Source organism: Paramisgurnus dabryanus, chromosome 15 (genome assembly GCF_030506205.2).
Source record: "Paramisgurnus dabryanus chromosome 15, PD_genome_1.1, whole genome shotgun sequence".
Classification (NCBI taxonomy): Eukaryota; Metazoa; Chordata; class Actinopteri; order Cypriniformes; family Cobitidae; genus Paramisgurnus; species Paramisgurnus dabryanus.
Window position 1 is genome coordinate 4,928,453 of NC_133351.1, and position 72,089 is coordinate 5,000,541.

At 37.9% G+C, this 72,089-nt stretch overlaps 2 protein-coding genes and 1 long non-coding RNA gene across 3 annotated transcripts in view; 2 read left to right on the top strand and 1 right to left on the bottom strand.

Moving 5' to 3' along the window:
• Positions 1–1,523: 1,523 nt before the first annotated feature.
• On the bottom strand, positions 1,524–51,378 carry igfbp2b (insulin-like growth factor binding protein 2b). Its single transcript, XM_065252275.2, has 4 exons — positions 50,897–51,378; positions 17,222–17,379; positions 10,063–10,203; positions 1,524–5,810 (listed from the first exon to the last, which is right to left on the bottom strand). Exons 1-4 carry the CDS (start codon positions 51,240–51,242, stop codon positions 5,655–5,657), a joined length of 801 nt encoding a protein of 266 aa, XP_065108347.1. The 5' UTR covers positions 51,243–51,378; the 3' UTR covers positions 1,524–5,654.
• Positions 51,379–51,588: 210 nt separating this feature from the next.
• On the top strand, positions 51,589–59,272 carry LOC135733549 (uncharacterized). The gene is made up of 3 exons (XR_010526974.2): positions 51,589–53,842; positions 53,935–54,027; positions 58,963–59,272. It is a non-coding gene; the product is annotated as an uncharacterized lncRNA (long non-coding RNA).
• A 6,816-nt stretch (positions 59,273–66,088) lies between these two features.
• LOC141280837 (uncharacterized) overlaps positions 66,089–72,089 on the top strand; it is an 11,119-nt gene continuing 5,118 nt past the window's right edge. Inside the window, exon 1 of the mRNA XM_073811951.1 lies at positions 66,089–66,261. The gene's annotated coding sequence lies outside the window, so the exon portion shown is untranslated. The remainder of the gene's footprint in view (positions 66,262–72,089) is intronic.

Sequence of the window (72,089 nt, forward strand, 5' to 3'; positions counted from 1 at the left end):
GGTCATAGATATTTAGGAAGCATGCAAAGTTCACATACCTGTTTTTCCTTAAAACAGTGCTTTAGTCGGTTATTTTACTTTAAAATCTGTTCTGTGTCAGAATGGCTCCTTTTGTTTTGGTCTATGTGATCTTCCCCACTGCCATTTTACACAGTATTGTATTTTCACAGCCTGGTTGCCAGTTAGTGACAATCACATCTTATTACAGCCAGAGAAGCAAGCAAATGTCACAAATTGAACCCTTCCTAATATGCAAGGAATTTAAGTTAGTGAAGTTATGGGCTTTTATCTTCAGTGTAACTACTAAGCTATGTGTCATTTTGGATTATGCATACTCCAAAGATAAATACTTTGCAAACTGAATAAATTACAATATTTTACAACTTAAGGGAAAAAAGTTTTATTATGCTTTTCTTAAATGCCTATAAATGTGACATCCGGAGGACGTAATTTCTAAAATAAGCTGCAGATTGAGTTTTAAAAATACACACAAGCTGGTTTGTAATTTGCAACATAAAAATATTGCAAACATACAAATAATCAGATAAACTTACAGTGTAAGACACAATGCTTTTCATCATCAGTTGCACTTGTGTAGGATTCTGGCAACCCTTGTGAATGTTAAGTCTGATGAGAAAGGGGGCAGAGAAAAACCATTTCCAATATTTTGAATTTGGATTGTGGTACCAAGTTCAACCGGTAGCTGTAAATATAACATATAGCACCTTTAATAAATGTATGTAATTTGAATTAAATTGGTATTACTCATTGTAAATTCATGCTAGCAAATGCTTTAACTGTGATTAATGAAACTTAATTGTAAAATGTTTCCCAAATTAACTAGTTTCTAACTTGTTCTTCCAGCAAAAAACAAGAAACAAAATGTTTTGATTTATAAGCTTTGCTTTTAGTTTAACAGTGAATTCATTCATTTAAAGGTTGTGTTGCAGGTTAACCACCACTGTTGATTAATGGGTACATAAATCACTCAAGATATGTATATCATTTTTAAAATGTCTCAAAAAAGGTCTTAAAGACCATTTTTTTACGTTTTTGGTATTAACTTTTTTTTTAAGCAATTCGGCGATGACGTCACGTTGGGTAGAAGTAGATGAAAGCCTCAGCCATAGCCATAGAGATAGATGAGACATTTATTGCCGTTTTATTTATACTTACGTTTATAATATGGAAATCATATATACATAATAGAAAATATATAATGTGGTATACTGCAAAGTTACCCTGCTAATTATTATTTATGATATATGTAAGGGATAATGTAGAGGCAGCCGGTATACATGAGGCTTTCACACTATAAAGATTTTAACTGCTTTCTCAACAAGTGTTGGTTTATATAAATCCCAGATTCTCAATTAAAAATAGGTTTAAAATAACCGTAGGAACCCTAAACAGTAAACGTGCATTTAATGGAGGAACTTATGAATCATTCATAAGACAGCATTCATGAGACAACACAAGAGCAAGGTCATAAAAATGCAGAAAAATAAAACCCAACAAATATGTCATAGGTCTGAAAGGTAATACGTTTAATCATGCTAGATTTTGTTACAAGAATTTAAAACCAATGTCTATTTTTGCATGCATTTATGGCTTTTTCCATTGCAGTTGTACAGAAAAATTGAGTCCGTGCACCGTTCGCATGACACAGGACATATGGAGCATGCTGTGTCCAGAATGTTTGAGTAATGTACGTTATTTAATACCTCCTGACACACAGAATACGCAATGAAAAACAGGGGGAAAACGCATGCGAGATGCTGGCATGGCACACAACGTTTGGATTTGCTCAAGAAACTCCCCTTGTCAAGTCATAAGAGTCTCCAAATGCAGAGACCGGCTCTGACAGTTTAACACTGCACCAGATGGTATGAAATCCTTCCCACCGTCCCTCTGGCTCCAGGCATGGCACAGCATCGAAACATTCACACATACACACACACACACACACAAACACACGTAGGTGAACACTTCCATCCCACTGGAACCTCTCAGGCAAATCAATATGCCCGAAAACCACAGGGATTGGTTTCTCATTGTTTTCAAACTAGGCCAAACTCGAGCTACCGTAAAATTTAATGTACTGCTAGAGGGCAGGCGGCGATCTATTTTGGAAACAAACTGAAAAAACCTGTAACCCATGTCTCAGCTGTGTGCCACCAAAAATTACACAAGAGGATTTTGGAGAGCCAGTATTGTAGCTGGAGTTAGCACGATGCTAAGCAAATACATGAAAGCTAAGGTAATACTGTGAGAGTTACTGAAGGTTAATTTTTTTAATATATCAAAAGGCTAACCCACAACTGCAAATACTTAGATTAAATCATATAGATGAGGATTAATGCTAAATCTTAACCAACATCTGACCTGTTCAATTTTAAAAATGTAAAATAAATCTTTGGTGTCCCCAGAGTACATATGTGAAGTTTAGCTCAAAATACCCCACAGATAATTTATTATAACATGTTAAAATTGCCACTTTGTAGGTGTGAGCGAAAATGTGCCATTTGTGGGTGTGTCCTTTAAATGCAAATGAGCTGATCTCTGCACCAAATGGCAGTGCCGTGGTTGGATAGTGCAGATTAAGGGGCGGTATTATCCCTTTCTCACATCACAAGGGGAGCCAAATTTCAATTACCTATTTTTTCACATGCTTGCAAAGAATGGTTTTCCAAAACTAAGTTACAGGGTTGATCTTTTTAACATTTTCTACGTTGATAGAAGCGCTGAGGACACAATTATAGCACTTAAACATGAAAAAAGTCAGATTTTCATGATATGTTCCCTTTAATGCGCACAAATTAACATAAAACCTATCATCGATGAATGTTGCCTGCCGACCAACCCATCCAGATTAAACCGCTGTAAATAAAAATTTCGTTTCAGGTTTAAGGGTCTATGATATGACTAGAAAGATGGGTCTCATTCACTAATACAGTGCTCCTGAAGCTGTATGAAGCATTCAATCCAATGCGTTCGATTCCCGTGAAGGTACTGGAAGTTGCACAGGATACAAGCATCTGCCAAATGCATCATTTAAAAATGGCAGAAAATATGTCTTAATCCAAATATTTGCACATCAGGTGTGTAGGCACATATTTATTCTAATATGGATGCATCTGGGTTATGCAATCATCTCATCACTTTCTCAAAAAGAAGTGCATATGCGGCTGACATGCATGCACAAGATCTGTGAATAGCCAAAATCCATTTTAAAAACGTTGGCTTTTCAGACCAAGCGTATAGTCTGTTATTTTACGTGTACGTGAACATAATATTATGCGCATGGTCGAATGCACGGCCTTGCAAAGTATCGTTTATTTGACTCGTATTTGTACACAGGCGTTCGACACATGCACATTGCTACAAAATGCAATGCATCTCTTAGGCTACATACTACATTGTACTGTAGATGCATGCGCAACCTACACGTACAATATACGCAAGGTTTCAAAAATCCGGCGATGTGTGTCTGTGCGAGGACCCTCGTGTAGGTATAAAAATGGACCACACTTCAGCTTTAAGTGTAGTCCAAGACTAAAATGCATCTTTGAGCTTGCACTGGCATATCATAAAATAAAATATATCTGTGCCATTGTTTTGTCTCAAGATAAACACTTAGAAATGAGAATATAGATCCCAGTATGTATATTGTTAAAAGATGGCTGTCTCTCATATGACCTTATTTTGGGGTTATTTTGTCACTTATTGGGAGCAGAATGCAAGCTGGAGCCATTTACTTCCAGTCTTTGTGCTAAGCTAGGCTAGCGACGGGGGCGTCAGAAAAAGTCACGGCATGCACGAAGATGAAAAAAGTTATGTATGGACTTATCTAACTCTGAGGGATATGGTGAATAAGCTAAAGTTGGCGTGTTCCTTTAAATGTCCTAAACAAAACCCGGTCTTGGAAACTGCGCCAATAAAATTTTGATGCACTTTTATCCAGATTTCTTTTGTTACTGTAAATTAGATATTAAACTTATTATTTTAGGATCTTATTTATTTCATTTTTAATAACAATACAAATGTATTCTTTGAGATATTTGCCTTATTTTTTATGTAAACTGTGGTGTAAATGTCATTTTTACATATAGTATACTAGTATACAGTATGTGTGTCAGCACGGTTAGTGAATCAGACCCAATGTTTATGTCAAAGCTCCATTAAGAAAAGTAATTAATACTTGTCATACTACCGCATTTACTAAAAAAAGTTGGGTCAAACTGGGTTAAAACTGCTCTCGCTAACCCAGCCCGTAAGTTCTGAGGAGTAAGGTGAGCATAACTCACTGGCACAGCAGGCAAACTTGTGTTTATTTATATGCACTTAACCCACTTTATACCACATTTGTCAATGTCAGGCCTGTGTCCTAATCTAGCTCTCTGTCAGCACATCATTAGTAAATGCTGATCCCTACCGCAAGCACACATACACCACCTGCATTCTAGCACATGGTTGAGAGGCAAAGTGAGAACCGAGCTCCATCAACTGCCAGTAGCTGGGACGGACACGAGCAACAACAGTAATCAATCATAAAATCAGCCGATGGAGATTTTTTTCAAAAGATTTTCCGCTGACTTAAGTCCGAAAACTAAACGATAAGATAGAATCTGATTTTTAACTTTGTAAAGGGTTAAAATAAACATGTACAGTACGCCTAACGGAAGCAAAAAAAAGACCGGATAAGTCATGCGAAGACGACTTCTGATGCATGTACGAAGACCAACAAATAAGCACAAACCAATCATTCCTGAATTAACCATCGAATGAATTTGTCTGCCAAGTAAAAAAAACTAAATGCATGAAATAGTCGTGTAACGGCTCTATAACTATATAATCAGCCAATCAGGCGCCCTTGCCACTGAGAAAACTCTTCGCTATCTCTGTTTAAGGAATAACCGTCATTTCTGTCATCATTTATTTATCTTCGTGTCATTTTAAACTTTCCTTCTTCTGTGGAAAACGAAAAGTACTGCCAAAGGGCTAACAAACTCCACAAAAAGGAAAAAAAGCGCACCGTATAAAATTCCTTGCCACTCACGTTCAAATTTAATCTGATATTCCCAAAAATCTTACTTGTTCAGTTTGAAAAGAGCCATACAAATTTTGGGGTAAACTAATCCTTAAGGATGTCATGTGTTTATAGAAAATCATTCCACTTTTTTTAGATTGCTATTGTGTTTGCAATGTTTTGTCTCTGGAGTCAAGCAACGGTGCACATGAATATCGCACCATTTTTATAGGGACTCCAAAAACAAAAGACAGAATAACCCAACAAAGGGCATGTGTTTGCATGGGACAGCTGCACATGCTGTATATAAGGCTCCCTGAAATATCTCTAGAAGTAAATTCGGTCACAGGATTAAAGGCACAGAACAAGCCTATAAATAGGCAGAAGAAACAATCATTCAAAGGTAAATTTAGTGTACAGTTATCTTGATTTGAGAGATAGGAAGGGTGCCCTTGATTTGTCTTTGCCGGCATGTGTCTCATTCCAGCCTCCTATTGACAATACAGATCGTACTTATTTAGAAAATACACACACACACACACACATATACAGAATTACACACATGCACATCCCTCTCGCACTTGGTTGCGACCCAGGCGTCTCCGCATTGGAGAGATGGCGTCTTTTACTGCAGGATGGTTGGTGGCTCCAGCTCCGGACCGCCGTAGTACTGACTGCAGTTGGGGTCTCCCCTTACTTTCAGGGAAGAGGGGATCTGGATACCAGTGTGAGGGTTAACACACCAACACTCGCCCCTCTGTCCATGGGTGGACATGTGACACTGAAAGACAGGAGAGATAAAAAATATAGGGGGCGGGGTTACTTTGGGGGTTTAAAAAAGCTCTACAGGGTGGAAGCGTAGCCTTAAAAACCGTCCCACCGCCTCATTTGACCCAGCATGTGTCACTGACCCCTACTAAAATAAAGACATAATTGAAGTGGACATAGGTGACGCTGAAACCCAAAATAGGCAAAAAAGACAATGAGAAAGAACAAAAACTGACAAACGGACAGTTATGGTAATTACAGGAGGAACATGATTGGGTGTACACAGTTTTGAGCCACGGGAAAAAGGGTTTTTACATCAAAACAACAACCCCGGTTTGTCCTGGTGTGAGCCGCAACATGCTTCATCTCATATTATATCATTATTGTAAACACATCTTTTATTGCTTATAATTCTTGGTTTCATCTCAAATGCATTTCAATTTCTTGGCATATAGACACCAATGAGACATACAAAGTGTTGACATACAATAAACTATAGAGCTATAAAATAAACATGAACAGAATAGCTCGGATAAATTTGGGCTCGGCAGAATTTGGCCTGACCTATGATCGCAGACATAGTTTTAAAGCCAAACATAACACAGTAATTCGGAAATTTCCAGGTTTTCCATCATCGTAGGAATCCTGTCAATGTCAGACATTACGGAGACAATATCTCTTCATGATTTCTCAAGTGTTTTTCAGGGGAAGTTCATTATTTGGCATGATGTTTCAAGCTTGCATGAAATTTTGCATGTAATAAATCACAAGTGGACATATTGTCCTCGTACAAACTACATGCTAAATTTGGTTTTCAATTCACATTTTAATGCTTAACCCTGTTCTGTACACGTACAGTTCAGTAATTTATGGGACTGACAACCGAAGTAACTCCTGCAAAATGCAGGTAGTGACAACCGCATTTACAGAAACTCTGCATAGTGTGTACATAACCGAACTGAACAACTAGTAGTTAATTAAGTGTTTAAACGTGCATCATACACATGACTCTCTTCTGAAAAAAGAAATGCCTAGAAGGGGAAAAAGTCTTCTGTATGTGCGGTGCTGAAAAAGAAAGAGGGTTTGCTGACTAGTGTTGCCAGATCTTGCATGAAAAAAAAACGGCGAACAAGAAAAATCCAATAATAAACTGAAATAAATCCAAATGCTTTACCTCAAAGATCAACATATTGGGACCGGCATCTTTACACTTTATTTACACCAAAAACTTGATCGCTTCATGAGCCAAAAGCCATAAACGGTTAAGCGCCAAAACGGTATGCAAGTACAAAAAGACGTGGCAACACTGTAATGCTGCGTTTACACCAACCGCGGTAGAGGCGTGAAGCCCGAGTGATTTCAATGTTAAGTCAATGTGAAGACGTAAAGACGTGCGTTAAGCCTTGTTTATGGTCGCGCTTTGGTCCGCAACGCAAGCCTCCGCGGATCGCGCGCGCGTCTCACCAAACGGACGAGGCGTTTATAGTTGACGCGCTCGCTGTTGCACTATTTTTTGAATCACCAGGGGGCGACGCGAGCAATAAAGTCAAAAACAAACACAAAAAAGAGGATAGAAGAAGTCGTCTGCTGGAACAACCCTGGTGCTTTTAACATTAGAGTTTGATATATATATAAATATGAGAACATGAATAAAACAACAATCTTTTAAATATGTCTTTATTAAACATTATCATTTCATTAACGTTTTTAACTAAACAAACAGTACAGATATCTTAAGGTTTGTATTTTATTCCTCGTTTAGTGGTTCATTCAATACAAATATAAGCCAAACATTCTGAATCATGTAAAATAATTCGTATTTTAAACTGCAAAGTTTCCATACTTTACTTCCAGAGTGTCAGATAAATATATACATTGTTTTGCTTGGATTGATCAAAGAGATACGTCACAGGCTTGCCTGCTCGGACAGAATCGCCTCGAGTTCGGTCATTTTCGGATGCGGAGCCACGCGGAAAGTTACAAGAAATGCCGTGCACAGCGCCACGCGAAATGGGGTCTCGCGCACCCAACTCCATGTTGACGTCATTTTTGCCGCGCGCACCAACGCGCCCGTGCGGACGCGTCGAGTATAAACATAGCTTTAGGAGGTGCCGTGGCGCGGAAGAGGCGTTCGGCCGGCGCAGAAGACGTGTTTCAACCTCTTTCGCGCGTGAAGCTCGCATGTAAAGCTATGTTTATACTCGACGCGTCCGCACGGGCGCGTTGGTGCGCGCGGCAAAAATGACTTTAACGCGGAGTGGGCGGTCGCGCGCGTTGGGTGCGCGAGACCCCATTTCGCGTGGCGCTGTGCACGGCATTTCTTGTAACTTTCCGCGCGGCTCCGCAACCACGCGGTTGGTGTAAACTCAGCATAAGACTCACAAATGCGTACAATACACAACGGCAAGGCAGGAAGTTTACTGCAAAACAAAACGCTGTTTAATTATTTTGGTTAAAGCTGTGAGTGATAAGCACGCGAGATGGCAGAACATTGCTATTGTTATCTATGTGTCAATCATCATATTTTCCAGAGTGAGTTTTGTTCCGTACAGACATGAAACGAATATTTAGGGGATTCACTCCTGCATTTAAATGCGGTTGTCACTCCCAAAAGCAGTGTGTATGAGGCCTCTGCGTAGTGTGTGCAAAACCCGAACCAAACAAATAGTTGTTGATGAAGTATTTAACTCTTTCCTCGCCACTGACGCGTTATCTCGTCAATTAAGAGAAAACGCTTCCCTGCCAACGACAAGAATTTCTGGCTTTCCGCAACTTTTACAACCCAGAATAACGCCTCATTTGAAAGAGAAAGAACTCTGTGTATGTTTTAAAGATCGCTCTGCATCTGATGTCTATCAAAAGAAATTGGCAAAAACTGAATTATCTCAGCTTTTTGCTCAAAATTTTGTGTTTTTAAAAAAGAAACCTACCCATATTTGAGAGGTGATAAAAAGAGAACTAATGAAGGTAGGATGAAACGTTTTTTGTTTGTTTGTTTGAAAGCAGAGGGTCTGTTCTTTCATTTGATATATTGTATGTTTATATATTTAAATGAGCATTAGAAACATTAATCTTTATTGAAAGTGTGTCATATTTGTAGTGGAAATGTAACATACAATTTGAATTAGGTGCCGATTTGACCAGTAAAAGGGGTGTTTATAGTCTCACCCTTAACAAAGATATTGGACTTCCTTCTTTCAATGATGCAATATGATGATTTTTACATTATTGAAAGAAGGAAGTGCGACACTGAAATCTGTATTTCTCCTGTCTCAGTGGCAACTGAAGAAATGATGCACGACCATCCAAAAACATGACTGGGGTTCTAACTATACAAAGCTTTATGCAAATGGGTGAAGTGTCCCTTTAAAGAAGAACATTTTCTGGAAGGCATTAAACTTTTGTGAAAATCATGAAAAATGCTGGCGCTAGCTGGCAACATTTTTTAAAAACGCTGGCGAGGAAAGAGTTAATGGTGCATCATGGACAGGACAGGTCTCCCTTAAAAAAATAAAAGCCTAGAAGGAAAAAATGTCTTCTGTATGTGCAGTGCAAAAAAATCAAGGAGCTACGAGTTTTTACTTATGTATGTTGCCAGATCTTGCACATGATATACCAAACCAAATCCAAACACTTTACCTCAAAGACAAAAAATATTGGGACCGGCACCTTTCCACTGTAATAACACCAAAAACTTGATCGATTCATGAGCCAAGGCCAAAAAACAGTTAAGCACCACAATGACTTATTATTACTTTATTATTTATTATTTATTATTATTTATTTATTTTTTTTTATTATTATTACTTAATGTAAGCCCAAAAAAGACGTGGACATGGCAACACTGCAAGCCTGCACTCCCTTTGAAGTAGCCTCTTTAATACATACAACACACAACGCCAAGATGAAGGTTTATTAAAATTGCAGAACATAACACTGTAGTACTATTTTAGTCGTAGCAGTGAATGATAAGCAAGTGAGACGGCAGAACGTTGCTATGGTTACCTCCGTGTCAATCATCGCATTTTCCGCAGTAAGTCTTGTTCCGTACATAAATGGGATGAAAATTTAGGAGATTCAGTTCTGGATTTAAATGCGGTTGTCACTCTCAAAACTTTGATCTGCAAAACTGATGATAAAACTGAACAGTGACTCACCAAATTTCTGTCTAGTGTGTTCTATTGAAATTCATATGGGTTTGAAACAAAGCTGTCTGAGGAACGAATACTGTGGTAAAGACTGAGATAAGGTGCTGGCCGGTTTACCTGTTTAAGGTTGTACTGTCCTGTCTTGTCACAGTTTGGAAAATTCAGGTCATACAGATTCTCCAGCGGCCCTTTATTGTCATGGAAAGTCATCCTGGAGATCTCCTCCAGCACTCGATCTAGTTCCTGCTGACACTGACTCTGAAAAAACAAACACATAAACAGTTTGTTTCAATATTTTAGTAATATCTACACAATAATCAATCAAGACAATTAAAGTCTTTAAACTTTAATTTAAAAAATCAACCTCTGGGACATGAAAGTAGCCTACCTATATGAAAGAAGTCCATATATGAAAAAAAAAAGCGAGATAAACAGACGGCCTCATGGAAACGTTTGTAAGGCTGATATTAATCTCGCACTAGAGCTAATTTTCTGGCTCGATTCATTCTCTCCACCTCTCCGCAGCGACAGACATTGGCATCAAAGTCCATTCCAGACTCCCTTACCTTCTCCTGCCCAGTATATCTCTCATGATGGCTGCTCACCGCTTGGCTCGGGATGAGAGGACACTGGGGACAGAGAGCCTGCCAGGGATCTTATCCGTATCATATGGATGAAAAGTGCTCCATCACAAAGCAATGAACAGCCCACCGCTGTCATCGCACATGACGTCACTCCACATTCTCCGTTTCATGAGACACCTGATGGTTATGCTACTGATACTGATGAACCTACTTGTGTGGTTGTTCGGTTTGGACTCTACTGTATATATTTTGTTTGAATACAGGGCTCGCAAAATTTTTAAATCCCTGGTAGCCCTTCGGGCAGGCACTCTTTCATTTTTAGTAGCCCGAAATGAATACAACTAGCCCGAATAAAAAATCCCCATCCCCAGCTAACAATTTGGTTCCCAAAACGTTCCCCTAATTAGTTTTTGGTTTCTAGAATGTTATTTTCCAAGGTTTTTGTTAAATAGCAAGGAATGTTTTCTTAAAGAAAATAAACATTCCCCTTATGTTATTTTTAGGTTATTTTAACGTTGCCCTAACGTTAGAATAATTGAATTGTTATAATACTGAAATATTATATGAATGTATTATAACACAAGTTATTTTTAATATAATTTAATATAATAAAATACCTCAACATATCACATATTGTATTTAGATAACATAGTATTTTATCAAATATATAAACAACCAGTGACTTTAACACAATATAGAAGACTTAAAACAGATATTTATTAAAAAGGAATAAACATTTATTTCCCTTTAGGTTAATAGATCTTACCATAGCCGTTTATTTTCGCTAGAATAATGTTAGGTAAAACGAAATTATAAATGAACATTATATTCGCTTTAGGTAAAATATTATACCAATGCTGTTTAATCACCTATGAAAAGCTAACGTTATATTCTCATAATAGCATAGACGTGTCAAATCGATCGGAAATCCCTCAAATATATTTTCCTTCTCACATATTTAAGTTACTAACTGAAGAAAGAAAAAAGAAACGCTAAAACAATGTTAGTCTATGAGGTAAAAATGAAGAGTTTGCGCTGAGCACAAGGGCAAACAGGTGCTCGTGAAGAGCGAAGCCGGGAAAAGCGCGTGCAGAGGGTCGCGTGCAGAGGGTCGCGAGCATTTCAGACGTGCACATTAAAGGATGGGTTTATGCTTTCACTTCATTTCCTGACAGTTTCACTTGTTACGTGAGGATAATGACTGACAAGAGGACGCGCGGCCGAAATACATACAATATAATTACCTAACTAAATCTGAGACAAAGCAAAAACATTAAATTATTATTTCCCCCAAAGATAGCCCGACGGGCAGGGCGGAGATACATTTCGGTAGCCCGACAGGAATTAACAATAGCCCCGGGACGTCGGGCTAGCGATTTTGCGAGCCCTGGAATATCACCGCCTGCTCTTTTTATGTTTTGTACCTCGGTATGCTTTATTGAAGTATTGTTAAGCTGTTGACATTAAGTATTGGGGTCAGGGGTGCAATGCATTTGACTTAAATCTTAGGTTATGCTAAGAATATTAGGGGTGGACGGGACAAAAACTAATGTGGGGTTAGTTGTAACACAAACTGTTTACATTGTTGCACAGGGTTGAGCAATTTGTTTTTCCGAGATTTTTTTTACGCTGCCAAAAGACGGTCTCTCGCAAATTTATGGAAATTTATAATGTTTTTTCATAGAGTTATTGATGAACGAGTGTTTTGGTGGCATGTAAGTAAATTTTTTCTTCATATGTTTTTTCGGTTTCCAAGTTGGGTGTGTAAGATACCAAATCTAATATTATGTCATATTAATCAGTGTCTTGTTGACTAAAACATGTCATCAGTCTGAAGCTCTTAGCAACTTTTTTGGTGGGCTTGAAAATATTTTTAACCAGTGGGGTTAACTCTTTCACCGCCAGCGTTTTTAAAAAAAGTTGCCAGCCAGCGCCAGCGTTTTTCATGATTTTCACCAAAGTTTAATGCCTTCCAGAAAATGTTCTTCTTTAAATAAATAAACATACAATATACCAAATGAAAGAACAGACCCTCTGCTTTCAAACAAAAAAAACCGTTTCATCCTACCTTTAGTGGTTCTTTTGCAATCAGCTTTTGAATATGGGTAGGTTTTTGCAAAAACACCATATTTTGAGCAAAAAGCAAAAATAATTCCATATTTGTGACGGACTTTTCATAGAGATCCCATTCAGAGCGATCTTTAAAACAGACACGGACATGCAGCAGCTTGCCATAGGGCAATACTTCCGGTTTTAAAAAGTTGCGGATAATAGCGGTATTGCGGAAAGACGGAAAATCTCGTCATTGGCGGGGAAGCGTTTTCTCTTAATTGACGAGATATCTCGTCAATGGCGGGGAAAGAGTTAATTGTAACGCTGTGTTACAACTAACCCCTCAGCATTTACGATATGAAAACAGCTATTGTTAGCGTAATTCTTGCCGTTGTTTTAAATAGGCTACACACGAATAATTGCTGGCTGCCAACAAAATAAACGTGCCTGTATTATTTAAAATTGTGTGTCAAAATTTATTTTTGTTCATATATTTAATATTGATTGAATAAGGTCACGTCAAGATTGAAATCATAATTAAATTAATTGCTTTTTGATGCTCATTATCTCAGAATTTGATTTTGAGACTTTAGTATGGTTTTTCAGACTGGGTCACATATAAAAAAAATGTTTTGTCATAATTGTGCTGCTTTTTCTCACATATTTAGACATTTGTATCCATTTATAATTGAACTATGGTTAGATGAGGGATGAATAGATACCTGTCTTTTATACAGTAGATATATATATATATATAAACGATATCCACTTTAAGTATATAGACAAAATAGTATTGAAATATTTGCCTGCAAACTTAATTTTTAGCAAATGTTACAACTAACCCCCTGCCTGTTACAATTAACCCCACCTATGGGGTAAGTTGTAACGTTTGGACTTCTGTCACGTTTGGTGTAATTGTCCAAGAATGATAAGTAATAGAAACAAACTTCAAATGTTCATTTGTAGCAAAGATGTTTGTGTTGCTTGTGTAAAAAATATAATTCATCAAACAAAAATACCATTAAATTAAAATGAATGAGAACAAAATCGTAATTACAGAAATTGTCCATGGGATTGGTAAAATGGTCATTATATGTACGATTTTGGTACAGATATGTACCTTTAAGGTACCAATATGCCCCCTTTTGGGTATAAGTGTAGTTTTGAATATGTTCTGCACCAGTTACAACTTTTGTACCTTTGTACCTTTATTTCTGAGAGTGCACTTCAGGTTACATATACTATGCAATAAAAAAGAAAAAATATCAAAATATGATCATTTTTAGACGCTAATATGAATATAACAGTTTTTCCAGGACCCTGCTGTTGCCCACCACTAACAATAATAAGCAAAAGCAAATATATTAGTAAGCCAAACCAATCGGAACCAAACCAGTACTGTTATTCATAGTCTCACTGGCGGCCCTTTTGTTGAATTATTTTCAGTAGCTATACAATCTTTTTAATTATGAGGAAAATCTATGCAGATACAGGCTTGTGTTAAACATCAATTCACTTTAGGATTACTTAACAGCACAGATGTGTCAACATGGGACTATAAACTGGCAGCCTCGGTCTTAATCGAGATAAATTCACAGCAAAACAAACCCTACAAGAGCTCATACAGAAAGCCAAAGAGCTCATACGTAAAAAATAAATAACTTGCCAACTACAGTAAATTGGCAGGACAATTAGTCCATTGGTATCTGATAAAGACTGCAGATTTGAGTTTTTTGTGGTGGTGGTCACTTGGCTAAACATTTCAAGGTCCAGGTAAAGCATGATGCACGTCCAAGAAAAGTTAATTAACTCGCTGTGGATCTGTGTGATGGCCAAATTCGACAAGGAGCGGCTCAGTCCTTGTTTCAACATAGACACAGGCTGTACTGCCTTGGCAATCTGATTTTGACCGTCTCGCCACTGCCCAATGATTTACACTTCATACATTATTAGGTAATTATGCACCTAGAGGAGTAACAACCTAAATCTTTCTTAAAAACAAAATAAAGAACAGTACATGTAAATAAAATATCCAATACATACAAAGGAATGACTGACAAACAGTCTTAGGCACATAACTATTATTAATATAAAGGGCTAAACAAATTACAAATAAGTTAGTTAGAAATGTCTGTGTTTTTTTGAACCTGTGTATGTGTGCATATGGTGTATAAATCTGACAGCCAGAAGGGGGCAGTACAGCACTAAACACAGGTGCATACAGGTCTGTGACCATCTATGCAGTGGTTCTCAACCTTCTTTACTTTAAGGCTACCCTACTGGCCACAACAGTATTTTAAGCCCCCTCTTTCTACCAAAAATAACCAAACAATAAGACATTTTGCTTTGGATTATTTTAATGCTTGTTTGGTCTTATTTTGAATAATTTTAAGTCATATTGAGACCCCATTGGAAATGTCTTGAGGGACCCCTATGGGCCCCGGCCCCCTGGTTAAGAAAGGTCATTTCACACGACTGGCATTAATGTTTTCTCTACTCTACTAAAGCTGTAACGATGCACTCAATTCAGGAAATCCAAATGATCACCAATTTCAAATAATCTCAATTAGCCAGAATGGCCTTATTTAGTAAAGCAAAAAATAAAAGTACAATACATATTGTAAAATACGCAACGTGCTTTTTTGCCATAGTAAAAAAGTACAAAGCCAGAAAATTCAGGAAAAATTTATATTAAATCAAAACTGGGGTTTAGGTTTGTACGGGGCCCTTAAGGGGAAATCAGGGGCGTCGCTAGACCCCTTTTACTGGGGCACGTGCCCCAGTGTAAATCTTTTGTGCGCCGTTTTACATTTTAGCAGTTAACTTGTCTATTAATTAACAAATATAATCTAGGCAAAACGGATCTATATGCAACGTAGTTAACCAAATCACGTTTGAAAAAGCGACGCAGCAGTCACACTGATGCGTACACACACCAATTCATGTCCGTGCGCGTCTGTTCAGCAGGCGCAGCTGCATACAAAAGTCCAGGTGACTCCACGCGAGTTGGCTTATGAAAACATGACAAGACTAAAGCAAGTTTCTAAATAATAATAATAATCTTATTTTGACTCGATTACTATTGGCTCATGTGCAAAACAGGGAAAGGGAAGCAAAAATGAGAGATGATGAGTTTAAGGGAGGTAAGACAAATTACATCTTCACCCAGTCAGGTCTCAAACATTAGAAGAAAAATCTCAGGAAAACCTCTGTTATAGTGGGTTATAGTGGGTTAAGCAAAGGAAATTGTATAGACAACACTTCTTGCACACTGCAGGCTTTCAAGATAAAAGAAAAGAAAAAATGGGGGGCCTGTGCCCCAGTAGAGCTTTATATCTAGCAACGCCCCTGGGGGACATGGAGCAAAAATTAAATAAAGTTTAGTTTTGCATGCGCACGTGAAACTATCGAGTGCGCACGTGAAACTATTGAGTGCACAAGTGAAACTATCGAGTTTAGCTTTGCGTGCGCACATGAAACTATCGCGTGCTCACGTGAAACTTTCGCGTCCTCACGTGAAACTAAACTTTTAAAAAAAATTCTGCACATGAAGGTTTCCCGTGAGCACATGAAACTAAACTTTAGTTTTTTTTTACTCCAATGTCACCTTAGGGGCTCGGTACAAACTTTATTTAAAAAAAATCCCATAACTAGTATTTTTTTTCTAATTCTTGTATTTTTTGTAATTTCTGTATCTGTTTTGTGTTGATAGCAATGATTCATTGTATTCTGTCTTGTCTGTGGAGAAGGATTCAAGAAAATTTTTATTTTTAGTTTGTACAAGCTACTTGTACATATTATAGCAAGGGGCAGTTTAATCCAGGACTAGGTCTTAGTAATATTAGGACATTTAAGTAGTTTTAACAAACAAAAACAATACTGCTTTGCCTCCTGAGTATTTGTCAGTACAAGGTGTTTTGAAATTGCCAGCTGAAACATGCATTTTAGTCTGGGACTAGGATAAAGTCTGTCCGGGATAATGCCCCTAAATGACACTGACTATTAATTTTGAATTCATCTTTATGGCAGTGTACTGCCAAGAATTGACAGAAATGACTTTTAGTAGGTATACCAATAGGAAAATAAATAAATTTTGCGAACACGAATAGGAAACAACATTACGGTGGAAAGCAGATCATATTAACGTACAAATAAGATCATACGAATTTAACCACCTCATAAAACAGGTACATGTTGCCATGAGATTGTGTTGGATATGAATGAAGAGTTTGGTTCCAAAACACAATAAATCCATTTTGACTAATTTCGGTAAAAATTTGTTTTCTATACCAAGAAAGTGACAAGATGAAATCCACTATTTTCTGTTACAAACGTTCACATACTGTAGCAGCTTTAGGTTAAATAACATTAAAAATTGGGAGAAAAAAGGCAAAAACGATGGCAGAATAACACAGCGGATGTCAGACTTTGTGTAAAATTAAGTATTTACTTTTTAATACTGACCTGATATAACACTGATTTTGGTGGTAAATCAAAACGGCGTTTATCGCGTTTTGGAACCAAACTCTTCGTATTAGATGAATTAAGATGAACATTAAGACATTCATTTCACTACCCAGATACATGTAAAAGGGTCCATTTGAATAATAAGACAGTCAGATGCTGACAGAGATACGCACCTGTCTGGGGTAAGGCACTTTAAGATCATCCTGTTGATTTAACATCCTGCCCCTCTGCTTGTTTAAATGATTCTTCACAGCTATCTCCTTGATGTGCTGGTAGTTGTTGTCCTTGGTAGGTTTCTTCTGAGGAGGGGGTCGTGTGCCATTTAACTCTCCTGATGGATAAAAGTGAAAGTTGAATCTGAATTGAATGTTGATTTTGAAATAAACTGACCATGCCACAAAAGGGCCTGGTTTCACAGACAAGGCTTAGCTAAAGCCAGGACTATGCCACATTTAAATCAAAGGTGCAGTGTGTAAATTTTAGCGGCATCTAGTGGTGAGGTTGCGAATTCAACCAACGGCTCAGCCCACTGCTCACCCCTCGCTTTTGAAATGCATAGAGAAGCTACAGTAGCCGCCACCGAAAAAACAACATGTCATCGTCGGAGACAAAAAAGTTTGTCCGTTCAGGGTTTCTGTAGAAACGTGGTGGCACAAAATAGCGACTTCCACATAAGGGGACCCTCGTGCATGTACATAAAAACATCTCATTCTAAGGAAATTAAAACATAACGATTCATTATAAAAAAGGTCTTTGTAAACCCATGATAATGTAGTTTTGTATATTATATTGCATTTCTGTCAAGAGATCCTTCTAAAAATTACACACTGCACCTTTAAGATGTTTAAAGGATTAGTCCATTTTCTTAAAAAATTCAGATAATTTACTCACCACTAGGGCTGTCACTTTTGAGAAAAATCAAATTCGAACGGATTTCGAATATCATGCAATGTATCCGAATATATTCGAATATCTAGCAACCCCCCCCCCCCAAACGGAATTCGCGCCCGCAGATTTCGGCAGAAAACTCTGCGGAATTCGACGGATTTAATGCCCGTCATTGACAAGCACACATATCCCGCGCTTGAGCGTGTTTGTGAGAAGTAATCTCATTGACAACAAGCACACATACAGCCTATAACCCGCGCGTTTGTGAGCCGTCATTGACAAGTGCATTATCTCTGCGCGTGCTGTTTGCTTGACCGTTTATAATGATAGAGAGCACAAACCCTTTGATACTTGAGATGAAATTAAACTTATAGATGAGTTAAGCAGATCTCACTTGACTCTGTCGTCTATGTGACGTGCGACAGTCAACACATCATCATTTCAAATCCGTTTACAAGACGAATGCTGTTGTTGTTCAATATAAAGTTTACATTGCGTTGTAAAAATGATGAAATTATCTTCATACAAGTTAATTTCATAATGCGAACGTATTAACACGTATTTTTATTCTGCTATAATATTTAACACTATAAACAACATGTCATTTTATATACAAACTATAATTCTATCTTGACATGCACATGAGGTTCATTTTGGTCCCATTTGATTCCCTCTCTTGCGCACAGTTGCTGTCGTCGGTCTCACTCTCAGCCTCCTTCCTATTACGAGGTGTTACTGTAAAAATCCGCCACACATGGCATTTTAAAAACCGGATGGTTTATTTATAGTTCGAATACGGATATTTCACGTCATGTTCGAATGCATATTCGAATATCGAATAAAAAGTGACAGCCCTACTCACCACCATGTCATCCAAAATGTTGATGTCTTTCTTTGTTCAGTCGAGAAGAAATTATGTTATTTGAGGAAAAAAATCCAGGGTTTTTCCCAGTTTAATTGACTTTAATGGGCCCAAATACGTAACAGTTTTAATGCCATTTAAAATTGCAGTTTCAAAGGACTCTAAACGATCTCAAACAAGGCATCTGGCCTTATCTAGCGAAACGATTGTCATTTTTGGCAAGAAAAAAATATATGCACTTTTAAACCACAACTTCTTGTCTTCCTCCGGTCCTGTGACGCGCCAGCGCGACCTCACGTAATACGTCATCACGTCAAGAGGTCACGTTCCGACGTTGTTGTATGTCGAATGATACTAATTAATGTCTTTGTGTCAGTTTATTGTTTAAAATGGTCCGCAAATTTCGACGTCATTACGTAATTACCTGAGGTCGCGCTGGCGCCTCACGCGGATGGAAGAAGAAGAGAAGTTGTGGTTTAAAAGTGCATATTTTTATTTATTTATTTATTTTTTTTGTTAAAAATCACAATCGTTTCACTAGATAAGACCCTTATGACTCATTTGAGATCATTTAGAGTCCTTTGAAAATGCTATTTTAAACTGCATTAAAACTGTTAAGTGTTGGGGTCCATTAAAGTCCATTAAAATGAGAAAAATCCTTGAATGTTTTCCTCAAAAAACATAATTTCTTCTCGAATAAACAAAGAAAGACATCAACATTTTGGATGACATGGTGGTGAGTGAATTATCTGGATTTTTTTTAAGAAAATTGACTAATCCTTTAAGAATCTTTTATAAAGATGCCTTGGAAAAATATGTAACTTGTGTGCATCTTGAGACAAATCAATGGCACTGGCACATTTTTAAATCTGTCATTTCAAGTTATTTTCACTTGAGACAGCTCAAATACGCATTTAAGTGTAGAACTTAAGCCTCATCTGTGAAACCGGGAGACAATGTGCTCCTAGCTCAGTGGTAGAGCATCACGTTAACAGCGCAAAAGGTCATGGGTTCGAACCCAGGGAACACGCATACTGATGAAAATGTATACCTTGTCATGCACTGTAAGTCGCTTTGGATAAAAGCATCTGCCAAATGCAGAAATGTAAAAGTATTAGACCTTTCCCAGTTTTTAAATGACTAGACTAGCAATTTATTAAATAGAGTATTGTATTATAAAAAAAAGTTGATTATGTATCAAACATTTACTAATGATTCTGAAAATACATTTACATTTAGGCATATGGCCGATGCTTTTATTCAAAGAGACAAGCTGTACAGTTTATACATCAATGTGTGTTGCCTGAGATTTAACCCATGACCTTTTGTGCTGCTAATGCAATGCTCTACCAGCTGAGCTACAGGAAAACATACCCCACATGCTGTGTGCATGATAAAATGTTAACGGGTAATTCAAGCAATAAATAAATAAATAAATGCTTTAGTAAAATTGCAATAACAATGTTAACCAGCTGTACAAAATGGCAAATTTTCTTGCATCCATTAAAACACACAAGATGTTTTTTCTAAAATCATACTGAGACAACATCATGGTTCAATGGATGGAGTCAATGCTACAATGAGTACTCTACATAATGTTAATTTTTAGTTTTCATGCAAAATATACTGCTTACAGTATCATTTTTTATTTAAACAAATGCGAAATAAAGCACTTTTTTAGTAGTCTTAGGAACTTGCTTGCAGTCTTTGACCTGAAAGCACTAATCCTGCGCTTTTCTTTTTTGTCAATGAAAACAAACCCAGGATCAGTGTTTTGGCAGAGCATCAAAGTGGGTCAAAGAGAAAGTTAAAGGCAGAGATTAATAACAGCTCTTGATTCAGATAGTCCCAGGCGCCTGTAAAGATATCTGTGCCTTTTAAATCAAAGCGTGTCTGGCAAAATACAGGTGAACAAAAAAAGACTTTTAAAAAAAAACTTCTTAAGTTTAAAGAAAACTCATGGAAGAATCCATAATGGTATTTTTATGATGTGTTATTAATGTTTTTATTTATTAAATAAATAATAATGTTTATCAAATCAAATCAAATGAATATCACTGCCTAAACTTTACTTTTATGCATTTGGCAGACCTTTTGCTTTTATCAAGAGCATCTTACAGTGCATTCAATCCATTCATATTTTTATCAACTGTTCTGGGATTCAAACCCATGACCTTTGTTGTTTGTTGAAAAAGCAATTCATATTCATGGGTGTGGTTTTTTTGCATATCATGCTAAGGTTTTGAATGTTATGGTCAGGTTGATTTAGAGAAGACAGTAAACCTGCATTTGGTCTAAAGCCGGAGTCTGTTTTCTACATGTACGGTAACATAAGCAAATGGTCGAATGTACAGCCTTGCAAAGTATAGTTTGTTTGACTCGTACGCGTACACAGACGTTCGACGCATGTGCATTGCGACAAAATGCAATGCGTCTCCTGGGCTATATACTGCATTCTCCTGTAGGTGCACATATGCGACCTTCGCGTACAAAGTACGCAGGGTTTCAAAAATCCGGCGATGTGTAAAGTACACGGCGCACTCTTCTTTTAGTTGTGTTTGCCTTTTATTTGATAGACATTAAGAAGATGACAGGAAAGTACAGAGTGAAGAGAGGGGTATGGGATCGGCAAAGGTCATTGAGTTAGGATTTTAATTCGGGTCACCGGAAGTGCGCCTGCACCATATTTTGGAGCACTGTCCACTACACCATCGGCTCCAACATGCGTGGATTCTTCTGATGACATAAATTGCGTCACACACACTGTATGCGAATCCACGCGTACGTGTAAAAATTGACCATGTTGAATGAAAGTCTAGTGGGTATACGCCGTATACCCGCATATCATGTTAAGTCCAATTTATAGTCGTATGTAAGGTCTATGCCGTAGGTTATCCGTAGCCTTTGCCTAACCTGATGTGCACCTCGCCAAATTTTTAACAGTGCATCAGTTTTACGTGGACCACAAGCGCTGTGATTGGTTCACTAGAACCCCTCCCATCAGGTAAAAAACTGTGTCATAGGTATTTCTGTTTGCGATGGTGAGAACAAAGATGGTTCAAGTTGAGGAATGATTTAACTCAAATTGCAACAAAAGTCGCTGTTTATTTACTTCCATCACTGCTGGTCATCTCAAAACATACATAACAAGTTGCTGTTTCTTCTTCGTTTGTGGGTTAAACTTGGCAAGCTGCTTCTTCATTGACGGTCACGCTGCTACTCTGGTTACACGCATGGATACTGCCTACCAGCGGTCTGCATGTGTGTTTGCACATCGACGCGGACGACGACGCAGAAGTATATATGAAAACTGAAGGGTATCCTTTGCCATCGCGGCTACGCCGTATATATTAACAAATTAAATGCACCATTCCTTACAAAGTTAAGGTCTAGTTAACCACAATAGACCAAACAATAGGCTGTAAAAGAAAATTAAAACGACGTTCATATTACTGACCAAATCAAACGAACGCAAGAAAGGGGCTTAAGCCCAATCAAGCCCAATGGTAAGTCCGGCCATGATGAAGACGCATCTTTGTATTAGAAAACGTACAAATAAAGATCATTTTAGATGTTTAATGACTATTTACTGTCTAATGCAGGGTTTACAACAGATGCGGTACACGCGGAAAGCGCGAGTGATTTTCATGTTAAGTCAATGCAAAGACGTGATTAGGCAACCTGTGGCGTGGTCCACACGGTAAGCGCGCAGCAAAAGGCGTGGAATGCGCGAAAGGTACGGCGCGGATAGCGCATTCCGCACGAATTGAGCGTTGCTGCGGAAAACGCGCGAGTTGAAAAATATGAACTTCTGTGGATTTCCGCGCCACGTTAACCAATCAGGACCTTGCTGTAGAAGTAATGTGATTACAGAAAGCGAGCGCAATGGTGAAGTCTTAGCAAAGTCGCAGAAGCACCTCAAATGACGCAAATTTGAATGTCTCGAATGAATGACTAGAATTTCACGCGCGGCTTTCACGCGAAAATGAACTCAAATGTTCAAGCGTCCAACTACGTGCAAATAGAGCGTTTTTGCCGCCTCTACCGCGGCTGGTGGGAATGCACCATAAGGATGTGTCTCAATTTATACAAAAACATGCTAAGCCACGGGTCAAACATAAATTGCACTTTGCCTTAATCGTACGTTAATAAAATGAATGTCGTTAAAATGAATTTGCGTTAATTTTAACAGCCCTAGTTTTAATGCATCTGCTCAGATATGATGTTGGAACACTAATTCAAATTCATTTAGCTTTAGTTTCTGTAGCTCAATTGGTAATTTGGTAGAGCATTGTGCTGGCAACAATGAAATTGCTGGAATTCACAATGAAAATGTATACTTAATGCACTGTAGGTCATTTTGGATAAACGTCTACCCAATACTTAAATGTAAAAAGAGATGATTTTGGCTGTTTAACTAGGCCTACTTAAGATTATGAGTACCTTGTAGCTTTGGAAAGCTAAAGGGAAAACGTATCCATGAAGAATGACGAGCTAACATACAGGCTACATTATCACTTAGACGTATGGCCAACATTTATGATTCTTATGTTGTTTGGGTTTTGTTTCTGAATATAAAGCCATGATCAAAATCAATTGAGAGTCAAACACTTGCTTTCCACCAAAAAACTGCACTGGGTTTGAAACAACATGAAGGTAAGTGAATAATGACAAAATTTTAATTTTAGGGTGAAGTATTCCTTTAAATAAAAATCATCTGGCAACTTTAAACTAGTGGGGTGTATCAAAGCACTCTTTTTCCTAATAACAAGACCACTGAACAAACCTCTACGCCAGTGTATTTTTCTTCCTGGTACAAACTTGGTTAGATGTCTCTCTTGGTTATGTCAAATTTACACTGCAGGTCACTTGGACTTTAGATGGCCCTTTGAAAAACTGCATTTACAGTAGGTCTATGATCTCATCACTGTCTGTTCAGTGTCTGTCCCACCGACACTAAAAACCAGCAAAACCCTCAGGCCAGATGCCCAGACCAGGTTGAATGATGTCAGCGTAGGATGAGTACAGGAGCCTGGATATCTGGCCAGTGGTTGCTCTGAGCATTATCCACAATCCAGTCTTAAGTTTCAAACGCAATTGTGAGGAAGATCTAAGAATAGTTGCTCATGAGTTTGCCTCATTTAAGAACTTTCTGGCGGGTTGGCTTTACCGCAGACACCTGCCATTACATATCCTCTGAAGCATCCCTGTTTCACGCTCCCACACCAACAACACTTCCCACACAAACTTCCTGTGTCTTTACAAAGGCTTGGTGTGTGGGCTGTGTAGTTAAAGAGACTTTTCTCTGTTGCTTCTCTCATGCAGATGACAAGCAGATGAAAAGTCAAGTGGCACTTGTAAAGTCTCCAACGGACTCGGTTTCAAAACATACAGCACTTGCAACGTAGAAAGTATTTCAAACTAAGCAGTGCATATCGATAATTAAAACACTAAGATATGCATGGCCGCGGGAAGTGGGGGTGCTGCAGGTGCTGCAGCACCCCCTGGTGGCAAAGATTTAAAACTGCAATGACCATAAAATGATAGCTTATAAATATCTCTGATTGTTGTTTGTTACTGTTCCAAGACATTTTGTATGTCATGTTTGGGCTGTGTGATGAAGAGAGAATTATTAATTTAGTAATTTTAAAATGATTTAATTTATTTCAGTGTGTATTAGCCAATCAGATTTGTTTTGACAACGTGATTGCGATTCAGCCGATAAGCTGCGTTGGCTACGTATAAGCATAACACACAAGCACACACACTCACAGCCACATAAAACAAATTACTAGGCTATCTGTAGCCTATCAGCTTCGCAATGTCTCAGAAGAGAATTTTTGATTTTCAATCACACAGCCCAAAAGTCCCAAGGACTAGCGTTATTTCTCCAAATAACTCCTTATCCTGCATATCAGAAAAAGGTAATCTTTTCAAAAACTATTTAAAAATATAGCCAAATTGTTTCGCGTTGTTTAACGCAAATGTAAATGTAACAGAACATTTAAAGTAAACATTTAAAGTAAAAAAGATTGAATTAAATTATTAAAACGACATGAAAGGAACTAAATTGTAAAGCCTCGATGTACAGTAAGGAACCTGCGCATTTAAGAGTGGTGGGCATTTCAAAAATTAATGTAAATTATTCCCATGCATCGATTTTAATGTTAAACATCTAGAAATCCAAATTAATACATATGGAATATATTCCGACAATTTAGGATATGATGTTTGAATTTTAAAGTCGAAAAATATCTTATTTTTACACCGCTGCGCAGGAGGCATTGCAAACTGAAACAAAACTTAAGACAAAAAAATATTACATTTACGTTTAAAAAATAGAATTAAATGAAACCCGTGAATTGAAAGGTCCACTAATCGCCTTAACTAGAGTGATGTCAATAAAGTTTCCAAGTTAGAATTTAGAAATAGTAAAAACTTAAGAAAAGGAAAACAAAGAAGGCGTATAGGCTACTGGCACGAGTGAGAATGTATACATTCCATGCCTTCGACTTTCTTCCAAACTTGCTTAAAGTTAATTCTCCTCTTTTTCTTTTTTTCTTTACATCTTCAAACTCCGTGTTGCACTTAAGCTACATCATACAGAACAGACCCGGTGCGTGATGGGTGCCAGAGGAGACTCCGCACATGACTCGCGTTGCATTTTGTAACTTTTACAAATCATTTTGTAATTTGTGTAACTTTTTGGACACATTTGTTACTTTGGCCTAAATATAGTCTATATATAATATTTCTGATTATATGGCATAGTTTTCTCCCCACCCAATGAGGATAATAAAGTGATGATAAAAAAATATGCTTAATCAACGGTCCGGCCAGGCCAGAGGATAGTAGCAGAAAATAACGACCCTGGCAGAGAAATATAGGTTTCTTCAAAAAGACAACATTTTGAACAAAAAGCTGAATTAATATCATTTTTTTTGTAAATGTCTTTTGAAAGAGTTCAGATTCAGAACTGTGATCAAAACATACAAGGAGTTTACAATATTGTAGAATTAGTTTTTTATAAATTGGTTAAGAGTGCCCCCAGTGGATAATAGTGGAATTATATATTACAGTAAAAAATAATTCTCTTAAGGGAAAGCGTTAAGTTATTTTAACTTTATTTTTTTATAATTTACAGCAACTCCGTACTAGTCAAGAAATTTAAAGTTAATTTTAATTGACTTAACTTGACAATTTTTTTCAGTTTAGGTTGACATTGCGCATGTCCTTCGCAGAGAAAGTAAACCTATAATTCATTGCGACAAGGGTTGTGTTTAAATCAATCAAGTGTTGCTTTAAAAGATGCCTTTATAGGTAGTTGACTAAGTTTTGAAAAAAAGCCATTTAAGCTAAAAACTGCTCTCTATCTTTTCATTCTAAGCTAATAATAGTGTTTTAAATGATAGCACTTTTAATAAAGTAAAGTTTAAGGGGACTGGATTAACAAACATTGACAAAAATTTAAGGGCGGTTCTGCTTTAGTTGCCTGATACGAGCTCACGCCTCAAAAAACATCACACATGTGTTTCTAATAGGCAGAAATAACAGGTTCCCTTTCCATAGCTTTCCACTGTGATTGTAAGTTTAAAATACTAATTTCATTTCACTATACAGTCAGATGACCTGCGACACGCACAGCTCTTGTCACGCAATATGAAACCGAGTTCTGGTCACTTTTTGGACACATTCAGGGCTGTCTGGTTTCCTTTAATCCGATCACAACGTTCCTCAGGCACACTTCATGCTATAGGAAAACAAACCAAAGACATAGACATTGATTGAAACCTGTTCACAGTTTACCCGTCTGGTTAAACATTTATAGAAAATGCTCTTTCAACCCACACGGCTATGAACAGGGAGTTAAACAGAGATGTTGTTTTTCCAAACAGGCTGCATGAGCTCCTGGCTCATACAATGTGTCAGTATTAAAAAGTAACGCAAGAAAAACAAGCAGCTGTGATTCCCGAAAAGTGGAGATTGTATCTGGTGCTCTTTCTTTAGTTACATAACCATACGGGCTATTATGAAGGTTGTAACTTCAAGGACCCACCATACCACGACATAATAGTGTAGAGTGTAATTCAATTTCCTTTCTTCAGGGGACCACAGAACTCTAAAGCTATGCCAGTGTCCGACAAAACAGGACCAGGTGCGGAGAGATTGGGAATGTTAATTATTGGTTTTGGTGAATGCAGAATGGTTTGCCTTGGGATTTGCAAAAAGGTTGGAGTTCTCAATTTGATATGGCTTCCAATTGGCATTGGCGCACAGTATGATCACTTGCAAAGCTAGGCTTTAAACCAAAAAGAAGCCAAGATATTCAAAAGCTGGTCTAAAAACAGCCAGTGGTTGGAGTACAGATGAAATCTAAGAAACAATATTTGTAATGTTTCCAATTAACATGTACTTCAGCGTGTTATTTATGGTCATCGATTCAACCATAGCAACATGTCCTCTGTTGTTTCAGTTGTTTAACGTCCCATCGCTAAAATTCCAATGACCTCTAAAAGTAAAATCGGGGATATAAAATAAAGTTGCAATAGCAGATTATGAAGAACACCAAAGCTACCTTGATTTATATGTACAGCTAGGGCTGCAACAACTAATTGATAAAAATCGATAATTACATTGGTTGTCAACGAATATCATCATCAATTCTTTGGACTTTGAACCATAGACTGTAAAAAAAAAGATGGACGACGCCTGTTCGCTCTCTTCCTTTAGTGAAAAGTGAAGCCGCCAGTGTCCCGACATGGCACTGACATCTTGGGTCTTGAGTCTGCGCAGTAGCGATTTCGGGACCAGTCATGCGCAGTAGTGAGCAGAAAGTGAAGCCGCGAAATCAAAACCCCGCCCTCGCTCTCGTAGAATGCGCATATCACACGATATCACAGCTGTCAATCATGACGTGACACCACAGTTTTTATATAACTAAACACAAACCTATTTTAAAAACAAACATTTGAATGTACATCAGCGTGATAAAAACTACATTAAATGACAGAAACCAGCTTCGGAAAAAAGATAATTGAAGTGTAATTAATTTTTTTTGTTGGTCTCAAGTCCCATTGAATAACATGGGGAGGCGGGGTTTATGACCTATACTGGGACCAGTCACTGGGGGGTGATCGAGACACTTTTCAGGGCTTGTGTGGCACGCTTGCTTTGAACATGATCCTGCACCACCGCTGGACATGCGTCCGCTTTATAGACCCTTTCAAAGTTGTTAAACAGTGTGACGTAATTGTGTGGGCGGGGCTTAGCTGGAGGCAGAAAGAGAGGCATTGTTGACAAGCTTAAACTAGCACGTTTTGGGGAGGGGTTATTAAACATAGATCCAGAAAATAAAACAAGTAAAAAAATCTGCCAATGGGGTAAGCACATTTTTCATGAATTTGTTTATAAAAAAAATTGCTTTTTTGCTTACCCCATTGGCAAATGTTTTTGCTTGTTTTATGCACAAAATCACTTAAATATAATATTTTTTGGTCTAAAAACTAGACTTATTTTCTTGGGTTGTTTTGCTCATCAAGAAAAAGCATCCTAATTTAAGAATATTTGGATATTTTTACTGAAAACAAGAGAAAAATACTAAGATTTTTTTTCTTGAAAATCATTTTTTGCAGTGTACACATCAACTCTTCAATAATAAACTAATTGCTGAAAAATTTTGGGATGTCATGCTAAACTTCAAGTGGCTGTCTTTTTTTCTTAAGAAATCTAAACCCTAATAATCTTACAGAGAGGTGGAAAATCCTAAATTCTGATGGTGATGATTCTAGTGCCCTACGTTTAAAAAAATACTGGGTTATATTCAATTCAGGGTTGGGTCAAAAACGGACGAACCCAACCCGTTAGGTTGTAATTTAACCTACAGTATGCTGGGTTGTTTCAACCCAAAATGCTGGGTTGTAGTAGCCTTGTTAGCCAGACCTCTTTCAAGATGTAAGGTCTGGAAACTCGTCACACAGACGGCTCAATCCGAGGGGAGGGATAAAAGGTTGTTTGCTCTTTTCTCAAAGAAAAACATAACTATAAGTCCTCCAGAGTCACGGCCAAAGCCAATTCAAAAGACAGCTGTTTGCCAGCAGCAGCCATTCTTTGTTTTCAAGTGCCAGGGAACCGTCGCCACTCTGTCGTCATTATGTTAAGCCCGCCCTGCATACGCTATACACCATGTGATTGGCTTGACACAAATTTGGAGCTCTTAAGTCTATGGAGAGTGCCTAGACTAAACCCTGGCTGCAAACATATTTTGCGGCCGGTAGGGTGCGTCTATAGCCTAGAAATCTAGACGCACCCTAGCGGCCGCAAAATATATTTGCTGCCAGGGTTTAGTCTAGGCACTCACAATACACTTAACAGCTCCAAAAACCAAAATTTGGTCAGGCCAATCACATCGTGTGTAGCGTCTGTGGGGCGGGCTTAACATGATGACGACAGAGCTGCAACGGTTCCTACTTGAAAACAAAGAATGGCTGCTGCTGCTGGCGAACAGATTTCTTTTGAAGCGGCTTTGGCCGCGACTCTGGAGGACTTAGACTTATGTTTTTCTTTGAGAGAAGAGCAAATAACCCTACTGAAGTCCTTTTTAAGCAAGAAAGATGTGTTTGGAGTTTTGCCGACTGGTTACGGTAACTACGTCACCTTCTTCGTTGCTCTGATTGGTCATAGCGCTATCCTATTGCGTGCAGAGGCATTTTGAGGGACAACCTTATATCCCGCCCCTTGCATTGAGCCGTTTGTGTGAAGAGTTGCCAGACCTTACATCTTGATGTAGGTCTGGCTAACCAGGCTAGTGCGTCTAGATTTCTAGGCTAGGGTTGCTGGGTCAAATATAAACATTTTGATTGGGGTTGTCCCTTTTTGACCCAACGTTGGCTTGAAAATAACCCAGCATTTTTTATATAGTTTTTGAGTGTAGTTACATTAGTATAGGTTAGGGACGTTCATATTGTCTAGTTAGCCGTTAACCGAAAGTAAAAAATTATGACCGATTAATATTATTATCAGTTAAAAAAAATGTATCCTTAATTTGTGAATGGCCTGTAAATTATGCAAATGATTGCTGCCCTGATGGTTTGGACTACAAAAAATGACTTTCGTACTTAGCATTGTTGTCTTGTTTATAATACAAATTTTAAAAGATCTTACATTTAGATGCATTTTTGATGAGCAAAATGACCTAAGAAAATAAGTCTAGTTTTTAGACAAAAAAATAAATAAAAATATAATACAATTTATGTGAATTTGTGCATAAAACAAGCAATGGTGTAAGCATTTTTTTTTCTTGATTTTTTCTGGAATTAAGTGTTTAAGAAAAAAGATTTTTTAGTTTTTGAAAGTTTTAAGAGTTGAGGGTGTTAGTTCACCTCTGGAAACTCTACCAAAATCATCCCCACTGGGATCTATAATGCTTAAAGGATGGTATATAGTATAGGACTGCAATAACTAATCAAATAATCGATGATGAACATATTGTTCAATGAATGTCATTTTTGATTTATTTGCTTTGTGACATCACTCGCCCAACTCCCCACTGCAACACCGTAACTGCGCAGCTGGAATGACAATCAGTCTGCCAAGAGATCCAAGATTCTGTATCTTCAGGACCTGGTTTCTTATAATCTTAACAACCCAATCCTGAACGACTTTAAGATCATGCCAACAATCTCTCTCTCTCAGACTAAAGACTAAATAATCTGTTATACAGTCATAAAGTGTGCTTCAGACCAAAATTTAATGTCTGCCTAACGTTTAGAAGCCATATGACAAAGTATCTCACTTTATTCTGAGATTGAATAATTACATTTTCAGGTATACCACCTACAGTGATTATTTGATGACCAACAGAAACTGAATCGCTGTCAGTGGGAATGACTCTAAATATTCACCAGATAAATACCTGTGACCTAGTTTCAAAGTTAAGATTTAAGCCTTTGAGGAAACAGCTTGCAGTCAAAAGTTTTCCTCAGGAAATAGTTCGGATTCATTTTGAGAATAAGCGTTGATTTCTTTTTGGCACCCTAGGATCTGTCTAGTGTCAGGAATTGATGTGCGACAACTTATAAAACTGATAAGACATTTGGCAGGGTGCCAAGCGTGGGTTTATAAAAACAGGTTGCTCATAACACAACTGTGGAAATACTTTTTAACACAGTAAAGCAAGATTTAACAGAACACTGAAACGTTATTGCCTTTATTTCTAATATCTGTGTAGAATTTTTCCTACTAATGCTGCCAATCCAAATCTACAAGAAAGTACATAACCATTCGTTATAGCAAGTCTAATAAGCTAACTAAGCTCTATCAACCGCAGTTGTTGCATAAGGTCTATTACTACCAACTATCATCTCTAAATAAAATATTGTGGTTATAGCGAAGGACTTACAGTGGAAGTACACATTATTTCAAAAGCACAGCCAAATGCAAAACCCTTGAAGTGCATCTGATATGTTTTCTTAAGTTGTAGATGCATTTTTATCAGACTATTAATGGATTCTGCCAACAAAACTATATTTCTGAATGGCCTGAGGCCAGGATTAAGCTGATTTGAAGCAAAAGTATTTAATGTATCTTTAATATGCACCGAGAGCATTCAGTTAATATCATTATCAAATTTTAGATGGAAGTGGCGTTTAGTAGCTTTAGCATCTGAGCAGTTTGCATTAAGCCAGGATAGACTGAAGGATTTTGGCACTTCTATGAAATCATTACCTTATCACACCATATGACATGGATAATTTAAACTTGGGTACGACAACGATTGAATTGGAGGCTTTGACGGCTACGACTCACCAATGTCAGCGCAATGTCACCAGCATGGTCATAGCAGTAGGGCTGGGATAAACGATTATTTTTTTAAACGATTAATCTAGCGATTATTTTTTCGATGCATCGATTAATCTAACGATTCATTTTATCAGTCCGATTCGACTTCGATTCGATTCTCGATTATCTCCCCATTAATTAACTAATAGCAATTTATACATGTTGATTTACATATCTGAATGTAAACAGTTCAATATATGTTTATTGCTCTTAAAATTTCAAAATAAAAAAAGACTATACAAGTGCAAAAAAAAGCATTTTAAGTCAGAGGTAGCATTCCATAAAGTGTTTGCAGTGCATACTGTGCAGTTTAGTAACCGTATAAAAATCTCAAGTTCAAATTACTTTATTTTACATGCATTTATGAGCAAAACCTCTTCAATGTGCCTTTTGATGGTCAGTGTAATTTTTATAACTTAATTTGTTTAATCCACATTGTTTTCGTGCTGTTCTAGTCCATTTAAAGACAAATATAAACACAATTATAGACTTAAGAAGCACATATATTATTAAATCTCTTTCTCTTAAGTTTATTAAGATAGATGAGGACTCATTTACTGCTGGACAGAGAGTGAATGAAAGCGCAGTCTTCTGGCAACAGTGACATATTTCATTGCTTTCTGTTAAATTGCTCAAATGACTGTTTAAAACACACTTGGCATCACATTCATGATTTTATGGTAAAATGACACTTTTTCGCGTAAATCCACGAGCATTTACGACGCAGAAACGATTGCAGCACTGTTGCTACAGAGCCGCGAGCTACAGGCACTGCTCACCCTTGCTGTGTGAAACCGGCATGGCCTGAAGCCACTCGCGTTGCTACTACTCTACGGCGCCGCCTTTTTGGGTCTGACGAATCGACGCCCATATTTTGCGTCTACGTATTTTTTGCGTCGACAACGTCGATTACGTCGACGCGATGTCCCAGCCCTACATAGCAGCAAACACACTGTGCACTGATTGTGCTGAATTTCACTGTCAGAAAACTATTGTATGTTATCTTTGGACGCAAACGACCGGGAAAACGTCTGCCTTTGAACCTCTCTCACCAGGGCCCTCAAGTTTTACCAAAAGTTTGGAGTGAGATTACATCTGTCAGGGGAGGGGGTATTTGCGACAGCAACCTCTTTGCCCCACCCAATTCACCCAACAGTTTAATTTTACCTAATGTTTTGTAAACAAATCGTTAATGAGCCCTATTGACAGACTTCCATAGTATTCTTACAAACATTCCTCAAAATATCTTCCTTCGTGTTCTTCAGAACAAAGAAATTTATACAGGTTTATAACTACATGAGAGTGAGAAAATGATGACAGTTTTTTATTTTTGGGGAACTATCCCTTTAAAGTGCCCTATTTTTACACACTACATAGCATACCAAAACTTATTTTTTAGTGTTATTTTGAGATGTCATGAATATGAACTAAAAAGCATTTAACATACTATCTCGTATTATAAAAACATATACATTTGAAGTAAACTTTTACTCATCGTTCATACAAAGATGGGATCAAATGTATTACAAGTGTTACCTAAATACATTTTTTTATTACATTTTAGCATATTTTATTTCATATTAATGTACTAAAGAACAAATAAAAAAATGTAGGCTATATTAACTACAAAAATAGGAAATGAAAATAGAGCACTTTAAATAGATTATGGAATTGTACTTTTTTAACTTGAGCTTACTGTACACATACAGTATTGCAAAACATTTAATGATGAAAGGGCAATTATAATGAAATGCATCTCTTTTACATTAATTTCAGGAAGCCTCTACTTTTCATTGTTTTAGGCAATTTAAGCTTCTGGTTGCAAAGCTGTTGGAGTTTTTGACTGAATCAATAATAATTTAGCACGAATTTGGTTTTACTACCAATTAGCTCTCATTGTCTTTGATCAAAGGCAATGATTTCGTCCAGTAATCGTAAAATCAAAATGCTTAAAAAATGGGTTATATCTACCGCATTCATCGGATCTTGCTCATCCAAATTCCACTCCGTTAAATCCATTACTAATGCACGTGCTTGCAGCGGGATAATATTATTTTACCAAAAACAACTTCTCATTTCTTATTGCCTGGTAGGATGCATTCATGAGGCACTGCAAGGAATGAAAAGTGGATGACATCAAAGTAACGCGAGCGCTTCGTCCATTAATTGTATATAGCAGGACAGTTTATCTCTTATGCGTGAGAAATACAAGGTATGGTGTGTGAGCGTGTGAATTGACTGAAATGCGTGTGTCTCACAGTGAATGCGTACAGTGAACTGTACGACATATGACAACCGATGAAGAGCCACGATCACAGAAATCGCCACGATTGTTTCACAAACATTCATCTGAGACATCCAAAAATCGTGCAGTGTATCCTGAGTTTTAGACAAGTGTCTCTGTCTATCAAGATTTAATGCCATGCGCATTTAAAACCCATAACACAGTAAGTTTTGCGCAGACACAAAAAAGAGGCAAGTAGGTCACAAATACTGTCAATAGAGCTAAGCTTGTATTAAAGCAATTTTACATAAGGGACAGTGCAAAACCAGCTGGTTGTTATGACAGAATAAATCCCAGCAGGGTCATAAGGACCCCGACATGAAGCGGAGAGGTCTTGTATCACCCTATAGGGATTTTTTAACAATCAGCTGACTTTATATTATCCTGGTTATTACAAGGCTAGTGAATATATGAACAGCAAATATTGATTTGATATATCTTTTTAGTTCATATGAATGAAATGCAAAATAGAGGTCTTCTCATGTACCTGACACGAAATGACCCGAATCTTTTTTTACCCGAATCCGACGTGCATGAATAATTTTTTTTAAAGAAAGACCCGACCCGAGACAAACCCGAGAAAATTACACCCGAGTCCCACCTGACCCAGTGGCATTTTTTACCCGACTGGACCCGAATGTAAACGGCACCGATGTGTGTGACGTCTGCACCAGTCTGTGAGGATTGCTGGACAGATGAACCCAAATGCAGACGATGTCAGGGGGAAAACAGAAAACACTTTATTTTAACAAACACTAACAAAACAAAGACCCACGAGGGGGTACACGACATGAAACATTAAACTTCTACTAGATAGCAAGACTAGACTAGAACATATAACAAGGTACAGAACACAATGAACCTGCACAGAAACAAGGACAAGAGAACATTATATAAGAGGAACTAAACAAGATAACGAGGAGGGAACAGGTGATGGGAATAAGTAATAATTAACAATAAGCAGGAGAACGAGGAGGCGGGGACAAATGACAAGACACCGGAGGCACATGCCAAACACAAACACAAGGCATGAACCTCCACACAAGGCCAGGGACTGCCAGAACTCTGCCACCATGACAAAATACAAATATAACAAGACTTCAAGGCGGAGTCCTGACACAGTCAGACAGAAAGAAACACGGTGGCATCGCTGCTCGATTTGTTTTCATTTGTTATCTGACGACAACATCAAAGTAAACGCTAACTGCATTAAAATTGATTGACAAGTCCGGCTCAACGAAAGTTACATATTTACCTGCTGAAAACACCAACATACCAGTAAGACCAGCATATTTTGTGATTTTCTACTGGTTTTCTAGTGACCACCAGCATAATTCCTATGCTGGTCTTTGCTGGTTTAGCTGGTGGTCATCAGCATACCAGCACCAGCATCCCATGCTGGTCATACCAGCAAGATCAGCATATGTTGTGTTTTGGTGCTGGTATGCTGGTGACCACCAGCTAAACCAGCATGGACCAGCATGGGAATTATGCTGGTCTATGCTGTTTTTTCAGCAGGGCGCATGCCACACGATGCCGCAAGCTCTCTTGGCAAACAAAGGAGGGGTTGGAAAAGGACTTGATCCACACCCGTGAGATAGTTAGGGTATTCTTGAGTCATTTCGGTAATAATACATTCATTTTAAATTACCCAAGACCCGATGCTGCTAATCTTATACCCGACCCGTGTCCGAAGCACACATGGAACTTTTAGATCGGTCGGACCTCATGTTTTCGGATCGAAGTGAACCCGTGAAGACCTCTAATGCAAACCATCTGCAAAAAAAGTTTCCTAACGGCTTTAACCCAAACAAGTTCAAATAAGACGAACATTATTATTATATGGGTGATTCTCACGAAAACTTGGTTTGAAAAATGTCAAGCATGAAAATGTAAAAATTGCTTAAATTTACTTTTTTTCACACCAGACATTAGAAACAAAGTCTGGAGTATATGGGAACATTAATTTAAAAACGTTTACTTATCATTTAACACTTTTTGTAACATAATTTCAAAAGTAAGTCCTAAAAAATCTCATTACCGCAACAGTCAGAAAACATCAACACTGTTAGAAAAGCTAATATAATTTCACATTTTTAAAAATGGATTATTAATAGTCATGCACAGTAAATTGAAATTCTGAAATAATATTTATTTTAAATTTAACGTTTTTTTTATTTTGTTTTATTTAGCTCATATACCGCAACACCTTCCACAATTTGCAACTATTTTTTTTTTATATTTCGAAGAAACCTGACACATTTTCAAAATGACATGACAAACCTGAAAGAACATAATTTGGAGATTCTGCATATGCGTTTAAAATCAAAGTATTATGCTTCTATTAATGAAATTAACATTTAATAAGTATCTGTTGCGGTAATGATACATAGGTTTCGGAAATGAGGTTAATTATTTCAGTAATGAGAATGCATATACTAGCCTGAGATTTTGTTAAAAACAAATTATAAAGTAGAAAAAACTGATAATATTTACAGCATCATGCGTTGAAGTTCAAAACTGTTTTATTGTGTAGTCTTTGAAAAAAATATTATAGAAAAAACATGAGAACAGGAAGGCCTATATTAATATCCCTTTGTGTCATATTTAAGTCCCCATTTATGCATTTAACATACTGAAATAAGATGGTCTTGATGACATATGCTGCCTACAAATGCGAGCTCTGAAGGCTGCAGCCAATGTCAGCTGGATATCAAAAAACATTTGTGTAAATAAGATGAAAAATATTTCCTTGCTGGATATGATTTGGTCTTCTGACCTTTTATCATTCTGTATCTGTTTCCATTAATACGCGAGAGAGAGAGAGAGGCTGTGTCCGAAAGCTTAGACAGCTGACTTGTTGAGTCGCTGCCTTATGAGACAATGACAATGAGAAATGCTTTAGGACAGACTTCAAAGGCAGCAAAATTGAATTCAGGTTAAAATGTAAGCAGCCCTCTCTATGTTCTGTGATGTCGCAAATCTGCTTGTGGTGCGGAGGTCTGATGGACCCACTCTGTGTGCTCTGCTTGGGGCTTCTCCACCTAAAGGCGGCAATTGTTGGCTCAGGGTGTCCCTTATTGTGAGGATCTCCCGATGAAGGTGCTCAGGACCCGGCTCAACATCGCCCTTTGATGTTTCTTACTGCAGTGTCCCACTGCCGGCAAAGAGCCGCAGGTGGTTGTCCTCCCCTCTCTCACCACTTCAGTTTGTCGCCGAGAGCCTGTGTCCTGAACCGGGAGCTGCCATGTCTGTTTCCTTTGGGTTTCCAGCAGAGGAAGATGAGATGTCTCTGAGAGCGTTGGACGGAGACTGGGACCAGGCTCCACGTGGTGCATCAGCCACACAGCCCTCCTTCTACAAGGAACTGGTGCGCATTCTCTTCAAAGCCTTGCAGGACTTGGAGATTGAGTGGAGCACCCCACAAGATCCCCAGAGAAGCAAGCTTGACTTTTGTTTTCTTCACTCGGGCCGCCCCGCTGCCGCTCGGAGAAAAGTCACCAAAGCGTGGGCTACCCCTCCCCCCATTTTTTTTCTTAGGTAGGCTACCTGTGTATTCCCCCCATCAAGGACGCTGTGGCTGCTCACCTCTGCCCCTTGTCCACTTCCTTGGATGGTGTGGCACAGCTTTGAGGATAGTGAAGCCTCATGACAGCACACCTGTCCGAAAAAGCATACCCGCGCCGAGAGAGGCTCTGTCTGCATTGCACACTATGGCGATCCTACAGATCTTTTAGGCGCAGGTGCTTTAGGCTCTGGATGAAGGCAGCACGGATCTAAATACCTTCAGGGATCTGAGGATGGCTACGAATTTCACGCTAAGGGCCACGAAGACCACTCATGGTGCTCATGCACAGTCACGCCCGTTTCTCTATCCGGCCTGTTTGGGGACACGGTGGCCACAATCACGGAGCATTTCTCGGAAGCGGTGAAAAGCTCTAAGGCTATGAGCCACTTCCTACCTCACCACCCTGTGTCTCATGGACCAGAACCGGTGGTGCATCGCAAGAGTCCCTGGCACAAATCCTCCAGTATATGATGCAAGAAACCGGGTCCTGGGGGACTGCCGTCCGGAACGAAGCCGTGTTCCTGACAAGAGTGCTGTGAAGAAGAGAACGCTGAGCGGCGGAAAAGAATGAGAGTCTCGTTGGATGTCCCCCTGGCTGTTGCGGGCGACGCAGGGACTTTATGTTGAAATGTTTGTCTGTTAAATGTAATAAAGATTGTTATTTTGTCAAAAACAGAGCATTCTTCTCTTCAGTTGGTTTTGTGTTGCTCGCCTCAGGGCCCGTCCTCACATAAGCGTCTACAACACGACCCCCCCACTCTCAAACACATCCCACATGCTGCGAAGACAGCGGAAAGGGTTAATGCACAGTCCTAATGAATTGTGCAAAAACCCGCTTTCTGTAACAGCGCTGGGCGCTTATAGGCCATCCTCTCTGGTGTCTGTGACTCACGCACTGCGCAGAAAGGAGGTAGTCTCCCTTTGTCCCTCGCCCCCACGCAGCAATCTGACGCTGCAGACAGCGCGCGTTGTGCGGTCGCAGGGAGCTGAGATGCAGGCACACATGGGATCCAACTTTGTGGATCTTGTGAAGCAACTGCTGTTGCAGCGCCTAGACGTGTGGCGTGCCATCGCTAGGTTGTCTTTGATACCTGAAAGTGGAAAGAAAGCATTACATTAAATTAGCATGTCTCACAACATTGGAAGAAAAAAATGTATGTACACATCATAATATATTACAGACTTGTTGCGTTGTGTTGTGTGTGTGTGCGCCATGTACATTTCCTAACACTGTAGTGTGTTTTTTGCTAAATACACCTGCTAGTAATATCTCCAAACCTAACCTCTTTCTCTCCTTCCTTCTGTGCTCCTCGAGCCATTCTGGGTTGTTGTAAAGTTTCTCCCTGAACTTTGTCAAACTGGCCTTTGCTTAAGTTTTTTTCTCACTTGCTGATTGTCTACAATGAAGCATCATAAAGCAAAATATCAACAGTTATTACATTTGAAATTTGTATTTAATTCATAAGATATATTTAAAAGTAATAAACAATATGCTTAAATTCTCATTTCCGAAACAGAAGTTCTCTTTACCGCAACTGCTATTAAATAATTGCGGTATATGAGAATGGTGTTGCGGAGGATGAGGTACCCCAGTATGTTTTGCTAAAAATAGAGAAGCCATGAAGGCTTTGCTCATTTTTTATTCAGTGCATATAATTAGACTTTAATAAAGAACATTTTCATAAAAAAATTGTACATCAAAATTTTTTCGAAATGTAGAAAACTACCTGTTTCGGTAATGATAATCAAAATGTTGTGTAAGCATTCTGACAAGAGAATATTTCAAATTTAACTGGAAAGGTATAAAGAGATGATCTTACCTGGTAGCCATCTTGAAGTAACTGGTCCATGTGCTTGGTCACTCAAAATCAAACTTTATTAAAATTATGTATGTGTGCTTAAACTGTTCTCAAAAAGTGTTGCGGAGGATGAGAACATCAGGCACGGACACAACATTTTCCTAATTTTTCTTCATTATTATTATACATGAATATTCAGTAAATTATTTTTCTGTCATCTAAAGTAGTCTAGCAAAACATCAATTTATTTTTTTTCTAAATATTTTTGTGTTAATTTGTTTAAATTACAACATAACGCATGTTCAAACATAGCCGGACGCATTGCGGTAATGAGAATTTAAGCAGAAAATTAGATAAAATTGACAAATTGTATATTCTTATGTTAAAATCACACATTGTGCAAGCTAGAACACAGTATTGTGTTAATTCTGATGCTTTTTAATATTACTATATTACACATTTTATAGCTAAAATCATTAGTGCCGTGGTGTTCCAATGGTTTCGTGAGAATCACCCATATATATATAGTGTTATCAGTTTCAGGTGGTTGTTATCTGGTTGTTATCTAACAAACCATGGGAATGTCACCACTAACCAATCAGAATCAAGCATTCAAGAGCACCATGAAATTATTTTATACAGTTATACAAGTGTTGTTTAGTTATAAAATTCAAATGGTCTTATAAAATTGTAATGGGATTCAGACCGACAGCCAAGAAAGGCTCCTTAATTCTCCAAAGCACAACAAATTAGCATACTGACAAGACTGTTAAAAGCTATTAAAGTCGCCTTACTCGCCTTCAGCTACACGTGTATCCTTTCCTGTAATTTCATATTGAATATACTTTTTTGAGTCAATAATGGCACATTCGCAGGCAAAAATAAAGCACATACTGAAAGATGCCTCAATGTGTCTGTACAGATTGTACATTTTGGCAATACTTGTCCATCTCTTCTATATTCTGTGAAGAGTTGTCTATGATGGCCTGAGGCAGGAAAGACAAAACTTTTATGTTACCTAAATCACTTGTGTGACACCCTAGATGCCCCAGAGCAAAGGTAAAGCCAAGGCGCCTACATGGAGCCTCGCTGCAGGGTCGCAGGTCTCAACAAGCAGCCAACACTGAAGGCATTCCCACTGCAAGCGCGCGTGTCTTGGCACATCAAACACCTGAGGGATATCACGATGCACACGTTACACTGAGAAATGGGAAAAGAGGTCATGTTGATAAATACGCGGTGGTAATAATATGGGATTTAAACGATGCCTTTACCTAAGGTCAAAACATTTATGCATTTGGCAGATGCTTTTATCCAAAGCCACTTACGGTGCATTCGATCAGCACGTTTTGTCAGTACATGTGTTCCCTGGGAATTAAACCCACAACCTTTGTGGTGTGAGTGTGCTATACCAACTGAGCTACATGAAAATACAAACCTGCTAAATTCGTTGCAAAAATGTTTTTGTGTCTATAGATCTTTGTTACAAGACTCTAGGGTTTTAAAACTCTGCATATGGACAAAACTTTAAGGATGCAAGCAGGCATCTGTGCTGTGTCTCTTCGGTATACAGTAAATGTTCCTCTCATTATGTGCATGCTGCATCATGTCGAGGTCCAGGACGACATGCAGTGCAGTGCGCTCATGGTTCGGCCCACACACACACACACACACACACACACACACACACACACACACACACACACACACACACACACACACACACACACACACACACACACACACACACACACACACACACACACACATCTATAGCATGCTCTCCACATAATAAGAGCCTCTTAAAAGTCTTCAAAGTTTGATGATGTTACTGGCCTTACAGCAGCACAGCTCAAATTGTGTAAGCATTGCAACAACCAGTAGAGCATTGAGTTAGCAATGCAAAGGTTATGGGTTCAACTTCAGGGAACACAGATACTGATAATAAGTCACTTTGGATAAAAATGTCTGCCAAATGCATTAATCACAATCCCAACGAGCTTCAGGGAACACATATACTGATAATATGTAAGTCAATTTGGTTAAAAACGTCTGCCAAATCCCAACAAGCAGTGCAACCAACCCAAAACCAACACAGTCACAAAATGTAAATCTATTTATTCGAGTTTGTCTCACTCAGTACAATAGTTTTAACTTGCGTGTAGTAACGGTTGATAAGGCTCATGGGTACCTTAGTATTTACTATTTTTACTGTATTTACTGACAAGCCCCCGGTTTGAACCCAGGCCAGGTCAAGTGGCCTTTCTGTGTGGAGTTTGCATGTTCTCACAGTGTCAATAAGGGTTTACAGGGTACACAGGTTTCCTCCAACAGGCCAAAAAAATGCAGGTTAAAGGTGGGGTGCATGATCTCTGAAAGCCAATGTTGATATTTGAAATCATCTAAACAACCACGCCCCTACCCTAAAAGAATCTGGACCTTCTTTTGATAGACCCGCCCCACACATACGCAGCCCAGGCAACGATGTGGGTTAGTAGACACGCCCCTTACTGCTGATTGGCTACAAGTGTGTTTTGATACTCGGCCTGACATCCTTTTTCAAAGTGTTTTTCAAAAATAATGAACCCCACCTTTAAGTGAGGTCAATAGGCCCAAAAATGAGGTTCTTGCAAGAGTTTTTGTAAGACTAGTGCCTTTCTAAGTGCCAGTCAGTCCCAAAATAAAAGTATTTTGTTTACATGCATCTTATTATTATTTTTTCTTATGTAAATGTATAAAATGCCGTTTCCACACCAGGAAATAAAAGGTCACACAAAGATCGTTGGATTCGTTATCTAATTGGCTACACATTCTGTCTATCAATATTTTCCATGAAGTCATTGGAGGAAAGAGCGAGTAAGTCACAATATTTTATTATACTCCCGCCTGCTTTTACAAACAAAGTTTAACCGCTGGTTTGAACGTGAGTGTAATCTCATATCCAAGTGTTACGATGTAAATAGTCCTCAGATTGAATATTATATACTATTACAAGACGTGCATGTGAAATCTGATGTAAACAATGGACAATATATCTAGATTTCACGGATTATACGCATTTGTGGACAAAAATGGTAATTGGATGTACTTTATTGGAGAGTTTTTATGGGTTATTCACACATCTAACAGACTGGATTCGATTCGCAATCGTTATATCAACACAAAGGTAAGACGTTCTGTTTACATTTTGCATGTTATCATCTGGACTTCTGTAACAAAATACTATATTTATGATGCTAGAGCATCTGTATCTCAAAACAGAGACAGTACACTGATGCTGAACCGTAGACCTTTTAAACGATGTATAGTAATGTTTATATTATTAAAGTTTGTAGACTGTAGGCTATATAGATATTGTTAGCAACGTTAAAAAAAACTGACGTCTTTCCGCCCCCGAGCTAGTGCGCGTCGAGAGGTTAAAGTTTCCAGAAAATGTTTATATGACCCAACAATGGGTTAAAAGTTAAAACAATCCAGCATAAGCAACTTTACAACCCAACAGGTTGGGTTCGTCTATTTTTGATAACCCAGTATTATGCAACAGGCAGCATAAAAACCAAGACATGCTTCGAGCACAATGACATTTCAGAGGTCAAAGACTTTACAACTTGTAGTGAGTTTGTATAATTAAATGAGCGAAAGAAATTCATTTAAGGTTCACTGAATGAAGCAATGACAATAATGAGCACTCATTAGATCTCTCTCATTAATTCATCTGCTCTGATGGAGACTTGTAGAAGAACAAGCATATAGTGCCGCCCACAGGAAAGAAAAATCACACAGGATATCTCTTTAATGTCTGCTTTTCTCAAAACAGCAATAAGATTCAAATAGAGACTTCAAATCTCAAGCTTGCTTTGACAAATTGTTGTTCTCTGAGGAAAAAAAACAGTTTTCTCTCGTGTGTCTCCTTTAGAGAAGAGATCGCACCAATTTCAATCTGTGCTCAGATTTGCCAAGTCTCTTCAAAAACGATCTGAGCCCTGCTATTCACATTACTTTCCGTCAATCTGCAGTAATTCACTCAACAATTGTATCATTTCTACAAAATTTTAAGTGAAACATCTGAGATAGTGTTGACATACAAATAACTACAAGAAGTCTCGAACTATGAAAGATGGATTTTCCACTGGGCAGGCCAATGTAGATACTGACCTTGGCCAACAATGAGTGCGTTTACATGCACAGTCTTACACCGATTACGCTTAATAAACTGATAATGCGTGGGGTCATGTAAACGCGTACAATGTTTTCTTTTATCGGGTAAAGCCCATAAACGGCTTAAGCAAAAACTATGGTGTTTTGCTCATTACGCCAATTTTGCATTGCATGTAAACATCTTAACCGGCTTTCTCATAGTTTTTTTTGTTCATGTGTGCATGTCTCTGCCTGTGAAAGATAAACGTCACACGTGGAAGTAACACATAAAAGTAATGCATAAAAGTCTCTGGTCGACTTGTTACATTGTTACATTTACAAGTTCTGCAGACATGAGAAGAGATACAACAGTATAGCTTAAAGGAATAGTCTACTCATTTTCAATATTAAAATATGTTATTACCTTAACTAAGAACTGTTGAATCATCCCTCTATCATCTGTGTGTGTGCACGTAAGCGCTGGAGCGCGCTGCGACGCTACGATAGCATTTAGCTTAGCCCCATTCATTCAATGCTGCCATTTAGAGATAAAGTTAGAAGTGACCAAACACATCAACGTTTTTCCTATTTAAGACGAGTAGTTATACGAGCAAGTTTGGTGGTACAAAATAAAACGTAGCGCTTTTCTAAGCGGATTTAAAAGAGGAACTATATTTTATGGCGTAATAGCACTTTTGGGAGTACTTCGACTCGCCTGAAAAGTCCGCTCCCCTTCTCACTCTCATAATGGGAGAGGGAGGGTGTTACTGCGCCAAGTCGAAGTACTCCCAAAAGTGCTATTACGCCATAAAATATAGTTCCTCTTTTAAATCCGCTTAGAAAAGCGCTATGTTTTATTTTGTACCACCAAACTTGCTCGTATAACTACTCGTCTTAAATAGGAAAAATGTTGATGTGTTTGGTCACTTCTAACTTTATCTCTAAATGGTACCATTGAATGAATGGGGCTAAGCTAAATGCTAACGTAGCGTTGCAGGGCGCTCCAGCGCTTACGTGCACACACACAGATGATAGAGGGATGATTCAACTGTTCTTAGTTAAGGTAATAACATATTTTAATATTGAAAATGAGTAGACTATTCCTTTAAGACAGATTCCCTGCCAGCTTTTTGAACACTATAGGGGGTGTCATCATTGCCTGCGAAAAAACTGACAAATCCCATGTAACGCAGTATTCTGCATAGCTGGATTATTGATGTAAATGCATGAAAACAGGTTTCTATAATAGCAGATTTTTGATAGTCATCTGCTTATTCTGTGCATGTAAATGCATGTAATGTTTATTTATTTATTTATTTATTTAGTGGCCACCAGCATACCAGCACCAAAACACAACATATGCTGGTCTTGCTGGTATGACCAGCATGGGATGCTGGTATGCTGATGACCACCAGCTAAACCAGCACCGAACCAGCATAGGAATTATTACGCACGCAATATTTATTTATTTATTTATTTAGTGGTCACCAGCAAACCAGCACCAAAACAACATATGCTGGTCCTCTTGGTATGCTGTTTTTTTTTTCAGCAGGGAAGGACTTCCTACTGATCAAAGGGCCGTAGTACATGAAAGAGCTGTGCATGGTATCACCTTTGCGATTTACAATCGATATCGGCCCGGTATTGTTAGTGTGTATTGCAATTTATCACCTCTCACAAATGTGTAAGGATAAAACTTTAAATGTCGAAATGAATGCTGACCATTAAAGCCACAATTTGTGAGATTTTTGTGATAAAAGATAAAAAAAACCACTTGCACAATGTGATACATTTAATGCAGTTATGTAGTTACATTATCTCAAAAGTTACCAAAGATTTGCAAATTCAGAGAAATTTCTTATTTTAAAGGGCACCTATTGTCCGATTCACGATTTTACATTTCCTTAGGTGTGTAAGTGTGCATTAGTACATGTTAACGATATGCAAAAGATACAAACCCCAAAGTAAACAATGACACGAGTTATAGTTTTCAATGTCAATCCCTTTTCTTGGACTACAACAAACACACGGATTGTAGGCAACAGTTTACTTCCTGGGATTGCTGATGTAGACAAGACCGACATTATCATAATTCCTGCTTTGTCCCACAGCCTGTAAGTTAAATTCTGTTAAGCATTGCATTGTGAGCAAATTTTTTAAACATGGTAAGGAGCGTCACATTTCTGGCTGATGTCAGAGGTATTCAGGCCAATCACAACGTACAGATTAGCTGGCCAATCAGGGACACAGCGCTTTTCAAATCGATGAGTTTTGTACAAAATCTGTCCGTTTCAGGAAGATAGCTAAATCTGGAGCTACAAAAATGTACGATACGTGGAAAATAATGTGTTTTTAAAGCATAAACCACACAAACACATTGTATTATACCAAAAACACAAAATACATTTTTTTATCAATTAAATAGGTCCTATTTAAATAATGGCCCATCCCTTGCCTCCCTTGTAATTGTCGCTCTTTTAGTGATTAAATATGTGTGCTATCCTCAGTTTCCGGTTGTAGAAACTATGGTAACACGAATGGATAAACGCAGAAGTGACCTAATACAGCACCCAACACGCAGCTGTTGTGCCTTAAAGTTAATTTATGCTGGCATTGCATAATGTGATCAAACGTACAGGTAAAAATATGGTAATTAATGACCTCATCAGTGAACATTATTAGCGAATTCCATACGTCTCTGGATGGTGAAAACAACATTTGTTATTGTGTCATTGTGAAACAGTGACCTCTAGGCCTAACACGATAGCTTCTTTTCATAAGTCGATTAAAGGCGGGGTCCATGAATAAAAAAAAGGGAGTTGGCCAACTACCAAAACACACTTGTAGCCAGGGCTGGACTGGGACAAAAATTAGGCCCTGGCATTTTGGCCCAAACCGGCCCACACTACATATATTTACAAATACCAACCATCTTTGCACGCCTTTAAGCAATAGCAACTCCAATTCCATAAAAGCACTAAGCCCAATTAATAGCAGGTAGAAAAGAGTGAGAGTTGACACAACAAACACTTCTAGAACGTGTTATTTATTAATGCAGTAAAACTGTATAATCCACATGAATCCTTAAACAAGCTTCATCCTTCAAACATTTGTAAACATTTTTGTTAGGTCCTAAAAACACTATTCACTACACACTGCAGCCTATAATAAATAATGAACACAACAAAAATATTCCTATCTGATTAACTGTCATATTATATGTTGATTACAGTTTTTCTGAATTGCTAAAACACTAAACCCCAATCTCTGAACCAAATTCATAGCGGCCTAAACACATTCGTCATGCACTCTTTTGGCTAAACTCTAAACAAACTTCTGAGTAAAACACACATTTTACACTGCAATGAACTTGTTTTATAAATGCTAAACACAGGCAGGCTGCTAAAGATGAACACAACTACAACTCAGTTGTCATCAAGCAAACACAACAACTCAAAATTGTACACGCTTTTTTCTAATGGTATTCTTTACCAATTGTGTGGATTGTAAACAGTCTGAGAGGCAGATGAAGAGTACCCTATGATGAAGAACAGGACACCAGAGATGGTGCAATTGGCAAAATTTGCCATTGAATTGCTGACTTTTAACAAAATACAAGTGCTGCTTACAGTAATATTAAAACCTGATTATTACTTGCAGTACTTACAGGAAAGTATTCACTACTACATTCACTGAACTAAACTTGTGTGATTACAGTAATAGAGCTTTTTAACATTATCTGTCAATTGTGTTGTTATATACAATAAACATATATTTTGTCTGTAAGCAGATGTCCTGGATTGTTTGATTTTGCTTGAAGAGAAATGACACGTTTTGAAACAGACAATCAACGAAAAATCTACGAATCAGATACACTCTCGTAGTCACTAACACAGTCTCACCCCATGTCGTCAATATTTGACGACACTTGACCATTCGTCAATATGTGACGCGGAGGGTATACCTTTCGCATCATTTTTTGACGAACTGGGGACTTCAATACTATTACGTCCGTTGCATTCTCTTCTCCTATTTTCTTACCATTTTCGCGTCGGTTTAGGGTTAGATTACGCAAAATTAAACAGTGTACGCGAAATTAAACAGTGTACGCGAAATTAAACAGTTGTCACCTGGCGTTGGGGTTAGAAACAGTTGTCACCTGGCGTTGGGGTTAGAGTTACGTTTGGGTAGGGATGTCATTATGTAAATCTAACCCTAAACCGACGCGAAAATGTTAAGAAAATAGGAGAAGAGAATGCAATGGACGTAATAGTATTGAAGTCCCCAGTTCGTCTGGGTTGTAGTCACAGAGCAAAGAGTGCAATTATTTTATTGCAGCTTTATCACCATAATTGTGTGTTTTTGACTTGGTTTTATCAAGGGGTATCTATCTAAACTTGTGTTTTGAAAGCAGTTCTGCTTACCGCAACTCACTTCTCCCTCGTCTCTCTCTCCCTCTCCTCACTGACATTTTGCGTGCTGGTGCTGCCAGTGCCACGCGCCACCATCATCATCATCATCATCACCAGCGACGCGAGTTGAAGAAAACAGTTGTGTTATTTTCCAGCGTCTGCCTGAAGAGTCTGTTTCTTTTTGTCGCGCAGTTTTTCTGCACCTCCCTTGAGTTTTTTCTCCATCTCTCTCTCTCTATTTTGACACGTGAACTGACCGACGTTGCACGCTCGCTTGCACAGAGACCAAAGCGGTGATTGGGCCAGCTTTGTCATTAAAAAAAATAACCAATTGGCTGCTGCTTAAATGTGAGTGGGCCGGTCTATTTAGGGTAAAAAAAAGGACGATGACTGGGCTGGTCCGTCATTGGGCCAGCTTAATGTCGTTTAAAAAAAATAACCAATGGGCTGCTGCTTAAATGTCAGTGGGCCGGTCTGTCTAGGAAAAAAAAGACGCTAACTGGGCTGCTGAGACAAAAATAGTATGAGATGGATCGGCCCAAAAAGTACGTCGGCCCACCGGGAAACTGCCCGGTCTGCCAGATGGCCAGTCCGCCCCTGCTTGTAGCCAATAAGCAGTAAGGGGCGTGTCTACTAACCAACATTGTTGCCTGGGTCGTGTATGTGTGGAGCGAGTCTATTAAAAGAAGGTCCAGATTCTATTGGGGTAGGGGCGTATTTGTTTAGGTGATTTCAAATATCAACATTGGCTTTCAGAGATCATACACCCTGCCTTTAATTGCCCTATAAATGATGCCGATATTGAGATTTAAAACCATTTTATGTCACTGGTATTAAAATAGCAAAGTAATGCAAGTGCATCCTTTCTAAACTTCAATTTTGAAGAATATTAAGACGTTGCAATTGAAATATAAGAAAACATAAATATTCTAAATAATTACAAATAAATAAATATTATAAAAGGTATAGTACCAGTAATTTGTTAAGCTGCATTTTGATTTTTTATTAAAGTGTGCCACTGCTCCGAGACAGACAGCAGACCGAAATGACAGATGCAGTTCGATTGGCTTAAATGTAATGGCATTCATTTTCTTGCAAACAAACATACATGTAAACATTATGGCAATATATCATCTAAAAAAATAGATAAAAAATCCCAGAGGTCATATTTATTAATCATGCAATAAGTCGATAAAGTAATTATCGTGACAGGCCTAGCAACCTCTAGTGGTGAAAATCCTACATATTGTGCCTTTAATGCTATCCTGAATTGTAAACACTCTGTGGTGCTTTCAAAGCAACCTATTGCATGAGTTTTGGGTTGGACTATCTGTCTGACCGACCAATGGCAGATTGGAGTTCAGAAAATGTGTTTGAAAACATTCACTGAAACTGCAAATTACACACTTCACCTTTAAAAATGGTAAATTCTCTCTTTAAATAATGCTGTCACTTGTATCAACCTGTATCAAAAGATTTAAAATAAGCAGATTGAATACTGCCACTGTTGTTTACTGGTATCCAAAAATACACCATTCAGATGCTGAATAGTCTGGACGGGCCTCAAAGTCCACTGTTCAAAAGTCCAATGTGTGCCAGGCGACATTAGCCTTTCACCCTGATATCTTGCAAAGTTGACAGCACAATGTGATAGATAATGGCAGCAAATTAGTTTCAAAGCAGAATCCTTTGGCAAACTTCAATCGGCAGTAATTTGAAAAATCTTTATTTGCTTACACAACTAGGTCACATGCTTCACTTGCATGGCAGGAGCTGAGAGCCACTCATGCGGACATCTACAGCAAAATGGTCTGATCACTGTAATGATACCCATGGGGATATCCAATTCCTGTCACAAGTGACATCATCGGACACAAGGAAGGACAACACTCAGTAATACATTATTTGTGAATCTATAAATTGTAACAAAACAACACACTGATGTTATTGCTTTTGTTATGTGCTTTTTGAATATATTTTTGGAAAATGTAAATATCTTAAAGAAAGTCAGGGTGCAAAAATGGGTCACACAGTCACACAGATGGCTGTGAATGTAGCATCTGTGCTGTGAAGGGGGCGAAACTTCTCCAAAAATCGAATAGTACAAAAATAAACGCAATAAATAATAATCATTTAAAATGAGCCCTCCTTACCAATCAGTTAATCAATTACTGGATGACTGTAGGAGGATTGTAAAGAAAGAGGACTGCACAACTGCACATACATAAATCTTGACTGTGCACGCTCCTGCACGTCTCTGTCAAAACTAAGGGGAAAAATCTATTTCTGGGTGATGTTTAACTTCTAGGTTGCAGTACAGGTTACTGTATTATGACAGCAGTGATCTCCGTGAAAGAGGCGGATGCACATAAATACATCACAGTGTCAACAGATTAACAGGTGATAAGACTGTTTACTTACTGAGGGTAGCAATGGACCCATGGTCAATTGATCAATCACAATCCACACTATTGACCTCAAAAGCATTGCTTTCAGAAATATGGTCAATGTATGTGATATATGGATCTCAGATTGCTTTTCAATCAAACACAAATGCAGATGACCTTAAAAGTGTCAGACTGTGTATTGATCTACAGTAGTTTGAGTGCATCACAACTCAACTATAAAAGCATGCCACCATAAAATCATGTATTTCTAGTGATTTTTGAAACTGCTTTATTGCACTATAACCAATAAATATTTCAAACATGTAAAAAATGTGCAGCAATATTGACAACATCATGGCTGTTTAAGATCTCATTAAATGATTTCTCTGCTAATTCCAGGAATTATTATTTGAGAAATCCCATAGATGGGTGCCAAGATGCACCAAACACAGAAGTTGATAATCTAACAAAGGCCTATAAACAATCAAACAAGATGGTGGTGGTGAATATGGTGTCAGAAACAAAGACCCCAGCTCTGATACTTGACTACAAATCCATTGACACAGTGAGAAGAGATAACGTCAAAGCGCAACATCATCTTCCCGATACGCACGCAGATCGCCAACAGTTGCGCATCCTTTAATGTTTCATAAACGAGTCTAAACATAACTCACCACTGTGTCCCAGCTCCGGGGTGCTCATGGTGGTCTCCAAATCCACTTTAATCTCGCATCGCCCGAGCCCCTGAATCAGCTGTTCTAGCGGTAAATCTGAATGCGCACCCGGGTAACACCTTAAACCGGTCGCGCATCTCGGGGTGTAGACGCCGCACAGCTCGCCCTTCTGCCGGGCGCAAACGGGACAGCAACCGCAACCCGGTTCCCGTACGATCTCCGCGCATGAGGTGGTGAGCTTCGGGCACGCCGCCTGGCGCTCCGCGGTGCAGCTCGGGCAGCGGAAAACGATCTCCCCGAGAGAACCGTGCAGGAGAAACAAACCGAGGAGCAAGACGGAAAACATGATCTTAAGAGAGAAATAGATGTCAAGGTCCTGCGGGCGACTTCAGGTGGAAAAGTAAAAGTGCGTTTGGGGACAGGTGAGGTTAACCGGAGCGCGCCGCTGCAGGGTCCTATTTGCTGTCATGTTACTCCGCATCAAAGGCGCATCAGAAGCTGTTCAAAACATCGGGATGCCACATCATTAAATCGTTTACTTCGACGGTTGGCCGTTTCATTGTCGAGTCTAAGAAATAACCTTTAAGTTTTGGAGAGGTTTGTCAGAGTGCGCATGCCCGGGTGTTTGTTTTGGTTGCCATTGTTGTTCTCTAGTTGGCCCTTGACAAAAATAACCATAGTAACCATACAGTAGTTCCGGCCAAAATATCATTATTCGGCTCCTAAATGTATTATTCTAACAATGAAACAGTGGTAAACTGCTGTTATGGAAAACAAAACTAAATGATTCAATAGTTGTCATGGTAACTTTATACGTCCACCTGTTTGATGTGTCCAAATGGGTTTCTGCAAAGGGGAAATCTTGATTTACATTAAGTTAAATTTAATTTCACTTTTATTGTCAGGATTTCCCCCCAAAATAAAATTGTTGTGCATCGTACACAGTTTCACTTTAATAGATAACAATCAAATCTCAATACCACACAATATAATAACATCAACATAATAATGCATCCATACTTAAATTTTTAACGGCTGCCAAATTTTTAACCAAATTTCCTTTGTTAGTTTTAGCAATAAAGGTAAAGACAATGACAGTATTTAAATAAACAGTAACTATGGCATTTTGGTTACCATGGTGTCTTTTTGGCGGGTAGCATTTATTGCAACGTTTTGACTTTTGATTTCAGATTAATTTAGTCTTTAAAAAATGCTGTGTAATTTTCTAAGGGATAAACCCAACCCATTGGGTTATGCTTAACCTATGCTTGTTATTTAACCCATTGTTGCAACAAATATAAAGATTTTCGGTTTGTGACCCAACTTTTTTTAACCCAAAAAGAACCAAGCATTTTTTTAAGTGTATCTATTGCATTTGTTAGATTCAGCACATTAATGTGTGTTTACAAGTGTGCATTTATTTGCATTTTACATCTGCTAAAAACAGATTTTAGAGTCAGAACTGTCAATAATAGAATATTTGAGGTCTCTACTGATATGTGTGCACTTGTTCGTTTAATCTTGTAGTTATTTATCTTGACCTGGCAGAAAACGTAGACTTGACATTGACAGCTTTAGCTCATTTAGTTTTGGGTTTGTTTGTTTTTGGTTTTGCCAAATCATGAATCTCTCTGTATAAATCCAGTGAGTCAAAAGCTTTGCTTTGTTATCCCATCTGTCTGTCTCTCATTGTTGCCTTAGTGACTGAATGTTGTTGATTTATAAGCACAGAAACAGAATCAGCCACTGACTGAGTAACTCTTGCCTACTGTATAGTAACATGCTGCTGTCAGGCATAAGGATTTTTGGTTTGGTCTATAATTCCAGCAGTTATTTGTGCCTGTCCAGAGGTTTATGAAGGAGACTGATTCAAATCACCATATGTCATCATTTTCAAATTTTCTTACCATCTGTTATTTTCTCTCTGATGGAAGAGTTGATGATGGATTACGCTGATTATTTTTGGACTAGTTAGATTGAAGGAATAGTTTGCCCAAAAATTTACTTTCTATGATTATTGACTCGCATTCATGTCGTTTCAAACTGGATATTTTTCTGAATGTAGCCCACATGTTCCTTCCAAAGCTTTGTGTGAGGTTCAGACCAAATTACAGTGATTATTTATTCTAAACCCTCCCCTTCTTTAAATACTCACATGTCATTGGTTAATACTGCATGTTCAGATTAACACATTGTGATAGGTTTGATGTCACCGATGGACTTGTCGTTAACGATCATGCAACTCTTGTTTGAATATCCGGGATAAAATTTCAGAGTTAAAAGTGTTTCTTTTGAAAATGTTCCTTTTGTGTTCCATGGAAAAAGTTACATCACTCTGATTTGGAAGGACATGAGGGAGAATAAATGATGATAGTATTTTCATTTTTGGGAGCATATAGTCCTCAAGGAGTAGAAGAGACTGGAACACAAAATGCAATAAAACCAAGCGAGAGAACAGGATGCCTCTTATTTTTGGAACATAAATAAATGAACACGAGTAGGTGCCATTTCACTCTTTCCAAGGTCACAAACCGGAATATCAAAGAATTCCCACCATGCAGCTAAGGAATCCGGTTCATGAATAAACAATAACCTCAGAGTTACTGTCCTTGTGCCACACTAAATATGGGATTTATTCGGCCTAAAAATAAATGTGTGTGGGAAACTTTCTCGCTGTTTGGTTTTAACTCAAATTTTCCGTAATAAGAAATTTCCTCGGCCGAACTGTAAGCAAAAAAGATTTGGGAAGACCAACATCCAAGCAGATGGACACCTGCCTTCCACCCGTGCATGAGGCAGAAGAACATCAGGAAAAAATGCCTTTACACTTTCCACCGTTAACAAGCTTCCTGCATTTGAGCCTTGGGTACATAGTGGGATTTCCAGGCGGAGATTGTACAACTTAGCAAAGGATGAAGTTTAAGGCACTTTGGATTGGTCTGTGAGGTAACGTCTACAAAGTTGGTCCCTCAACACCATCACTTACTTTTAGAAATATCATATGAATCCACTTAAACTGCCATTGTGATTTCTGGCAGGGTGTTTCCCACAAGGAAGCATCTGTGGTGAACACACTTCACAGGTTTTCTGACCACCATCATGACCACCTACCCTGTTTCACTGTAGGTTCGGTAAGTTATTAAAAACCTTTTGAATAACTTTGTTTGTAATGTGCCATGGGTGAAACCATCCATTACTTTATTTTCAGATGTCAATCAGATTGGATCTGTTGAATTCAGTCAGTATTGTTATATTTTTGTGCAAAATCAAAGATGTTGTTTATAACAAAATTGTGCAATGCTATACGTCTTATTCAGTCCACCGTCATGTTGATTCCAAACCGAGGGTGTTATGGAAAGAAGTCCAGAGCGTTTTAAACCAATTGTTTTGTATCAGGAAGCATCCAAACAAAGAAAATACATGATCTTACAAATGTCCACAGGACAAAGAACCTCAGAAAACATGGATTGTTAAAATTAGAACCATGACCTAATTTTAGATGTGAATAGCACATTGTGTACATAATATCTGTTTTGGATATTAGCCTATTGGCTAATGGCTAATTTCTCTATTGTAAGCATGCTTACTTTCATTTAAAGAGGACATTTCACAGGACTTTTTTAAGATGTGCAATAAATCTTTGGAATCAAACTGTGTATTCCTTTTATTTTGCACATTAAAATAGATTTAATACCTAATTACATAAAAATTGTGTACTTTTACTTTTCTTGAGTAAAAGTACAAAATTACTTTTTACTTAAGTAAAATTAAAAATGTACTAGATGTTTAATGTACTTGAATATTAAATATAAACCAAAAACTTGAAATTATTAAATGTAGTTGAGTAAAAATTATGATAAAAAACTTTGGAATGTATGTTTTCCAAAGAAAAACACTGATAAAATACCAATACTTGAAATTTTACTTTTATGTAGAAAGTAAAAATACTAAAGTAGTGTCAGCCTCTGGTATTTTCTGTGTTTGATGGCTGAATGACCAGTATCTCGGTACAAAACAATAGGTTTATAATAGTGATGCACCGATGTATCGGCCGCCGATATTTATCGGCCGATTTTTGATGAATTTGAAACCATAGGCATATCGGCAATAGCACGAGAAAGGCCAATATCGATTGTTTATTGATTAACTGCATAAAGAAATCCATTATATGTAAAAAAACGAGTTAATGTTGTTAATAAAATAAATGCTGAATAGCAAAAACCACCTTTGAAGGTTGTCATGCTGTCTTATAATATTTGTTTTAGCTTAATTTGTGCCTCTCTTATTATGTTGGTCAGTTGAATGTTAATTAGATCCAATCCATGTTCAGTAAAAATAATTTGATGCAGAAATAAACTAGCAAAAGAACAACTGTATAGTATTGTATACAAGTGTTTAATATCGGTATCGGCCAGAAGTTGTCTGTTTAAATCGGTATCGGCCCCCAAAAATCGGTGCATCCCTAGTTTAAAAAGCACACTCTGGACGTCCATCTCTCACAGCCACGTTTTGAAATCAACATGGCGGCAGGCAGAATAAGGCGTATGGGGGGACAATGCAATGCTCAATGTGGCCGCTCTGCTGACGGAAGTCTCGCCTTCCAGTTATAAGAACCAATCATTAATCTCTCTGGGGGAGGGGCTCTTTAAGAAGTCACGTTAGAAGCTTGACAACCTGTAGCTTAGATTTTTATTAAGAAAGGGGTGTATTAGTGCAGTTTGAGCTTAAAGGAATAGACTACCATTTTGCCATATTAAACTATGTTATTACCTCAACCTAGACGAATTAATACATACCTATCTTTTTTCAATGCGTGCACTGTACAGCGTGTTGTGAATGTGTTAGCATTTAGCCTAGCCCCATTCATTCCTATGGTACCAAAAAAATTTTTATTTTGTGGCACCATACTTACTAGTATAACTCCTCATGTAACAGTCTTTAAATAGGGAAAACACAGAAGTGTTTGGTGGCTTCCCTGTTTGGTACCATAGGAATGAATGGGGCTAGGCTAAATGCTAACACATTCATAACACGCTGTACAGAGCATGCATTGAAAAAAGATAGGTATGTTTTAATTCGTCTAAGTAGAGGTAATAACATAGTTAAATATGGCAAAAGATTAAGTTATAATGCAGTTTATGTCCAGTTTATTTGTTGGTCAAAAATATTCTGTTTCATTGTGACTTTAGCACATTATTTTAGTGATATCTGTCTTTCCTCATTGAAGTAGATCAGACTTTAGTCTTGCATGAATGAAATAACTGCCTGGAGGCGTACTGCACGGTACTGCAAACATGGCCGCCTAGTGGCGCAACTTTCCTTAAGCCCTGGATACACTGCATGATTTTTGGCTGTCCCGGGATACACTGCAGGATTGTTGCACTCCTATAAGATCACTGTACAGCATGGATCATTTAAACTTGGGTACGACAAGTATTTAGACTGTACAATGATGACACGGAGGCTTCGACGGCCGCGTCACATGTTACGCAAGATCACCAGAATGCGCTAGTGGTAAACAAATACCAGTACGCAGGTCGTAGCAGAAAACACAATGTGCGTTGATCATGCTAAATTTATGACACTGTCAAAAAACTATTGTAGGCTATCTTTGGACGCATCTTTGAACCTCTCTCACTGTACGACATAGGAGCACCGATGAACCGAGCAATAACAAATCTTTCATCTGGGACAACCAAAAATCGTGCAGTGTATCCCAAACTTTAAACTTAAAGAAAACTATCGTAGGCTATCTTTGGACGCAAGACCGGGAAAATGGGGGTCTTTGAACTTCTCTCACTGTACAACATAGGGCCACCGATGAAGAGCCAAGATCACAGAAATCGCCGCGATTGTTTCACGATAACAATCTTTCGTCTGGGGCAGCCAAAAATCATGCAGTGTATCTTGGGCTCAAAGGGACAAAATCTGCAGGACACGTTGAGTGAACTTCTATGATGGTACCACAGTTTGTACAGCACTCGAAACAAAGAACCAAAGTCCTGCTGACAACCCGTATGTGATATTTAATCCCAGATTGAAATAACTGGGTTTTTCTGTCATGTCACTCTTTCTGGTAAATGATTTTTTTAAAATCTGTCCATAAGAGCATCAGCTGCTGTTTTCTTATCTTTGAACTTTGCGCTCATGATTGTGTGGCAACTCGATTTTAAGAAGTCAGTCGGAAGCATACACAGAATGGTTTTCTGTGGAGGCTTCCCATGATGCACTATTAAAACTTAAACCACTGGTTCGTGTTTTCCCTAGGGCCAGGTTGAGTGATTTATGAATGCTATTATTATGTATTAAGTATTTCCCCTCTTAACATTTAGTGTACACTGGATGTTTCCAATAAGAGACACATGGGAATGGTTAAAGGCCTGAGCTGGGTTCAAAGTCTGGAATGGAAGTACAACTCATGTACCGGACACTTTAGTTTCGTTCCCATATTGCAAAGGTTGTGGGTTCGATCCCTAGAGAATATAATGTAGAGCTTGAATGCACTTTAAGTGGCTTTGGATAATGCTTCTGCCAAATGCATAAATGTAAATGCGAGATAAAACCAAAGCAAAGTTAAGGTGAAATTATTTGTAAGTGACTTTGGATAAAAGCATGTGCTATATGAATAAATGTAAATGTAATGCTGTGCACACATCCACGCATCTTGTTTTCATTTCATGTAGTCAGTATTGTTAAGGGCCGGTTTCCCAGACAGGATTTAGATTATTCTAGGACTAGTCCTTAGTTATGTTAGGACATTTAAGTCGTTTTACAAGCAAACCTTACAAAAAACAATACTGGTCTGCATCTTGAGACAAAACAATGGCACTGGTAGTCAGTGTTGGGGAAAGTTACTTTTAAAAGTAATGCATTACAAAATTAAGTTACTCCCAAAAAAAGTAACTAATTGCATTACTTAGTTACTTTTCATGGAAAGTAATGCTTACGTTACTTTTAGTTACTTTTGCGTTACTTTTTCTTGGCTAAAGCTTGATCTCTTTCAGGCCTTGCAGGTGTTTTTATGACTGAAAAGTTCTGCCTTCAGAAATTGCATATTTCATCACAAAAATGTTTAGCTCTGGCCTGCCATCTCAGTTTCTGACTCAAACTGTTTCCACACAGGCACAGAGAGTGAATACGTTTAGTTTAATTCAGTACATATTTTTTAATCAAATTAATTAATATAAAAAAGTAACTTGAGTTACTTTTTTGAAAAAGTAACTCAAATATTAATGTGTACATTTAAAAAGTAATGCGTTACTTTACTCGTTACTTCAGAAAAGTAATATTATTACGTAACTCAAGTTACTTGTAATGCGTTACCCCCAACACTGCTGGTAGTTAAGATACTGTATGTCAGTGCAAGATGTTTTTAAATGAAGGCAGCTCAAACATGCATTTTAGTCTGGGACTAGGATAAGCCCACCCCTAAGACAGCAATTAAAAGTAGATTTTCACGTTGAAGTTGGTTGACATTTTTACAGAGTGATAATAAAACAATTATAGGCTTTACTTGTAACACCTCGTTTAAAAATAGACTGCTAAAAATAGGACCATTGTAAAGGTTGCCAGGACAATGGCCTGCTGCTGCAAGGTCCTAATGCAGATCCAACCCACCTGTTTGTTCAGGGATTAAGCCTGCATCTCTCTAAAATGGAAATGTTTTTACTCTTGGAAATTTTTCCCATTGCAACTGGATTGTGATTGTGGTGTGTGTATGTTGCCTAGCAACTCCAGACGGATGCACGTTAGCCAAATCATTTTACGAGAAAATACAGAACGGTGCTGAAAGGTATTTTCACAGCATTTATAGATGTCCATCTTTCAAGAAGTTGTCTCATCAAAGCAGATTTAACACGCGCTCCGTTATGCAGAAAGGAAATGTTTCCATTGCTCGTGTTTGAGCATAATTGAAGCGAACAGGGAAAAACGATGATCTGGATCTGCTAACACCAGGATCAAAACCTGGATTGCTGAGATGAAAGCAGCGAGCGATGTCTTCCAGTTTCACAGTAATTGCTGCTTAAAATAAAATGAAACAGTAATGCTCTTCTGTGTGTTTCAAGGAAAACACTAAACTTGGCGAGGACACTTTGGATCGACGCGTGAAAGCATGGGCCGCGGCTCACCGCAGCTGAGTTGGTCACACATCACAGCAGCAGTTTGGCAGAAATGGTGAGATTTGTTTCTGTGACTCTTCACCCTCGGAGAATCCAGGATACGTTCCCATATGTTGGCAACTCAAAGTGAATCAAAGCCGGATAAGGAAAAATGGTTGTTTAGTGTGTTTTGTTGAGTTGTTAAACTACCGGAAGGTAGCTTGTGAATAAATCATTACTGCACTGAAAACCTCAAACTTCAGAAGAAAAATAATTTCATGAACTACTGTTAAGATGATGAAAATCAGATATATAAAACATAGCAAATTATCATACATCTTTCATTTTGTGTTTTATTGAAATTTTATTCAGGTTTGGGTTTGATCTAAATGCCTTACTCGCCATATTGAACACTTGCAATTAATTTAACCAAACTACTTGAAAAATCAACACCCAAAAATCATTTCACTCTAATAATCTGTCACCATTAAAGGAGGGGTGCATGATCTCTGAAAGCCAATGTTGACATTTGAAATCACCTAAACAAACACGCCCCTAAGCCAATAGAATCTGGACCTTCTTTTGATAGACCCGTCCCACACATACACAACCCAGGCAACGATGTTGGTTAGTAGACACGCCCCTTACTGCTGATTGGCTACAAGTGTGTTTTGGTAGTCGTCCCCGACGCTCTTTTTCAAAGTGTTTTTCAAAAATCATGCACCCCGCCTTTAACTCACCTAAAAAATCTTTTTTATGAAACACAAGCAAAGTTTTGAATAATCTTTTTGCTGTTCTTTGTCACACTGTAACAAAGTCTTTGCTGCTTTTAATCTTTTGTTGAATCAACTCGGATTTACAAGTCATTTGAACTTACTATTATGTATCTTGACTAGAGATGAGTTGTTATAACTACTGATGAGTTGTTATAACATATAAAATGAAGTTGACTTTTTTCAGCTATATTTTATAATAGCAACTCATCTCTTGTCAAGATAAATAATAGTAAGTTGACATAACTTGTAAATCTTAGTTGATTCAACAAAAAATTTAAGGCAGCAAAGATTTTTTACAGTGCTGAAGGTGACTGAAGGTGGATGTTGATCACATACTTAAAAAACAATCCCAACCCAGACAGTAAATGACTTCGAGCCAGATCCACACCGGCGCTGTCAAGTTTGTTGTGGATCCGGTGCAGATCTGGCCTGAAGTCGTCTGCTGTCTGGGAGCAATCTCAGAGCAATTTGTACTACGTTTAATTTTTGTTTTCGCCCCTTTTTTTTCTAATAATCATACATTTTTGTACGATTTACGTTGTACAAATTCCTACAAATTAACTCAACTCGTAAAATATGTACTATTGCTGGGCAAAGATTAATCGTGATTAATCGCATAAAAATAAAGTGAATTATTGTGTAATTATTATGTATATTTAAACACACACACACATACATGTATAGATTTCAGATTTTTTTTTTATTTATAATTTTTTAAAATGTATATATAATATATAATATAAAATATAAATAAATACATATACACATGTAAATGTTTCTTAAATACATACATGAATGTGCTTGTATTTATATATACATAATAATTACCCACACACTTGTATATTAATCATGTAAAAATCACTTTTATTTTGTATGTGATTATTCGCGATTAATCTTTGCATTATGTACAAATTCCCGCCGTACACCACAACGACCAGACTACATTCATTCTCAGTTTTGTGCACCATTTATTGTGATCTCTCTCTCTCTCTCTCTCGCTTTCTGAGATTTTTTGAAAAATGTCCATTAAATTATCTAAATGTAAGAAGTTATGATATATGCCTTACTCTCACATTTAAACTTTGCATTTAGGTTTCATCATGTTGCCTGTGTCATAGATGTGGCTCATATTTATTCTGCACAATGGGAGGGATTTTATAGCTTCCAATGTTGACCTAACAGCATGTGGGAAAACTGCACATTCTTCATTCTGAATGCTCTTACATTGATTCAGGGTCGCTGAGGGCAGTGGTTTTATATCTGAGGTGGGTCCAAAAGTCTGAGACTACTTGTAAAAACTATTTTTCAATTTGAGTAAAAGGTGGAAAAGGAAAAGTCGTATTTTTGTGCCGTGGACCTTTGCAGCATTTGCTGGGAATGTTGCATCTTGTGTGACCTTTCGCACATAGGAGTAAACATGGCCAATGTGATCAATTTGCTTATATTCAATTCAAAATAGTGCTCAGATCTAATAATTTCTTCATTAACTTTTTAGTTGAGGGGGGAGTGAAAACAACTGAAGAGAAACATAAAACTGAAAGCCAAATTTGAATTGATATTTAATGTTTGCATAGCCAAAAGAGTAAGAAAGTGAAATGCAAAAGCATTAAGACTGAAACAAAGCACAGGAGTTATAAGAGCTTTCTGTGGCTAAGCTTCAGACCCCCGTTAAGTTTTATGTTAGATTTTGGGGAAGTGATTTAATGGAAACGGGTCAAGGCATTACCCTGCCTGAGTCAGCTTTCCTTTTCCCCCTGCAGTTTCACTTGCATACTTAATTCACATTCACCAATGTTTCCTCTCTACAAGCGCACACAAATATATCTCTACTTTCCTTTGGACGGTAATGGAAAGGTCTGCCCTGCAGGATCAGATTTGTTAGCATTATGTAAGCGGCATCAGAACTTTTGATTCCCACTTTTCATCAACAATCAATTTCCGAAATATACAGTAGGATAGTTGGTGGGGGGTTGAGGATGATCCATTAATGTCCACTATAGGGAAAAAGACTACCACCAGTGGCGGCCGGTGACTTATTTTTTGAGGGTGCATAATGCAAAGTTTGTTAAAACATGTAACACTAAATATGTGCATCATGTCAAAATATGTGCCTGTTACAGGGAGGATTACTTTTTTGATATATTCCACTCAAAATTTTTTGTTTTACTTGATTTTATTTTATTTATCTTGTTGATGTGTTTTATCATTGTTTAAAATGTTAACATACATAAAAGAAGCTAGGCTAATATAAAAATATGTAATAAATAAATATTAAAATCGAGGCTATTAATAAAACATGCTTTGGCGGGCACCATGTTGGAGAGCACCTGCTTAAACATTGTGCCTTGGGGAGAGAGAGTCCAAACATAGTACTAAACCACCCTTCATTTTTCATGTTAAATAATCTGTTTCATTTGGAAATGTGACACATTATGAACGTGTAATGGGTTGTAAACACTGTTTAATGTTGATTTTGAAGTGGTAACATAATGACTTTTCTTGTAAATGTATTATGCCTGTCTTGCTTCTTATTTTCCCTTTAATTTCTCCTCCTTACTCAAATCATTTTCTCAATCATTCACTGTTAAAAAAATGCTGTAGTGATGCAGCTGTTTGCCAGCCAGTAACTTACTGTAGATTTAAATTTATTGGTAACAGTTTGTTTAAAGTAAAAAATGAACATTAAACATTAACAAGTCTTGGGGCCCTATCTTGCACCCAGCGCAAATTAGATTGTCAGTGACGCATGTATCATTCGTATTTTGCACCGGCGCACAGCGGGTTTTTCCCTCCACAGACGCATGTCGGCAAACTAGAGAATGAACTTGCACTCCCTGGGCGGTTCAGCGCAAAAAAAGAGGCGTGTTCCGGCGCAAACCATCCCTGATGCTATTTTCCAGTTTCAAAAAACAATTGCGCTACTGACCAGAAAAAACTAGTCTAAAGTCAGTGGCGCGTTGCGGGTTGTTCATTATGCTATTTTAAGGGCGCATACTTGACCATAATGTATAGCGTGCACAACGTGCACACACTTTGCTTATCTAATCTACACAGATGCAACAGTTATTTTTGCAAATCATAAATTGTTACAATAAAAAATATTAACACATGAGATAAGGGAAATCATTGTGGTGAGCATTGTGGTGATAGTTTTTATTTATTGTGTGGCTGCGTTAAAAAATTATCATGCAAATAACGATTGTGTGTGGCTGTATTACGTTTATTTTATGTAAATAATAATTCAAATGTTTTCATAACATAAGAAACCTTAATTTATGTGAACTTGATTTGTAAGTGTACTTTGGGGTTGGACTGCTTGCGTTTCTTGGCTTTCAGCGGTGAGGGTGGACGCAGCGATGTCCTCTGCTGGTGAAGGTCCTGTGTAGAGGCAGATCCACCTCCCGTTACACGGCGTGCCCGATTTATGCTGGCAAGCTTGGGATTCCCCCGTCTCCTGACATCATTGTAGCGCTTGCGGCGCAACGTCCTGGGGATGCCAGCTGATGAGACAATTGTGGCTATTTCCTCTCACGCCTGTTTAACCGACGCTGATTTGGGCGGGTTTCTCCTATCCCCATACAAAACAACTTCTCTGTCTTTGACTGCTCTTACAAGAACGTCGGTCTCCTTGGCTGTGAACCGCTCCTCGTGTGCGCCTGGTAAATCTGTCATAATAATAGCAACCCGCCATGGAACTTGCGCCCTTGCGTTTAAAGGGATGACGTTCTGATTGGCTTATTTGACGTTACGCCCAAACCACACCTATGAATAATGAACCTACTTCAGACCAACCCCTTATTGATTTGCGCCTGGCGCAAGAGTTATTTCTCCCACCGGGAAAATAGCAACAGCGCCCAAGATCACTCACTTGCGCTTTGCCCTTCGCACTTGCGTTTCAGATCGTTAAAATAGGGCCCTTTGTCTTTACAGAATACAACTATAAAATAACAGCCTCAGGCAAAGCATTCTGGGAACCAGACATCCTCATCAACCTTTTTGTTTTTTTCTTCAGATTTTGGTTCCCAGAATGCTTTGCATGAAGCTTTTATTTTTATTTTATTCTGTTAATGATCATTAATGATCAATGTTCATTTAACTTTGAACAAACTGTTGCCAGTAAATAACCAAAATGTAAATCCACAGTAATTTACTGGAAAACAGCCAAGACAAGACATCAGGGGCCTCATTTATAAAATGATGTGTAGAAACCATCCTACTGTGCATGTGATCTTACTATCATTTATTAAAAATGTGATTCAGATACCGAACTTACGCACAGAAAACGCGCGTACCTCTTTCTTTCAGATGAGAAATCTATAAAGCGCAAATTAACTTTAGCAGTTTCAGATCTCCGCCTTTAAACGATGCCTAATTAATGTCATAGACATATAAAAAGCCAGACTGATCTCACAAAAAGTTTTGTTATAATAAAAAAAATTTGATTAAAGGGATAGTTCACCCAAAAATGAAAATTCTGTCATCATTTACTCACTCTCATGTTGTTATAAAACCCGCATACATTTCTTTTTTCTGATGAACACAAAGGAAGATATTTGTAAGTCGACCGTTTGTGGACCCCATTTACTTCCATAGTATTATTTTTTCCTTCTATGGAAGTGAATGGGGTCCACGAATGGTTCAGTTACAAACATTTCTCAAAATATCTTCCTTTGTGTTCATCAGAACAAAGAAATTTATGCGGGTTTGTAACAACATGAGAGTGAGTAAATGATGACAGAATTTTCATTTTTGGGTGAACTATCCCTTTAACTCTTTTGCCGCCAGCATTTTTTTTTTAATTTGCCAGCCAGCGCCAGCATTTTTCATGATTTTCACAAAAGTTGAATGCCTTCCAGAAAATGTTCTTCTTTAAATATATAAACAAACAACACATCAAATGAAAGGACAGACCCTCTGCTTTCAAACAAAAACCCTAATTCATCATATCTTCATTAGTTCTCTTGTAATCACCTATAAAATATGGGTAGGTTTCTTCAAAAACACACAATTTTGAGCAAAAAGCTGAGATAATTAAATTTTTGATAGAGATCAGATTCAGGTCGATCCTCAAAACATACTCAGAGTTCTTACTCTTACACGTAAGGCATAGCCACCTGGTTGCCTCCCGGTGGATAAAAGCGGTATTGTGGAAAGCCGAAATTACTCGTCATTGGAAAGGAAGCGTTTTGTCATGTTTACTCGAGTTAACTCGTCAATGGTGGCGAACGAGTTACTTACTAGTTCATGACACAAAATTCAGCTTTTTTGTCATGTCTCGAGCACTAATGACTTTGACGTTTCACTCGAACAAATTTCTATAAGTAGTTTTCATGTCCGTTGCATGCTTTTATTTTTTGTTTCATTTTATATATTGTTTTCTCATTGTTTTTTCCTATTTTCTTTCCATTGTTGCTTGGGGTTGTGGTTAGAATCACTTTCTGTTACATTTTTACACATCCTACCCCAAATCGAACCCCAACCCCAAGCGACAATGATTTAAAATAGAAAAATATAAGAAAAAATTCATCAAATGAAACGTAATGAAAAAGAAAGTCGTGCTACGGGCACGAAAAACTATTTATAGCAATTCATGCAAGGGAAACGACAAAGGACATGGCACGAAAAAAAGTTGAATTTCGTGCCATGGACACAAATAACTTAATCAACTATTTTGTTACTATAACACGACTTTCCATGAGATCATGTTGCAGAAGACAAAAAGAGCACTTGTCAATGTTTAAATTATTTTCGAGCAGCAAGAATGGCTTATATTTCCAAAAACATTCAGCAATTGGACAAGCAAAAGTGCGTACGTCTGCTCAGACCCTAACATGGAGCTACGCACTTTTTTTGCGTAGCCTACACATAAATGAGGCCCCTGGTTTTTGCTGAAAAGGAGAAAATACTTTTTTGTTTTAATACAAGAAAAACATTTGTTTTCCTTTGGAATTTTTTTTCTTACCTCATTGGCAATGACTTTTTTTTGTTCACACTGAACTGATAAATGCCACCATTTTTTATTTTATTTAGAATGAATGTGATTGATAGCATTTGTTGGCATTTGTCAAGTCAGTGTAAATTAACCATACAGTAAAGAACCCATCTTGCAACAAGACAGCAATAGTAAGAAAACATGCTTTGCCAATATAGACCATGTCATTATGTCTTACCAATAAAACTGAATTTGAATTTAATGTATGTTTCCTGATAACATGAAATCTTCACTTAGGATCTGGGAATCAGTTTGTCATCGTCTCCCGGGACATTTAAGAGCTTAGAACATGGAGCACATGTTTGAGAAGAGCAGTGACGGGCACAGATGAGCCTGGGAAAGGAAACAGACGCCCAGAGGTTCAGTGGCTGTTAATGTGAAAGCAAATTCCCAACACTGTTGGTCTGTGTGCATTTTCTCTCTATATGAGTACGGATTGTTTGAGATCTTTTATGAATTGATCCTCCAGCATAAGCCATTTAAGGGTCTGCTTGAAAGGTAAGTGAAGATCCTGATTTCAATATGCAACTTTTTATAAGTATTGTCAAAACTACCTGTTATGGTCCAGATGTAAATAATCTCTTACTCTGAAAACTTTGACTGCTAAAGGGCGTGTATGTCTTCAACGTCTGTCATTTCTTCTAAACAGCAGTGAAGCATTTAGAAAAATGCCCAAAGCAAAGGATTTTTGAAAGATATGTCATCCGTACCTCAAACTGAGCTCAGAATGGGAGTTTATGCTGTACTCTTAAAAAAAAAGGTGCTTCACGATCAAAGAACCATTTTTTGCTGAATGGTTCCCTGAAGAAATCTCATCTCTGTTTCTTTATAAGGTGAAAAAGGTTCTTTAGACTACTTAAATGTATGAAAGAAGTGGTTCTTTCAAAGAACCTTTGGCCAAACGGTTTCTCGAGAAACCAGAATAGGGCTTTTCACACTTTTGGTTAATGGAATCCTGGGTTACCTGTTTCACTGTTCCTAGATCAGTGACAAAAACAGTTTGGCAAGATGAGAAATTCAAAAATCTTTAAAAAAAAAAATTTAAGCATGCATCAGGTTTATTTCAATGCACATTATATAGTTTATTTATGTTTATTTTATGCAATAAAAATTTGCACCATTTTTAAGAAAGTTAAGAAAATGTCAAATGGTGTAACCGCCAATTGCACCAAAGAATGGTAAATATTAAATATGTTATCCACCTTGATGGCATGTAAGCGTAATCATAAAAAAATACAAATATTATTTTATTAGTTATTATGTAAATTTTTATGTGTTTTTGTAATATTTGTCCTGACATATGCTAAAAACATCTTTGTCTTCTGAATAATCTTTGAAAAAAAAACGTATGTAAAAAAAATCATATTATACTAAACCAGATGATTATATTTTATTACACATTTTTTATGAATATATTTATATTTTCATTTAAAAAAATACTAGTTACACCATTTGACACGACCGGTTACACCACATTGACATTTTTGCAATTATCCCCCAAATATTCTTTCAAAATGAAATAAAACCAGAAATTTTAGACTTAGTCCTCAAAAAAGAGAATGTATGCAAGTAATCTGCAAATTTATTTTGAAATGTTAACCCTTTTACATTTAATTGAACCATACGGATACAAAATAATTAACATCACGTCATTGACCCACAGGTTAGGAGATAACCCTGAGTATTCACAATCTGACATTTCTCGTTGTGCATTCCTAAACCCTAGGTTAACATTTTCAGTTGCATATTTGCGGTGTCAACAGTCATGATGTCAAACTGACTGAAACTTTAAACTAGGCGTTGCCCTTGTAAAAAAAACGTTTGTTTTGCGCTTCCACATCAGTGGAAGAACAGGTCGTAAAGTAAATCTCTAGCTTCCTTGGAGTCCTGGGATGTCATTTTTACTCCATTACAGGTGTTTTCAGTACACATATTGTAATATGAGGTAAGTGCTCTTCAGTTTCTGATTGGATGCCCGTTGTTAAGCATCGAGTCATAACATTTGTAAAGCGGGGTCCCAAAGCTCGGTCCAGGAGGGCAAAACATACATACATGAAGCAGCTAATTAAGTTCTCAATAAGAATACTAGAAGCTTGCAGGCAGGTGTGCTTAGGCAAGTTGTAGCAAAACTCTGCAGGACACCAACCCTCAAGGACCAAGTTTGAGCACCCTTGGGCTATAGCTTTGTTTATACTTGACTTGTCCGCATGAGTGGCAAGTTATTTAACCGCGCACGTGGCTCCGCATCCAAAAATGACTGACCTCGAGGCGATTCTGATCCGAGCAGACACGCGTGTGACTCTTTGATCAGTTCATGCAAAACAATGCATTTACTATTTATCTGACACTCTTAAAGTATGCACTGCAAAAAAATTATTTTCAAGAAAAGATTTTCTTAGTATTTTTGTCTTGTTTTCAGTAAAAATATCAAAAAAAAATCTTAAATTAAGATGCTTTATCTTGATGAGCAAAACGACCTAAAAAATAAGTCAAATTTGTATATCAAAAATATCAAATTTAAGTGATTTTGTGCATAAAACAAGCAAAAAAAAAAAAAAAAAAAAAAAAACTGCCAATGGGGTAAGCAAAAAATCTTGAAAATTTTTCTTAAACACTAAATTCCAGAAAAATTTAAGAAAAATTAGAAGAACCATTGTTTTTAAGCACCTTAAAGGGAAAGTTCACCCAAAAATTAAAATTCTGTCATCATTTACTCGCTCTCATATTGTTACAAACCTATATACATTTTTTAGTTCTGATGAGCACAAAAGAAGATATTTTGAGGAATGTTTATAACCAAATCATTTGTGAGCCCAATTCACCAGTAGGATATTGCAGGTTTGTCTTTTTTGCCATAACAAACATGTCTTAATCACACAAAGTTATAGCAGACAAAAACTAACAAGTTAAAAGTCAAGAGTCACGTCCAACTTAAACAAACATTGATCACCATAATGATGACTTTAAAGGAAACAGCCAACATCTAAACCTTAGTTAAGAAAATAACTTCAGGTAAGATGTAAAGTGCAATTTTAGGGGCTCTATCTTACACCCGGCGCAATGCAGCGCAATGCGCGACGCAAGTGTCTTTCGCTAGTTTCCACCCTAATTTTCATGTTTAGCGCCGCGTTGTTTAAATAGCAAATGCATTTGCGCCCCCTTTTGCGCCCATGGGCGTTCTGGTCTGAAAACGAGGTGTGTTCAGGCGCATTGTTGGCGCGTTGCTATTTTGAGGCAACTAAAATAGACTACACCATTGGCCAACTAAAACCTGGTCTAAAGTCTAAAGTCAATGGCGCAATGTGTTTTATGTTATTTAAAGAGCGCATTAGTAAAATGCGCCTATAAACGGGAGGACAACGCGGGTTTGCTTATCACAAAGTACATGAATGCGCAGCAGCACAAAAATGCTTTTAAATATGAAAGACTAAAGGATTGAATGTAAAAGATTATTATTGAGTCACTTGGACATAAATGAGGAGTAATTATGAGACGTTAAAAGCCACAAAGAGCTGCTTCACCTGCAGCCTGGTAAGTAAATAAATGCTTTGCTTTAAACAAATGCATCTGTTTTTAAATGTTTTTTTAAATGCTACCTCACGGATTTATTCTATATGATGACTCTGTACCTGCGGATATGGTGAGATTAGAAACATTTTTAAGTAATGCTTAAAAAAACTCTTTGCTAAAAAAAACGATGTCCAAAGTGCTGAAACATGAGGAGAGCCGTTTGTAAATTCTGTATCTCCTGTTTGTTACAAATAAAGTATTTTTAGAGTACAAACCTTATCTTACATACTTGTAAATTATGTTTTGGTGATATTGGATAGCCATACATTTAAAGCAATTACAAGCCTGCTTTTTACTTCCATGACTAAAAGAAAACGGGTTTTAAAGGTTTTAATAAAAAAATAACAATTTCAATACAAGTGAAAAACAACACAATAATTTAACATTAATCTTAAACTGGGGATCTTCTTCCTCCGCTTAGTTTTTCAGTTTACAGAGTTCGTCATCTAAACAGGGATTAGACATATTGCCAGCGCAACTTGCTTTTAAAGGGGATGAGAGCTGAGTCTCTCATTGGTTTACTGCACGTTACGGCCAAAATACTCCCATTACAATAGGACCTACCCTTTTCGACCATGCGCTCGGCGCACAAACCATTTTTCCCGTCGTTAAATTAGCAAAAGTGGATTCGGACACGCCCATTTACACGTTGCGCTGTGTGCTTTAGACAATGCGCTTAGATCGTTAAAATAGTGCCCTAGGTTTCAAACAAAGTAAGAGAGAGATAGAGAGGATAAAGTTACAGATTGCAGCTTTTAACTTTGCTTCAGTGTTACTTTGTAAGATCGGGACAATGCCCCCTACACCTGGCACAATGCACAACGCAAGTGTCTTTTGCTAGTTTTAACCCGCCGCAATTATCATTTTCATGTTCGGTGCCAAATTGTTTAAATAGTTTTGTACCCATGGGCATTCTAGTCCGACAACGAGGTGTGTTCAGGCGCGTTGCTATTTTGAGGCAACTAAAATTTACCAGCTATTGACCAACTAAAACCTGGTCAATTTCGCAATATTGTTTTTGTTATTTTTAAATGTTTTTTTTTAAATGCTACCCCACGAATTTATTGTATATGATGATTTTTTTGAGATTACACTCATCATACACTCCATTTACAGTAATTAAAAGCCTGCTATTTTTACTATCTATCTATCTATCTATCTATCTATCTGTACATATATCCATCTGTACATCTATGTATCTATCAGTACATCTATCCATCTGTACATCTATCTATCAGTACATCTATCTGTACATCTATCTATCTATCCATCTATCTATATGTCTGTCTGTCCATTTGTGCGTTTATCCATCCATCCATCCGTACATCCATCCATCCGTACATCCATCCATCCATCCGTACATCCATCCATCCATCCATCCGTACATCCATCCGTACGTCCATCCGTACGTCAATCCATCCGTCTGTCCATTCGTCCGTCCATCCATCCATTAGTACGTCCGTCCGTCCATCCGTACGTCCGTCCATCCGTCCGTCCGCTCGTCCATCCATCCATCCGTCCATTCATTCGTCCATCCGTCCGTCCATCCGTCCGTATGTCCATCCGTCCGTACGTCAATCCGTCCGTCCGTTCATCCATCCATCCGTCAGTCCGTCCGTCCGTCCGTCCATCCATCCATCTGTACATCCATCCTTCTGAACATCCATCCATCCGTACATCTATCTATATAAATTAAACATGTGTTGACACCAATGATAGATTGGATGGATGGATGGATGGATGGATGGATGGATGGATGGATTAACAAACATCATTACATTATTAAAATATAATTTTATTTACGTCTCCTGAGCAGAACGCGCAACATCTGAAAACTGAAATGTTCCTCTGGGAAGGGAGTGATTTCCTAAAAAGCTTCTGAAATTTGAGCTCTTGTTTTGCTAATAAAACGTCCTTCACACATTTCATCAAGTGCTGGTGGTAATAAAAAGCTTTTTCTTTTTTTCTAATGTTTGACACAGTTTTAAAGCTGGGACACATGCTGGTGGATAAAATTGTTCTCTTAAATCACAGCAAAAGAAATTTCACCTTTTGCCCATGTCAGTAAAGTCAGACACACTTAGAAGATATAAATCCTGTAATGAGAGTGAAACTCTAAACAAGGATTCTGAAAACATGATAAAATGAGCTAATGGACCACAGCCATAACACTGTCAGATGAGGAAAGAAAGCACTTAAACATTATGCTTTATGAGAGCCTCCTTACCCACTGTGGATTTTATTTCTCTAAAACATTAAACAACTATCCCTCAGGACACAGTGAAGAAAGTTGTTCTTTTGTCTTTTTTCCACATCATTTTTAAAGTAAGACAGTTTAACTAATAAGCAAAAAGTGTTGATTTTTAGATAAGCTAACTTAAAGTCCCCATAAAGTCAGATAGTAAATGTGTTCTGAGTTTGTCACACCACAGAAAAATGTGCTAGTAACCACCCAACCAAATTTGAATGCTGGAAACACCAAGTAAATAAAATGAGTTATCAAAATCTTGGATAAGCAGCATTCTCTGCTCTCAAACGCTAGGGGTGTGTCCACTGACTGAAACCACGCCCACTTGTGGAAAAACTGCTGTCTCTCTCAACTTTCACATACTGGTACAACCTGAATGGATGCTCATGGTTGTGTTAAAAGTAGGGCCATGCGCGATGGCTCAAGTACGTCATTGAGACACCGCTTTTACCCTGAACCCAAATAATCTTGAATTTAGAAATGTGAAAAAACTGTTTAACAATCTAAC

Coding starts and splice junctions, on each gene's coding strand:
- igfbp2b (XM_065252275.2), bottom strand. CDS start 51,242: ATGTTTTCCGTCTTGCTCCTCGGTTTGTTTCTCCTGCACGGTTCTCTC. Junction 10,204..17,221: donor AAGTGCCTTACCCCAGACAG/GTGCGTATCTCT, acceptor TTGTTTTTTCAG/AGTCAGTGTCAGCAGGAACT. Junction 5,811..10,062: donor GACAGTACAACCTTAAACAG/GTAAACCGGCCA, acceptor CCTGTCTTTCAG/TGTCACATGTCCACCCATGG.